Genomic DNA, 72089 nt, shown 5'->3' on the forward strand with positions numbered 1-72089 from the left:
CAACAAGATTAAGCTCTATATGACGTCATTGTTGTACAAAAAGAGTATACAAATTCATTTTTAATTTTTAGAAGCACGACGCAACAACTCGGTTCCAGGATCTTCTGTTGCTCCTCGGCTGTCGACCCGCGACGTATAGCGGCCAGCAATTTCCTCTCTGGTCGCGGCAACGAAGATGCTGTCTCCGTTCGTTGCGCCGCCCTCTCCGTACATGAAACACATAAAAAAATACAAAACTTTTAGATAATTCACATCTATTACCAATAGTAAGAAAAATATATAAACAAACTAAATTAAACTTATAGTCACTTGCAAACTGGGCTGACACTGGTGGATGGGTGACGCTTCAATTTCACGTCCCACTACAGTGGCTCGAAGACTTTTTAAGTAATAGAACCCAGTACGTTGACCTCGATGGTGAGTATTCATCGGAGGTGAGTGTATCATCTGGAGTGACCCAGGGAAGTGTGGTAGGTCCGCTGTTGTTCTCTATGTACATAAATGATCTTTTGGATAGGGTGTATAGCAATGTGCGGCTGTTTGCTGATGATGCTTTGGTGTACGGGAAGGTGTCGTCGTCGAGTGACTGCAGGAGGATAAAAGGTGACTTGGACAGGATTTGTGATTTGTGTAAAGAATGGCAGCTAACTCTACATATAGATAGATGTAAGTTAATGCAGATGAATAGGAAAAAGAATCCCGTAATGTTTGAATAGTCCATTAGTAGTGTAGCGCTTGACACAGTCACGTCGATTGAATATTTGGGCGTAACATTGCAGAGCGATATGAAGTGGGACAAGCATGTAATGGCAGTTGTGGGGAAGGCGGATAGTCGTCTTCGGTTCATTGGTAGAATTTTGGGAAGATGTGGTTCATCTGTAAAGGAGACCGCTTATAAAACACTAATACGACCTATTATTGAGTACTGCTCGATAGTTTGGTATCCCTATCAGGTCAGATTGAGGGAGGACATAGGCGGGCTGCTAGTTTTGTCACTGGTAGGTTTGATCATCACGCGAGTGTTACGGAAATGTTTCACGAACTCGGTGGGAGTCTCTAGAGGAAAGGAGGCGTTCTTTTCGTGAATCGCTACTGAGGAAATTTAGAGAACCAGCATTTGAGGCTGACTGCAGTACAATTTTACTGCCGCCAACTTACATTTCGCGGAAAGACCACAAAGATAAGAGAGATTAGGGCTCGTACAGAGGCATATAGGCAGCCGTTTTTCCCTCGTTCTGTTTGGGAGTGGAACAGAAGGAGAAGATGCTAGTTGTGGTACGAGGTACCATCCGCCACGCACTGTATGGTGGATTGCGGGGTATGTATGTAGATGTAGATGTACCAACTCCGGCTATCCGAGCACACTTTACCGGGCAAGTGTCTTTCAATTAAAGTATTTCCCCTGTAGGAGAACATACAGTGTGTTTCCATAAGAGTGTGCACAAGTTTAACAGGGCATGGAGCATGCTCCATGGTACAGTTTGGGGTAGGGAACCTGGGGTCGGAGCAGCCAGCTTAAATACGAGGGTTGTTTTTTAAGTAAGGGCCGTTCGCGCGTATAGTCCCGTAGGTCGCGCGGACGCCGCAACAAGCCACCGCGCCACTTGCCGGCATCCTTCCCGTTCACACCGATGCAAGTTGCGGCTCTGTAGCTGACGTGTACGCATCGCTGTGCTACTTTATAATGTTTACGATTATTGAATCGCCCGCCGCGTGTGAAATACGGTCAGTGATACGTTTTTTGACCGCGAGAAGCCTATCAGCTGCAGAAATTCATCGTCAGTTAACAGAAGTTCATGGCTTGAATGCAATGAGTGAAGGTAAAGTGCGTCAATGGGTTAGAGAGTTTAAAAATGGCCGTCAAAACGTCCATGACGAAGAACGCTCAGGCCGGCCCACTGTGATCACTGATGGTTTGGTGGCTGCAGTCGAAACAAAGATTCGTGAGGACAGAAGATTCACAATTTCCACTCTTTCTTTGGAATTTCCAGAAGTTTCAAGATCGATTTTGTACAAAATTGTGTCTGAAAACCTAAACTTTAAGGAACTGTGTTCTCGGTGGGTACCCAGACTCCTAACAGAGGACCACAAAGGGAAGAGATTTGCCACTTCATTTGACTTTTTGATTCGTTACGAGGAAGAAGGGGACGACACGTTGAGTCAAATTGTCACTGGAGATGAAACATGGGTATCCCATATCACTCCCGAAAGCAAGCGACAATCGATGGAATGGCGACACACAACCTCACCCGTCAAGGTCAAAGCCAAACAGACGCTGTCAAAGCGCAAGATTATGGCAACTGTGTTCTGGGACCGGCGCGGTGTTTTGCTAGTGGACTTTATGCCACGAGGAACGACAATCACCTCAGACGCCTACTGTGCAACTCTAAAGAAGCTCCGCAGAGCAATTCAAAACAAAAGACGCGGCATGCTGACAAAAGGAGTTTTGCTCCTGCACGATAACGTTAGGCCTCACACCTCTCAAAAGACTCGGGATTTGATTGATTCTTTTGGCTAGGAAGTTTTGGACCATGCACCATACAGCCCCGACCTTGCTCCTAGCGATTTTCACCCTTTCCGGTACCTGAAACACCATCTTGGCGCCGGCCGTGGTGGCCGTGCAGTTCTAGTCGCTGCAGTCCGGAACCGCGGGACTGCTACGGTCGCAGGTTCGAATCCTGCCTCGGGCATGGATGTGTGTGATGTCCTTAGGTTAGTTAGGTTTAAGTAATTCTAAGTTCTAGGGGACTGATGACCTAAGATGTTAAGTCCCATAGTGCTCGGAGCCACCATCTTGGCGGGCAGCGCTTCAATGACGACGATGAAGTGAAAGCGGCCGTGAACTCTTGGCTGTCGGAGCAGGCGGCCGAATTCTTTGAAGAGGGAATTAAAAACTTAGTTGTACGGTATGACAAGTGCTTAAATAAACAAGGCAACTATGTAGAAAAATAGGTAAAAGTGTGTAGAATCAGAAAATAAAAGATTTTTTACAAAAGTATTTGTATCTTTTTAAAAAAATAAAAACGGCCCTTACTTAAAAAACAACACTCGTAGATCATAGGAATAAAATCACATTACTGTGAACCTTTTTATTTACATTATTTAGCTGCGAATACCATCATTAACACAATGAACGTACCATTTGTACTGTATCTTGCAAAATTTCTGAAATTGACAAACATCAACCTCAATGCAAGCATGATATCGGTGAACAAGATTCTGACACACCCTGACAAATTTCCCAGGTGTGTTTCGAATCACATCACAGGCAGATGCAATTCTGGCAACCGATTCTGTCTGTGTATCCACTGGGCTCTCATGCAAAAATGAATATAGACATCCCCATAGGAAACAATCAAGGGGATTCAGGTCAAACGACGTCGCAGGCCATGGAATATCGCCTCTCCATCCAATCCAGCGACCAGGAAATACTGTATCGTTACTGCTCCATCGTATTGTACTGTACACCTCTGAATAGCACTAAGTGGATCTGTCATTGATTCATAACACGTTCTGTGATGGGACAACGTATATACGATACAACAGAACCAACTTACGGGCAAGTAAAGTAAACAAAACCTGCAGTATGACTTCCTGGTAATCAGGCTCGTCCTCCGTGTTTCTTACAGGAAATAAAGAATGTACATGTAAATAAATAGCACAGTATGTGTCAGGTTGTACGCATGTTAGTTGTAAATAAGCTGGAAAACAGTAATGCCACACAAAGTTTGCTGGCCGCGCAGTTTGAGGCACCATGGCACGAATTGAGCAGCTCCTCCCGCCGGAGGTTCGAGTCCTCCTTGGGCATGGGTGTGTGTGTTGTTCTTAGCATAAGTTAGTTTAAGTAGTGTGTAAGTCTAGGGATCGATGACATCATCACTTTGGTCCCTTAGGAATTCACACACATTCGAACATTTCGAACAAGTTTGCTTCCATATCTCCTTAAGCTGTCATTTCCGACCCCAGGTTCCCTGTCTCAAATAGTTCAGTGGAGCATTCTCTGTATCCTGTTACAATTTTACACACTCTCACGGAAACACCCTATACATAGTGAATGTACAAAAATAGTTTGTACACACATGGACGACGTCATATGGAATTTTGAGTCTGGCCGTGAAGAGTTCTCGGATAGCAGAAGTGGTTATACACCTACATCTACATGGGTGCTCTGCAAACATTTAAGGGCCTGGCAGAGGGTTCATCTAACCACCTTCAGAATTCTCTAATATTCCAATCTCGTATAGCGCGCGGGAAGAATGAACACCTATATCTTTCCGTACGAGCTCTGATTTCACTTGTTTTATCTTGGTGATCGTTCCTCCCTATGTAAGTCGGTATCAACAAAATATTTTCGCATTCGAAGGAGAAAGTTGGTGATTGGAATCTCGTGAGAAGATTCCGTCGCAACTAAAAACGCCTTTCTTTTAACGATATCCATCCGAAATCCTGTATTATTTCTGTGACACTCTCTCCCATATTTCGCGATAATACAAAACGTGCTGCCTTTCTTTGAACTTTTTCGATGTACTCAGTCAGTCCTATCTGGTACGGATTCCAAACCGTGCAACGGTATTCTAAAAGAGGACGGACAAGCGTAGTGTAGGCAGTCTCCTTAGTAGGTCTGTTATATTTTCTAAGTGTTCTGCCAATGAAACGCAGTCTTTGGTTAGCCATCCACACAACATTTTCTATGTGATCCTTACAATTTAAATTGTTCGTAATTGTATTTCCTAGGAATTTAGTTGAATTTACGGCTTTTAGATTAGACTGATTTATCGTGTAACCGAAGTAAACGAATTCCTTTTAGCACTCATGTGGATGACGTCACACTTTTCGTTAATTAAGGTCAACTGCCACTTTTCGCACCATTTCGATATTTTTTCTAAATCATTTTGCAGTTTCTTTTGATCTTCTGATGACTTTATTAGTCGATAAACGACAGCGTCATCTGCAAACAACCGAAGATGGCTGCTCAGATTGTCTCCCAAATCGTTTATATACACTAATGGCCATTAAAATTGCTACACCAAGAAGAAATGCAGATGATAAATGGGTATTCATTGGACAAATATATTATACTAGAACTGACATGTGATTACATTTTCACCCAATTTCGGTGCATAGATCCTGAGAAATCAGTACCCAGAACAACCACCTCTGGACGTAATAACGGCCTTGATACACCTGGGCATTGAGTCAAACAGAGCGTGGATGGAGTGTACAGGTACAGCTGCCCATGCAGCTTCAACACGGTACCACAGTTCATCAAGAGTAGTGACTGGCGTATTGTGACGAGCCAGTTACTCGCCCACCATTGACCAGACGTTTTCAATTGCTGAGAGATCTGGAGAATGTGCTGGCCATGGCAGCAATCGAACATTTTCTGTATCCAGAAAGGCCCGTACAGGACCTGCAACATGCGGCCGTGCATTATCCTGCTGAATTGTAGGGTTTCTCCGGGATCGAATGATGGGTAGAGCCACGGGTTGTAACACATCTGAAATGTAACGTCCACTGTTCAAAGTGACGTCATTGCGAACAAGAGGTGACCGAGACGTGTAAACAACGACGCCCCATACCATCACGCCGGGTGAAACGCCAGTATGGTGATGGCAAATGCACGCTTCCAATGTGCGTTCACCGCGATGTCGCCAAACACGGATGCGACCATCATGATGCTGTAAACAGAACCTGGATTCACCAGAAAAAATGACGTTTTGCCATTCGTGCACCCAGGTTCGTTGTTGAGTACACCATCGCAGGCGCTCCTGTGATGCAGCGTCAAGGTTAACCGCAGTCATGGTCTCCGAGCTCATAGTCCATGCTGCTGCAAACGTCGTCGAACTCTTCGTGCAGGTGGTTGCTGTCTTGCAAACGTCCCCATTTGCATATCACAGCATCTTCTGCCTGTCGGTCATAATTTCGCTTCTGTAGCTCATCACCTTCGTGGTATAGCAATGTTAATGGCCAGTAGTGTATCAATCGGATTATATTGGTACAATGAGATTCAAGGAGAAAAACATTGTTCAATAATTCATCAACAACACGTTTCCATCATGTATTAGCCACACAGAAATGTGCGGTTGATTCGTTGATGTGCAATATTTTGCTCCTTGAAGATGATTATAACAATCGAAACCGTTAGAGTGTAAATATGAAATACTAAAGCTGATGGCATAAATATGCTTTTTCCGCATTATGTAACAGATGTAGACAATCACATGCGAAAAGCTCTATAATCCATTGTGCTTTCCCCACGTTTCGCGAGACAAACCATATTTACTACGTATTTGTCGTCTAGGGTGGAGCTTCTTCCTTCTCGGCGATCTTATAGCATTTAGTTGACATTTTCTCTGCTGTGAATATCAGGGGATTTGGCCAGCAAACATGGGAATCTGGTTAAACCGAAGTCCGCCGAAAGTCTTGCAATCTATTCGGGTTAAAAGTCGGGTTCCTGAGGTTTCGTGCGCGCATCTCGCATGCAGAGTACCCTATTTGTTCTCATACTGCTTGATTCAGAACATTTGGTCACCTGAAGCTGATCTGAATCCGTCTGCGAATAAGGCTTCTGTTAACTGAAGGGACTTACAAGTAGACGTTCGCATTAATTTTTCTCTTAGGTTATGACGTATATGTATAATAATCTCACTCACATATTCAAGTGACTTATGAGTAGACATTTAAGCTTATTTTCCTCGTAGGCTACGTCATATTCATTGTTCAATTTATTTACTTTCGGGTAACGATTCCCCCTCTTATTGTGCTTTGAGTGAGCCTGCTTCCTCCTAGTGTTAACAAAAAGTTCAAAAAAGTTCAAATCGTTTTATCTGTGGGTACGTTTGAGTGCATAAAACATTTTGATCACTTTGCGTAAATACTTGTAACTGCTCAAGATAGAATGGTGGCCTACAACATGAAACAGGACATTTATTTTACATTTCTCAGTGACCAATGTTGTCCTTTCCTCCACGTCTTACAATGGTAACAGCCATGTTCAAAGGACTGCACGCGTAAGTTTCTAGTCCGATGAATACTCAGGTACCCCAGAGCACGTCAAATGGTCCTTTGGATCACGCAGTCCTAATCCCACAAACAATGTATGGAGGTATTTGAAACAGCGGGTAAATCATGGAAATTAACAGTCCCAAAATTTGGTAACCCTACGGGACCATATAACAGTTTCAGCTGGAAATTACTCGAAGAAACCTGTGTATTCTCTCCCAGTTTTGGTCGTTATAAAGACCAGACGCGATTTTACACAGTATTGTCGCCTGGGAGGTTACTATTTTCTATCGAATGTGCTTACAATGAGGATATACTTTAACTTTCCACCGGATTTGTGAGACGACGAGAGTGGAGCTGGGCTACGACTACGAAACTGAGCGAATGTGAGTATTCAGAGCCCCACATTCGATTTAAACGAATCAAACAAGTCAGCGCTTCTCGTGAGTACCTCTCAGTCTCACAAATGCGCATTAAAATCAATTTGCCTTCCCAGTCTTGTAAATGAGTGAATTTACAGGATACAAAATGTAGATTACTCGTGATGGGCCACTTACTTGCCAAAATCCTGCCAAAATCTGGACTCGAATTAGAGTTTCTTTCATTTCGCGATAAAGTGCGTTACATTTAGGCCATTCAAATACACCTCCTTATACCACCCCAGCTGTAGATGTCACTCAGTATTCATTCCTATTTTCTGGGAAAAAGTGCGTGTGTGTGTGTGTGTGTGTGTGTGTGTGTGTGTGTGTGTGTGTACACCGTGGAATTTGTCACTCTTGCTGCATACCAATGCAGTTACTGTTACGCATGATGGTTCGCATGCAAATCGCTGGTTAGATGGTTCATATAGACCATGTTTAGGAGGAATAAAAATCTTTTACTAGGTTGTGGTATGGACTAATCTGAATAAAACATTTCCTATATCACGTGTCAAAATTTTTTGGTTACAGAGATGCAACTGTTAGACTGAATCCCAAATAAATATTCACAGAAACTGTTAAACAAATTCGTAGTACACTTTCATAAATGCCAACTCAGACTTTAGTGCACTATAGAATTTTACTAATATCACTACCTGTAGCTCATTTTCCTCCTAAAACACCATATATACATATTCAGGATATATATCGGAATTTACACGGACCGTAGAGAGCCCTACTGACCATTTTCGGGTAAGACATCGATGATTCGAAATTTCAAGAGGTATGAGGTACTGAATGAACAGTGAGCCTGAGGTACATGTTTTTAAACCGCTGTTTTGTGGCATCACTTTTCTGACTGGTGTAGCGCGTCCCGACACGAGTTCCTCTGCTGTGTCATCCTCTTCATCTCACAGTGACACTTTCATTCAACGTACTCAGTTATTTTTTGGATGTATTCCACTGCCAAAAAAATTCCAGTCTCCGTGTTCCACGAAAGATTTTGACCTTTACGGCTACCTCTAGTATCATGTACGTAACGGTAAGTTATTCCCCGTAGCCTTAACACATGTCTATGATCATATACCTTGTTCTCGGGTTTGTTTTTTCACAAAATTTTTCGTGACCGGTTTCACAGAGGACCCCCACGTTTCTCATCAGTCTGCATAACTTTCTGCATATTTCAGTACCATCACGTCTCAAACGACTCAGTTCTCTTCATTCTCTATTTCCCCACAGCCTTTTATATCTCCTCTATAGACTTCTACGTCCCACACATACGTTCTCAGAAAATTATTGGTAAAAAAGTACTGTGTTTGATACTAGTAGACTCCTTTCGTCCAAGAATGTCGCTTTTGTCCGTGTTATTCTGATAATTACATCTTTATACGTATTTAATGCTTTATGTAGGATGATACGTTCACTTCTCCTACCACGCAGTCCCTTCATTGTGTTCATTTTATCGCTAATCTCGTTTCGCCCTGTACTTCTTTCTCACTCTCGCTGAGGATTCCAGTGGCATAAGCGAATATATGTTATTGTTCATATCCTAACACACTGAACTCCAATCCCACTCCTGAAACTTTCTCCTATTTCCGTCATTGCATTTTGGACATACTCGTTGAAACAGCAGGGCACGAAAAATGCATCTCTGTCTTACACTCTTTTTCATCCGAGCGCTTATTGTTCCATCTCGGTTCTTTAGGTTCTGATCGTATAACACAGGCTTTCACGGCCAGTATTTACCTGCTATTTTTCTGAGAATTTCCAAAATATGTAACATAATCATCACCCGTTTAAGAGGGCAATGATCGTTCCACAGAATGGATTAGATCATGTTTTGCAGACAGCGTTGACGATATAAAGTCTTGGAACGCCACATGTGTAATATGTCGTTTCTTGCCTCCTGCTTTCCCTTGTCTTCTACACTGTTATCATAGCGACTGTAATTATTAAAGTTAATTAAACAGTGAAGAGGGCTAGGAGAGGGTTTCCGCAAGAAAGAGCAGATAAGCAGTTGTCAGAATCTCGTTTAGACAATGAATTGCCATCATTTAGTTCCAATATGGACGTAGAGGAATTATGGTCAATGTTTCAGCGGACTGTAAGTCGTTCTCTGGAGAAGTATACTCTGGTAAGTGGATTAAGGACCCACCGTAGCTTAGCAACGAAACTCGGGGAATGGTGAGATAGAAAAGGGTTTTGCACTCTCAGTTCAAAAGAGGAAGTGCAAATGACGACAGGCAAATGTTAGTAGAGATTCGTGCATCTGTAAAAGAAACTGTGCGCGAAGCGTACAACAACTATTACCGTCGTACCTTCGTTAAAGACCTGGCCGAGAATCCGAGAGAATTCTGATCCTATATACAACCGCTAAGAGAGTCAAAGTCACTCGTTCATCAGTCTCGTGTGGCAACAGAACGTAGCAGAAGGAAGGAAGAAGCTTTAAATTCCGCGTTTAAGGAATCGTTCACGTAGGAAAATCGGACAAACAGTCTGTCCTTTGACTATCGCACAGACTCCCGTATGGTCCAGACATCAAGAGGCATCCCTGGCGTCAAGGAACAGTTGAAAGAGTTGGAAACAGTTAAGTCACCAGGTTCCGATGGAATACCATTTCCGTTTCACAATGACACTCTGCAGCGTTAACCCCTTACTTAGCTTGCATTTGTCGTGCAAAGTTCCAAGTGTCTGGAAAAAAGCTCAGAACTCTCATGTGTATGAGAAGGGTAAGAAAGCGGATCTGTAACGTTAGAGACCAATATCCTTAACATCGGTTTGCTGCATAATTCTGAAACATATTCTCATTTCGAATACATGACCAACAAGTTCCCTTGAGACGGAAAAGCTTCTATCAACCTGTCAGCACTGTTTTAGAAAGCATCTCTTGTGCGAAACTCGGTATGTCTTTTTGGCACATGATACACTGCGAAACGGTAACGGGCGCGTCGCAGATTTCTAGATTTCCGTATAGTATTTGACATGGTGCGCCACTGACGAGTTTTAACGAAGGTATGAACATTTTCCATAGTATCCCAGAGACATGAATGTCTAGGCGACTTCTTAAGCAATAAAACCAAGTATTCTGTCTGGTATCATGTATCAAAATCACCCCACTGTCGTTGTGAAGTTGGTAACGGAATTGCGAGTTTCCCTCTGAGGCCGACAGCAGTCGCGCGAGATCTGGCAGACCCAGTGGTCCACTCCCATTGAGCCACACCTGCTGTGGCTCTGTACCACAAGCGCCCTCTGACGCCGGGATATGAGATGGCCAGTGGCAGCCACTCTACTCACTTGTACTTGGAACTTCTTCATTACGACACCATCGTGTTATTCGTAATGAGTGTTCATGTACTTGGATAAATACAATCTTCTGTTTGTCATGATAACTTCTTCAGTAATCGTCTTTGCTCCTGTCCAGCTTTCCTACAACGATTGCCGCGCACACTGTAGCCCACCTCTCCTTACCGTGGTGTACAAAGTCGTACACAACCTTGTCCACGGTGGTGAGTGCTCATCAGAGACAAGGGTACCGTCGGGAGTGCCCCAGGGAAGGTGATAAAACCGCTATTATTCTCTGTATTCATAGATGGCGGACATTGTGGATAACAGTCTGCGACTGTTTGCTGACGATGCTGTGGTGTGTGGGACTGTGTCGTCGTTGAGTGACAGTAGGAGGATACAGGATGACTTAGACGGAGTTTCTAGTTGGTGTGAGGAATGGCAGCTAGCTCTAAATGTAGAAAAATATAAGTTAATGCATATGAGTACGAAAAATAAACTCTTAATGTTCGAATACAGAACCAGTAGTGTGCTCGCACGTCGTTTGAATATCTATGTGTAACGTTACAATTCAGTATGAAATGGGACGAGCATGTAAGCACTGTTTTAGGAAGGCGAATGATTTACTTCAGTTGAAACGTACCCTTCGGAAAATTTTATGAATTACTGTGCTGGTAAACTGCTTACGTTATTTTGTTGAACAGCTGAGCAAAGCTGAACGTACTCAGACATTTCTCTCTTTACTCATTCTGATCATCACTAAACTGACACACAATATTTTTAGTGCAACGCAATCTGGCTTTCAATAATCCCCACAAAAGAATGGCCCTGACTAACAATAACTTATACCTTTCATGAATCACTTACCTCACAAAAATCTTCGTTACTCGAACTACTGCAATACAGCGGGCGCCAATACTGCCAGCTAAATAAAAGATTATAACTACTGAAGGCACTAACTACTGATAGGCATAGTTAGCAAATGAAAGATTTTGATAGAGAACAAAAAATGTATTTACCTTAATAGTGTTCAAAAGTCATAATATACATATCAGTACATGACATCCATTCTTACAAATTTACTGTCTCTGATGGACACACGTCCAGATCATCCGCTCTCAGAACTCCGCCATCTCTCTCCCCACATCCACTACTTCTGGCCTCACCTCCAACTGCCCAACGCGACGCGCTGTTCAGACCAATTGTGTGATTGGATTGAGGAGTTCCTAGATAACAGGACGCAGCATGTTATTCTCAATGGAGAGAAGTCTTCCGAAGTAAGAGTGATTTCAGGTGTGCCGCAGGGGAGTGTCATAGGACCGTTGCTATTCACAATATGCATAAATGACCTTGTGGATGACATCGGAAGTTCACTGAGGCTTTTTGCAGATGATTTTGTGGTGTATCGAGAGGTTTTAACAATGGAAAATTGTACTGAAATGCACGAGGATCTGCAGCGAATCGACGCATGGTGCAGGGAATGGCAATTGAATCTCAATGTAGACAAGTGTAATGTGCTGCGAATACACAGAAAGATAGATCCTTTGTCAATTAGCTACAAAATAGCAGGTCAGCAACTGGAAGCAGTTAATACCATAAATTATCAGGGAGTACGCATTAGGAGTGATTTAAAATGGAATGATCATATAATGTTGGTCGTCGGTAAAGCAGATGCCAGACTGAGATTCATTGGAAGAATCCTAAGAAAATGCAATCCGAAAACAAAGGAAGTAGGTTACAGTACGCTTGTTCGCCCACTGCTTGAATACTGCTCAGCAGTGTGGGATCCGTACCAGATAGGGTTGATAGAAGATATAGAGAAGATCCAACGGAGAGCAGCGCGCTTCGTTACAGGATCATTTAGTAATCGCGAAAGCGTTACAGAGATGATAGATAAACTCCAGTGGAAGACTCTGCAGGAGAGACGCTCAGTAGCTCGGTACGGGCTTTTGTCGAAGTTTCGAGAACATACCTTCACCGAAGAGTCAAGCAGTATATTGCTCCCTCCTACGTATATCTCGCGAAGAGACCATGAGGATAAAATCAGAGAGATTAGAGCCCACACAGAGGCATACCGACAATCCTTCTTTCCACGAACAATACGAGACTGGAATAGAAGGGAGAACCGATAGAGGTACTCAAGGTACCTTCCGCCACACACCGTCAGGTGGCTTGCGGAGTATGGATGTAGATCTAACTGCCCAACACTACAATAGCAATATTCCAACAATGCAAATCAGCCACAGACTGCACACAGCACAGTCAGTGGTTTTCATACAGAGCGCTACGTGACGTTACCAGCATAAAAACCTAAACAGCCTACTTACACAGTTTATTGGTTGAGTTTTGGGAATGTGTGGTTCACTTGTAGGACACTACTTGAGTACTCCTCGAGTATATTGAACCCGTCCCAAGTCGGATCAGAGGAACATATCGAAGCAATCCAGAGGCGGGCTGCTACACTTGTTACCAGTACGTTCAGACAACACGGAAGCACTGCGGAGATGCTTCCCAAGATGGAAGGCGACGCTATTTTCTAGGAATACTGTTGAGGAAACGTAACGAACCGCTATTCAAAGCTGGCTGTAGAACGATTCTACTGTCACCAACGTACATTTAGCGTAAGGACCACTAAGATAAGAGAAATTGAGGCTCATACGGATGCATATAGACAGTCGTTTTTCACTCCATCTATTACCGAGTGGCACAGGAAAGGAAGAGTCTGCCCTCCGCCACGTACCATACAGTGGCTCACGAAGCAACGCAATCTGGCTTTCAATAATCCCCACAAAAGAATGGCCCTGACTAACAATAACTTATACCTTTCATGAATCACTTACCTCACAAAAATCTTCGTTACTCGAACTACTGCAATACAGCGAGCGCCAATACTGCCAGCTAAATAAAAGATTATAACTACTGAAGGCACTAACTACTGATAGGCATAGTTAGCAAATGAAAGATTTTGATAGAGAAAAAAAAAATGTATTTACCTTAATAGTGTTCAAAAGTCATAATATACATATCAGTACATGACATCCATTCTTAAAAATACTGTCTCTGATGGACACACGTCCAGATCATCCGCTCTCAGAACTCCGCCATCTCTCTCCCCACATCCACGACTTCTGGCCTCACCTCCAACTGCCCAACGCGACGCGCTGTTCACATCTAACTGCCCAACACTACAATAGCAATATGCCAACAATGCAAATCAGTCACAGACTGCACACAGCACAGTCAGTGGTTTTCATACAGAGCGCTACGTTACGTTACCAGCATAAAAACCTAAACAGCCTACTTACACAGTTTATTGGTTGAGTTTTGGGAATGTGTGGTTCACTTGTAGGACACTACTTGAGTACTCCTCGAGTATTTTGAACCCGTCCCAAGTCTGATCAGAGGAACATATCGAAGCAATCCAGAGGTGGGCTGCTACAGTTGTTACCAGTACGTTCAGACAACACGGAAGTACTGCGGAGATGTTTCCCAAGATGGAAGGCGACGCTATTTTCTAGGAATACTGTTGAGGAAACGTAACGAACCGATATTCAAAGCTGGCTGTAGAACGATTCTACTGTCACCAACGTACATTTAGCGTAAGGACCACTAAGATAAGAGAAATTGAGGCTCATACGGATGCATATAGACAGTCGTTTTTCACTCCATCTGTTACCGAGTGGCACAGGAAAGGAAGAGTCTGCCCTCCGCCACGTACCATACAGTGGCTCACGAAGCGTATATGTTGATACAGAAGTAGAAGTTTTGCGACAAGTTTGTTTACATTACTATGACAGTAAGGATGTACCTAACGTGTTTTATCTTTTGTTGATTAACAATAATTAAGCTGGTTAAAAGCATAACGCCATCATTATTCGAAGGAACAGTGTCACATTACAAATGCTGACTCATTTGTATTGGCGTCGAGTCACGTGTGTACCTCGCCACTGCTTAACTACCATATAGCAAACGATAAATTTGATTGTATCCAGAGTAAACTTTTCGCCATTCTTCTTCCAGAATTTACGCTGTTATCCCGTTGTATCTATGTATGGAGAAAAGATCATTGGGAGAGTTTCTGGAAAGCAACTGTAGACGGTGAGGTGCCTGTTATGACTTTTTCAAATTTAATGGTCCGGTCTGCGTGTCTTTGGAAAGGCTCTAGACTGCTGCATTTCTATTAGTAGTACAGATGTTGTAGCCTTCCGGGTCAAAGAGAGGCTGCTGATCCTAATATAGATTGATTTAATAATGCAGTAGTATTGATGGTTAAACTGTGTCTGCCAATAAACGTTTCCGATTAAACCTGCTGTTCAATACGTCGCTTAATTTGCCTCGAGCACCGCATATCGCTGAGAATGAGTGGATTGCATCCGCGGACGCAAATGAGATTTCGCTTCACGCCATGAAAGTTCCGAAGATGAAATGGTGTTTGAAGTGTTTGAGCGTCGAAGAGGTGAGTTGCAGGCTATTTCTCGCAGTCTATATTCGTCAGCAGAATCCCACGTCTGTACTCGGATGGCTGCCTACGGGGAACGCTACTGACAGCCAGAGCGCGTTCCATTGTGGCCGCAGGTGGTCTGCTGCTTCGCGCGGGTCCCGAAGGAGGGCAGCACCGTCGGCTAGTGCGTGATGCGGGTAACAAACAGCCGAGACCCACGAGCCTACTGCTGCTGTACGTAAGCCAATCTTTACTCCGTTCTTCTGAGGAATAACGGATAATTGCGATAAGTATTTCAGTCCTTAATATTTATCTCCGCAATATTTTGCCCACTTTTCAAAACTTCTGTTTAAATGGTTGTATATGTAAGACAAAACAAAAATGGTTCAAATGGCTCTGAGCACTATCGACTTAACTTCTGACGTCATCAGTCCCCTAGAACTTAGAACTAATTAAACCTAACTAACCTAAGGACATCACACACATCCATGCCCGAGGCAGGGTTCGAACCTGCGAACGTAGCGGTCGCTCGGTACTAAACCATAGCGCCTAGAACCGCTCGACCGGCTGGCATGTAAAAACAAAGAACTTCATATTTGTAGCATGTGTTCAGAAACACTTCTGTAGACTTATAAAAAGGGAACGTATACCTTAATACTCCATTTTCAACAATTATCGCTACGTTCCAACGTTTGTACACATCCCCATTCTCAGATTACCAGAGGTTACATCCTTCCATTTTCGTATACGCAATCGTTCCAATTAAACCCTGTCGTAAGAGACACCATGCTTTCTTTCGTGCCCTGTCCGCACACCTAGTATCGGCTCTCTCTTTCCACTTTCCAATAGGGGCATTCAGTAAGTAACGAAACACCTCTTTTTCTCTTTTGGCTACAAAACCCTATTTGTCAGCACAATCTCGTGGCTGGGAGGGCCTCTATGCCCGCGTGATACCACGCTACTGTTCGACAAGGGGCCAACGTCTTGTTGCATCAATCAATAACCTCGCCATCATCATTCTACTGCTTCCTAGGGAGTGCATCCTTTATTGGGTCAAACAGATGGAAATCGCGAGATCCGGACTGTAGGGTGGGTATGGAAGAACAGTTTAAGGAAGTTTTGTAACCTGCTCTCGGACGTGCAGGCTTGTGTAAGACATTGCATTTTCATCGGGAAGAAGAAGCCGTTCCAACATTGCAGGGGTCACAGCGGTATGCGACCTGCTGGCACACAGAAGATCGGACAGATTTGAACTACCTCGTCGGAATGATGAGCCTTGCCTAACGAGTAACCGCGCGTTTGAATACCTGCGATGCTCTGGCTTTCCTCCAAAACAAATTCTGCTTCAAACGTGCCTCCGTTACGGACGCCATTTTGAAGCTTACGTATAGAGCCGCCTGTCGGAACCATGTGAAACTGTAGGGTCTGAAGCAGGAATATTCTATGCTGTCCCACAAACTATCACATTCTGCCCGACACAGAATGTGTTGCGTTACTTACTCGGTGCCCCTCGTACCATACCAACACATCCTGTTCACCATACAGCACCGCCTCCGACGAAAGTGGCTGAAGATTGGGTGGTGGAAATGACTTACTGTAGACGGTACCAAAAATTTTAGTTCAGACTCTTCAGTCGCACTTTGTTGTTGTCTGAACCCTTGTTTATGCTCAGTTCGGGTTCCATCTACCTGAAACATGCATAGGCAAACACTTAGCTAAATATTCTAGTGCACTTGTTCAAGTGTGTGCAAACAGATAGTCAACATAGTCACTTAATAAATAACGCAGTACACTGTCCTTCCACTCATATACAATTATTAATTTGTCATGATGAATAAATCCGCCCCAACTGTATTTGACGAATCTTTTATTTGGATGAAATCTTACGCACGACCTGTGTCTCATGATGTAAATCCCATTTTCAGGAGCCACCAACATCAAGAGAAGCTAAGAGGGATTCTGTATAAAACTAATTAACAGTAAAAGGGTCCATAAAAATGTTAATGTCATGGCATACCTTGATTATGTACATGAAAATCTTAGCAGTCATGTAAAACCCAATCAAATTTATCAAGTAGCTTGCAAGATCCCATGGGGGTGAGCCATCAAAAAGTTTTCTTAGTCAACCGTACCACACCAGGTAAACGGACCTAATGAAAAAGTTATGTAACAGAAAATAAATATTCACGACCAGCCTAATGTAAACCAGGAACCAATTGCTAACGACTGGACATGGACTAAAGGAAGTAAAATGAAAGCATAAATGCTATAAAATGTCAAATTGTGAACTTCATAAGTAGCTTATCATATAAGTGTCCAGCCCTCCATATAATTTTTGTACCGCCTGAAGATGGCATTTACATTCTGAAACCCGGGTCGTGTGTACGATTTTATCCAAATAAAGTATTTTTCAAGTATAACGGGAGCTGATATATATCCGTCATGAAATATTTTAGCAACAGTTGTGGATGTCCCCAAAGAGTATATTACAACAGAATTATTAATGTTAATTAGAAGTGCACAGAAATGCCCTGTCCCCATTAATCAACACAGTAAGTATAGGTCATTGTTAGAGATGGACACTGTCATTGGAACCGCATAAATATTCACTTTAAAAGTAGTTGTCAAGAACTGACACTCAATTACTTAACAATAAGCATCGGGACAAAAATACATTGCGAAAGTGGTTAGCTTTTGAGTTTATTGTATTTTCTGTACCAACGGCAGAACATTTTCGTTGTAATTGGGCAGAAGAGTTACTCCTTTAAAACTTACCGCAAATTAAACTGAAAATGGCTTCCAAAGAGTCTTTTATAAGTTTGCGATAGCTACAGTAAGTCAGTTGATTACAGTCAAAAATCATTTATTGACACAATCAGTTTGATTTGTTCAAAAATATAAGTTCTTCGATCCGCTAGCAGTTCAAGACAAATAAGAAAAGTCCTTCTTGAGAATAAAGGAATGACTTCCTTGACAACTTAAAGTTCTTGGAAAACAATACCAATAAATCTGTAATCTCTGCATGAGGCTTTCTTCTGAAAAGTTATCTGGCAAACGAACCAGACTATCTTCTTCGACATCAGCAGTAGGCAGAAAATTAAAGTACCATCTCACGTGGAGAACGAGTTCAATCATCAGAAACCACGGACGGAGCAGACGGTCGCGATGCTCGGTGGTCCCGGGTGGCAAGAGCGATCTCGACTCGGACGTGAGGGGGTGGGGGCATCCTGGTGCTGACATCTTCTAATTCTGCTAGCGGAGACAAATTGCCTGATTCTCACCGGATAAGGATAGTTATAACCACGTGGCGGATGACTACCAGATAGCTATAGATCTAGCGATGTGGGCTCAGCGTGGCTGAGGAAAATGTCACGACTGATGCTCCAAAAATCTTCGTAGGCGTGGTGGCCGCGTACTGCTCTGGCGCGCTCCCTCTGAAGTAGTCTGCTTCCTGCAGGTCAGGCGAAGTTCGGCTGACTTCGCTTGGTGCGCCTGTGGTAATAGAGCGATGACCCGCATAGCAGTGCCACGTTGCGGGTTGGCGGCGTTGCCGGGAGACACCTGAAACACGACATGAATAGTGGATGAAGATACATTTGAACATGAGCTTTCAGATACCGTAGTACAATACTGGCCATTAAAATTGCTACACCAAGAAGAAAAGCAGATGAGAAACAGGTATTCATTGGACAAATATATTGTACTAGAAATGACATGCGATTACATTTTCACGCAATTTGGGTGCATAGATCCTGAGAAATCAGTACCCAAAACAACCACCTCTGGCCGTAATAACGGCCTTGATACGCCTGGGCATTGAGTCAGACAGAGATTGGATGGCGTGTACAGGTACAGCTGCCCATGCAGCTTCACCATGATACCACAGTTTATCAAGAGTAGTGACTGGCGTATTGTGACGAGGCAGTTGCTCGTCCACCATTGACCAGACGTTTTCAATTGGTGAGAGATCTGGAGAATGTGCTGGACAAGGCAGCAGTCGAACATTTTCTTTATCCAGAAAGCCCCATACAGGACCTGCAACATGCGGCCGTGCGTTATCCTGCTGAAGTGTAGGGTTTTGCAGGGATCGAATGAAGGGTAGACCTAGGGGCGTAACACATCTGAAATGTAACGTCCACTGTTCAAAGCGGCGTCAATCCGAACAAGAGGTGACCGAGACATGTAACCAGTGGCACCCCATACCATCACGCTGGGTGATTCGCCAGTATGGCGATGACGAATACTCGCTTCCAATGTGCGTTCACAGCGATGTCGCCAGACATGGATGCGACCATCATGATGCTGTAAACAGAACCTGGATTCATCCAAAAAAATGACGTTTTGCCATTCGTGCACCCAGGTTCGTCGTTGTGTACACCATCGCAGGCGCTGCTGCGTGTGATGCAGCGTCAAGGGTAACCGCAGCCATGGTCTCCGAGCTGATAGTCCATGCTGCTGCAAACGTCGTCGAACTGTTCGTGCAGATGGTTGTTGTCTTGCAAACGTCACCATGTGTTGATTCAGGGATCGAGACGTGGCTGCAAGATCCGTTACAGCCATGCAGATAAGATGCCTCTCATCTCGACTGCTAGTGATACGAGGCCGTTGAGATCCAGCACGGCATTCCGTATTACCCTCCTGAACGCACAGATACCATATTCTGCTAACAGTCATTGGATCTCGACAAACGCGAGCAGCAATGTCGCGATACGATAAACCGCAATCGCGATAGGCTACAATCCGACCTTTATCAAAGTCTGAAACGTGATGGTACGCATTTCTCCACCTCACACGAGTCATCACAACAACGTTCCACCAGGCAACGCCGGTCAACTGCTGTTTGCTTTCCTCATGTCAGCACGTTGTAGGTGTCGCCACCGGCGCCAACCTTATGTGAATGCTCTGAAAATCTAATCATTTGCATATCGCAGCATCTTCTTCCGGTCGGTTAAATTTCGCGTCTGTTGCACGTCGTCTTCGTGGTGTAGCAATTGTAATGGCCAGTAGTGTAGTTTGTCTAGAATTATACCAGATACTTCGCCTAAATATGCTATTCTGCTTTAGTACAACGTTTCAACTTAACAAGCTGCGACATCGTCGCATAAGTTTTCTTTAATTTACGTCTATGGTCACAATCTTTATTGTTTAACAGATTACCGGTTTCGGTCTTTAATGACCATCATCAGATCTCCAGCAAAAGCAGATGATTTGCTGCTTCATCCCTTTGGCTCTGTCGTAAGCCAGACATGGCACTAGTTTCACAAGCTTTGACATCGTCGCGAAAAAACACAGTCACTCGTATATGTAATAAGTTTCCTTTAATTTACGTCTATGGTCACAATCTTTTTTGATTAACAGATTACCGGTTTCGGTCTTTAATGACTATCATCAGATCTGCAGCATTTTGCTGAAACTTGTTTCATCTCAAGATTTTAATTACTTTGAAACTAAATGAGTACAGGTGTTGCTAACACATTTTCGTCGTTGACTGAATATTTATTTCTACAGCTTTTTATTTACTTTCTCAGATAGTCAGTAATCGATTATATGTTTACATATGAAAAACGACAACGGAAGCTGAAATTAATGAAATTTTGTAATTTTCGCAGTTTTCAGCCAAATTAGGGATAGCGATGATTTCGGGATAACCAAAAGAAGGTAACAGACACTGAAGGGAATTTTAATTCGCCCTGAGTCGGTATTCGAAACATTAAGGTACTTGGCACATGCCATATAAATATACTGACGATGTCGTAAAGTTGCTAATAATAATAAACGGGGGCTGAGGGGTGGACACAACAGCTGGAAAGAACCCACATGCTTTATCACAACCGAATTTATGGTCTGACCATTCTCCTTTCTGATTTCGTAATTCATTTCTGCGTTCACACAGTCCGAGTTAAGTAATCGTATCAATTTCGTGGCATTGGATAACTGCCGGATTACAAACATGGGAAAACGGGTGTTTGGAGGATTATGAAGTTCAGAGTGAGGTGAACTCTAGCAGTACGCACAGTAACGAGTCAACTTTAAAACAGTTGGTCGCATCCACACTCAGAACTGAATGTCTGAATGTGAGACTCCTTGAGCCACTTCCACGTCTAAGTTACTGATAATATTGGAATATAATGCTCAGAACTGTATGAACTTGTTATACATTTTGCGCAGTTTGTCCACATATTATACAACTAAGTCAGAACGAGAAATAATGTATACCGCATTCTAGGATGAAAAGCTACACTATGTGACACCTGGCTGAAAATGACTTACAAGTTCGTGGCGCCCTCCATCGGTAATGCTGGAATTCAGTATGGTGCTGGCTCACCCTTAGCCTTAATGACAGCTTCCACTCTCGCAAGCATACCTTCAGTCAGGTGCTGGAAGGCTTCTTGGGGAATGGCAGCCCATTCTTCGCGGAGTGCTGCACTGAGGAAAGGTATCGATGTCCGTCGGTGAGGCCTGGCACGAAGTCGGCGTTCCAAAACATCCCAAAGGTGTTCTATAGGATTCAGAGCAGGACTCTGTGCAGGTCAGTCAATTACAGGGATGTTATTGTCGTGTAACCACTCCGGTACAGGCCGTGCATTATGAACACGTACTCGATCGTGTTCAAAGATGCAATCGCCATCCCCGAATTGCTCTTCAACAGTGGGAAGCAAGAAGGGGCTTAAAACATCAATGTAGGCCTGTGATGTGATAGTGCCACGCGAAACGACAAGGGGTGCAAGCCCCGTCCATTGAAAACACGACCACACCATAACACCACCGCCTCCGAATTTTCGTTTTGGCACTACACACGCTGGCAGACGACGTTCACCGGGCGTTCGCCATACCCACACCGTGCCATCGGATCGCCACATTGTGTATGTGGCCTCCCGCCTAACTGTCATAACACTTGCAGTGGATCCTGTTGCAGTCTGGAATTCCTGTGTGATGGTCTGGGTAGATGTCTGCCTATTACACATTACGACCCTCTTCAACTGTGGGCGGTCTCTGTCAGTCAACACACGAGGTCGGCCTGTACGCTTTTGGGGTGTACTTGTCGCTTCACGTTTCCACTTCATTATAACATCGGAAACAGTGGAGCTAGGAATGTTTAGGAGTGTGAAAATCTTGCGTACAGACGTATGACACAAGTGACACCCAATCACGTTCGAAGTCCGTGTGTTCCGCAGAACGCCCCATTCTGCTCTCTCACGTTATCTGATGACTACTGAGGTCGCTGATATGGAGTACCTGGCAGTAGGTGGCAGCACAATGCATATAATATGAAAGACGTATGTTTTTGTGGGTGTCCAGATACTTTTGATCACATAGTGTATGTCACACTTCCATCGTCTTTGAAGAGGTGAATTGGTCACGTACTTTTCACAATGTAAGTTGCCTACAGTCATGTACTTGAGAAATTCGACGGAGGCGCTCCAGTGTCTCAAGAGACTATGGGGGACAGCCATACCACAGTCTAAGTACGTAAAAGTACTATCCGGATCGAGTAAATACTTTTCTGGCAACCAGAACTATGTAAGCGTGGCTAATATAGATCGCAAAGTGGATATGTTCCTTTTTCCTGTCATATACAGAGTAATTCGTTATTCCTTTTAATAGCAGATCCATGGAATTTTTACGGACGCTTTTTAAAAATCTGGCCTCTTCAAAGACGAAACTGAACAAAACTAGATTCGGTTCAGCCGTCAGAAGACAGTGGAGGTATCGCCTGTGGGTTATGCCTGCCACGTGTTTCATCTCCAAGTCATCAACACTGATTGAAAATCATGACCTCATTCTCTCTGTAATCAGTTCCTATTTTCGATCATTAATTAAAAGACAGAACTTGTCGAATGTCATCACTATACTTTTATGGAACGACGTGTGTGGTCGTGTTGGGGATCACTTTAACATACGGAGTTCCCAAATGCTATTCGGAAGAATGTTAAAATTTTAAACAGATGGAAAAAAGTAAGATCAGTTGTTGTGTCCATTTCATATATTGATATTCTAAATACGGACCAGATAAGAGAGATGTTTGGCGAAATCCTTAGGACTCTCAACTCAGATGGATATATTAGTGCTTACTGGAAAGTTACGACAGCCAGGTGATTCTGAGATTTTCTCTTGAACATAGCATGTGTTACAACAAAAAAGCAACCGAAACTTTTCACCACAGCTAAGTGACAGTACGAACATTCAAATTCATAAAACTTCCCTTTATCTAAATTCATGTGTTATAGGGTACAATGGTGAAAATATCTACTGAATGAAAGGCTTATATCGAATGGAAGATTATGCCTCAATTAAAACCAATTAATTAACCGAATAATTTAGCCATACGAGGTTTCGAGGGAGATTGACACCTCCAGAAAACAGACACGATTAGCATGCTGCTGCCACAGACCAGCCGATCGCTGCAGTACTCGATAACAAAACTGTACACGCTGCCAGCGGCATCACCGTTAACTATGGATGAGCTCAACAGGTCCAATAAGGCAATATATCGCAGCAAATGAGAATAGGTAATTAAGGAGATTGCAATCGGTGCTAACTTCTGTCTCACATTTCTCACGTCCAATCGTTTTCCGTTGTCTCTGTCTCCACCAGCATTTAGAAACGACAATTCAATACTTTGCTGAAATCTTACTACATGTTAGCAACTTATTAAAATGAAAGTAGTACTGACGTCAGACAGTTTACTACGATAGTAGAATAAAGTCGCTGGCAGGAAGAATCAGTCAGAGACCACATCACATGGGACATGAGCGTGCGAGAATTTTATCCCTCTAAAGACATATTTCTCGCACCACTTTACTGTTTGTTTATTTTTATTTTTGCCTCAGTTCGTAGAGCCATTTCTAGTGCTTTAAGAATTTGATTTAAATTTATCATCTTAAGAAATGAGAAGGAGCTATCAGTTTTAGTTGGTAAAAAACGTTCTATAGCCAATATCGCGTAAATAATTATTTATTTTCGTCAGCCGGTTTCGACAGGCTTTGCTGTCATCGTCTGATCTGTAAAAGTTTTTAATACAAAACATGTTCGTTGTGAGTCGGAATCTCTCGCCAAGTATAAAAAGTAGCGCATTATGCAAATGTTTCTTAGAAATAAAACGTTTACAATCAAAAAATATCTTGTGCACATAGCCATATGTGGCGCTCATAGATGATTGTTAACACTTAAAGAATACAGTAAAATGTAGAATAGCATATATGTTTTCGTTAGCTTGACATGTTCTGTTCACCTGTTCCTTAATGAAGCACCTTAGACGGCGGATATGGTACAACATGAGTTTTAAATAAATACGATATTTCAGTGCTTATGTTATTCATGTCCGAAGGAACCCGCATCGTTCTTCTTAACAACATAGACACAGTAACATCGTATTTATCCACCGATACCAGTCAGCGATTTTCAATAGAAACGACCTCCCCTGTGCGGGAATTACATAATGTGTGTACGAGTACAGGTTTGACACAGGAACGACGAAGTTTCGGACTGTCTGTTAGTCACACCCGTATAGCCAAGTGGGTAACGCGGGAAATCCAGGTTAGAGCCCCGATACAGCATAATTTTCACTGTCGTCATTCCCTTATATAGCTTTTCAGTACACGCAGCTGCGAATTCATTTCATGTATCTGTTGAAAATTTCAGCATTCGAATCTGTAAGATCTTTTATGTATGTACGGCATAGATCATCACATGTTGTAATAGTGCTTGACAAAAGGCCATCCAATGACATACTGCTGAGTCCCGCTACAATTTGTACATGGCTGTTATTAATTTTTGTAGAATTACAATATTCTTCCATGTAATTATGACGTATCTCTTAAAAATGTTCTAAAGGAAGACTTATTTTTAGTGTTTCAGAGTTTAATTCCGTATCAGTCGGTGTACTTTTGTGAAGTTATATTCATTCTAAGAGTTTGCTTTCACACTAACATACGCAGTGATGAGTCAAAACATTTTGACAGCTTGCTGAATAGAATGTGTTTCCACCTATGCAACACAATACAGCAGCATTTATTCGACAAGTTCTTGGTAGGTATCCGGAGGTAAGTTGCACCATATGTGTACGAATAGGTCACGTAATACTACTGGCCGGAGGATTGCGGCAGTGTGGGCTCGAAGCTTTTTGCCAACATTACAACGTGAGCTCCTTCCACGCTCCAAAATTTATTGTACAACGAGTCTGACCGTGTGACATGGACAGTTATCCTACTTGAAAAAAAACCATCGCCGTGTGGAAAGATATCAAGAATTAAGGGATACTTATGGTCCGCAACAATCTTCATGCAGTCCATAGCTGCCATGCTGCCTTTGATTGCCACCACAGGTCCTCTAGCACCCCAGATGAATGGTCCCCATAGCATAATACCACCTTCACCGTGGCTTGGTGCTTGTTTCAAGCAGTTGTTCACCTAGTAGGTGGCGTATCTGGACAGGACTGTCGACTTGTAACAAGAAACGCTATTGCTTCAACTAGGTGACACGTAGAATGAAATTTTCACTCTACAGCGGAGTGTACGCTGATATGAAGCTTCCTGACAGATTAAAACTGTGTGCCAGACCGACACTCGAACTCGGGACCTTTGCCTTTCACGGGCAAGAGCTAGAGCGAAATGCAAAGGTCCCGAGTTCGATTCTCGGTCTGGCACACAGTTTTAATCTGCCAGAAAGTTTCATATCAGCGCACACTCCGCTGTATAGTAAAAATCGCATTCTAGAAACATCCCCCAGACTGTGGCTAAGCCATGTCTCCGCAATATCCTTTCTTCCAGGAGCGCTAGTTCTGCAAGGTTCGCAGGAGAGCTTCTGTGAAGTTTGGAAGGTAGGAGACGAGTTACTGGCGGAATTAAAGCTGTGAGGACGGGGCGTGAGTCGTGCTTTGGTAGCTCAGTCGGTAGAGCACTTGCCCGCGAAAGGCAAAGGTCCCGAGTTCGAGTCTCGGTACGGCACACAGTTTTAATCTGCCAGGAAGTTTTAGGTGACACGTTTCCATTGAGCCACAGTCCACGCTCGATGATGCTGTTCTCACTGCAGTAGTAATAACCGACGATATTGTTGGGTCAACATGGGAACAAGTAGGATGACCATGTGCGGAGCCCTATGTTCATCAATGAGCGTTGAACGGTGTGCTCCGAAACACTTATACGTGCACCAGTATTGTACTCTGTTAAAAGATGATTCACTGATTTCCGACTGCCCAACTTAATGGAGACGACAAGCCTCCGAATTCCACGTTATATTATTAGACGTGGACGTCCGACACCTCGGGGATTGCTCGTAGTTCCAACGTCGAACAATAACTTTCATATATGTAGCACAACAGTCGACGAACCTCTCTGTTTCCGAAATCCTTGTTCCCAGGCGCGTGTCCGCAAGAATCCGCCCTTTGTCAAGGTCGCTTATTTCAGTAATGCATTTCCCTATTTTCTCCTCGTAATCGTATAATCTCCTTTTATATATTTCCGTTAGAATGTCATTTGAATCGTACGATCTGCTAACCTCCTCACAGTGTCATGTCTTTATGTCCTCCTGATATGATTGCTTCCAGGCCAGTCAGGCAAAGGATAATAGCTGCTGCACTTCGCTGTTTAAGACCCTTAGCAGCATTTTTCTTACAGATTAAATTCTCATCACTACGTACAGACGAAACATTCACCCAGTCCTATTCGTGAGCTATATTTTTTGTCACGCAAAACTGAATTAATTTTCTTCGTTTTCCGAAATGAAGGAAGAGTCCATTCACAGATAACTTAGCCAGCCGCAGTGGCCGTGCGGTTCTAGGCACTTCAGTCTGGAACCGAGCGACCGCTACGGTCGCAGGTTCGAATCTGCCTCGGGCATGGATGTATGTTATGTCCTTATGTTAATTAGGTTTAATTAGTTCTAAGTTCTAGACGACTGATGACCTCAGAAGTTAAGTCGCATAGTGCTCAGAGCCATTTGAACCACAGAGAACTAATACGTTGAAAACATTCTTGCAAAATGGAATTAATTTTGATACTAGTGCCAAGTGCGAAATGTTTCAACTCTGCTGGAGACATATTAACTAAAGGACCGGTCACATATATACTCCAAGACGAAAGGAAGTGCGACGTAACACCAAGGAATTATCCGAATTGGAGCGAAATCGGTATTTGATATACTTGTACAGACAAACAAATGATTACAAGTTCAGAAAAATTGGATTATTTACTCAAGAGAAAAACCGTTACAAAGTAAGAAAATAAATAACGCGTCGGTCCTCCACCGACCCTTGTTAAGGCAGTTATTCGACTAGGCATTGATTGAGAGGGTTTATAACGTGCGCGTGGGGCACACAATACTCTTTAAAGCCTGTACTATGGTAAGTGAGCGGGGTTCACCTTACGAGACAGGATTTTCGTATAGATATTGACCGCGTGTACCTGAATGGTGGAAAATCAGACTTACACCCACTCTGTAATAACAATCATCCGTCAAGTAAGTTCAAAATGCAATTACACGTCAGTACGTACCAAAAGCAACCCTGAAGATGCTACCAATTTGATAATAATACGGTCGCCAGCCTAATTAGGCATTAACTGAGTTTCTTCCTTGTACAAGTTGATGTATATTCATGCAAAACCACACGTAGTAACACTGCGTAGTATAGTAAAATTTAAGGACCAGAAAATCTATTGAACTGATAGTTTCACGTTCTGTACTGATACGGAAAAACCATGAATACATAACACTACACTATAATGTATACTACAAAGCTTCTTACTGTCTATTGATCTGATTAAAATTGGGCATAGGTTACCCTAGAAATAGCACATTCGAGCCACACACAAAATGTCAATTTTGATAAAGATAAAACACTGATAAATTTTGACTTATATATAGACTTTAACTTTTGCTGGTCAAACCAATGTGGAAAACTTCAGAATTCAAGTGAATAAAGAGGGGGGGGGGGACCCTGAAACTGTTATCATCACTATATTAAAAAAATTGATTACTGAAATTATCATGCGTTCAAGATTTCCAGTATATGAGTTACTACTCTTTTTATCTTATTTACTTCTCATTCAAATACCTTTATATCTGTCTAGAAATAATTAAACTTCGTTACTATATCAATATTAAAGTTATCTTTCAACTTCGTTCGACCTTCGTTATTCATTTACTGGTTCATTAACAAAACAGTTCTTTAAACACCATTCTAACATAACTAGGTCTGCAAGTAATTATTATTAACACAAAACTTAATTTTTCATTTCGGGATACTCGGATTGCGCAACATTTGGAAAGGACCCTGTCTAGGTTAGTTGTGAGGATAATTAAATGACGGGAAAGTTCTGGTAAAATTTAGGTTATTATTGAACAGTTCACTCTATGGTCCATACGCATACAGTACTAAAAGTTTCAACCTGCTTGTATCGATGCGGTGGTTGGCGGACGGCGAGATGGCGAGGCACAGAGCACACATACAACCACGGCTATGGCTCTGGACCTATCGGCACTTTAATTCTTCTTAGCGTCGCAATACTTTTCCATTTAGTGCCTATGGAATATTGCCATGCTGTGTGGGCGTTGGAACAGCGTACCCGAGGCTCAGTGAATCTTCGTCTTCCAGAAGAACCTCCTCGCTCCAGAAGGTGTTGCTCAGACCAATGCCAAACTCCAACAACTACTGCTGAGCCCGTTGTGCCGTGCAGTGCCCGCGTGCATTTCCGCGTGCTCGCCTGCCATCCACCTTTTACCGCTCCCTGACAGGCCGGGTATTCACCCGAGGTTTTTCATTCTACATATCCTAACACATTGCCTACGTATGGACCAGACGCACAGTTACAATTTTAAACATCTTACAACAGTCTCGACATTTGTTACATTTCAATTCTATTACAATCTTGCTTGACATTTGACATAAACATTTATCTTCACATTGAAACTTGTTTACAGTTTTCTTAACACAATCGCATGAAACAAAAAACAAATGAAATCAGAACATCAATTACTCAAGTTTAACGAAAAATCAGATGGAAAACAAATATCATTTATATGTACAATAGAACAACGTCGTTGTTGTTAGAGGTTGTTCGATATCCTGCTGACGGATATCGTGCCAGACTCTGTCCAACTGGCGCGTTAGATAGTCAAAATCAAGAGTTGCTCGGAGCGTCAGGCCCATAACGCTCCAAACGGTCTCAGCTGGGGAGAGATCCAGCGTTCTTGCTGGCCAAGCAGATGAAACTCACGCCGTATGCAGGCGGGCATTATCTTGCTTAAATTTAAAACCAGGATGAAAGCTACGAAAGACAACAAACAGGGACGTAGAATGTCGTAAGCGTACCGCTGTGCTATTAAGGGTGACGCGAATGACAGCGAAAGTGGTCCCACTATGATATGAAACGGTATCCCAGACCATCACTCCTGGTTGTCGGGCAGTACGGCGCACAGCAGTCAGGTTGATATTGCAACGCTGTATGGAGCGTATCCAGACGCATCTTCGTTGGTTGTCGGGGCTCATTTCGAAGTGCGACTCATCGATGAAGACATTTCTACTCCAGGCAATAAGATTCCAGGTGGAAGACGTGTCTGGAGCATTGGTGGAGTACCGTCCTGACTGTCGCCCGCCATACGGCCCGACAGTGATGGTCTGGGGGCTCTTTTTTTTCAACAGCTGGACTCCTAGGCAAGATAATGCCAGCCAGCAGCGAGCCAGAGAGCCTGCTGCTTGTCTTCGTGCTTAAAAAATCATACCTCGGCCAGAAACGTTGCCAGATGTCTCGCCAATTGAGATCTTCTGGAGCATTAATGGAAGTGCACTCCAGCTATTTCGGGATTTTCGCGATCTAACGTGCCAGTTCGACTGTATCTGGCACTGATCCCACACAAAGACAACCAACAACTCTGTAAATCAATTCTACATCTACATCTACATCTATACTCCGCGAGCCACCTTACGGTGTGTGGCGGAGGGTACTTATTGTACCACTATCTGATCCCCCCTTCCCTGTTCCATTCACGAATTGTGCGTGGGAAGAACGACTGCTTGTAAGTCTCCGTATTTGCTCTAATTTCTCGGATCTTTTCGTTGTGATCATTACGCGAGATATATGTGGGCGGTAGTAATATGTTGCCCATCTCTTCCCGGAATGTGCTCTCTCGTAATTTCGATAATAAACCTCTCCGTATTGCGTAACGCCTTTCTTGAAGTGTCCGCCACTGGAGCTTGTTCAGCATCTCCGTAACGCTCTCGCGCTGACTAAATGTCCCCATGACGAATCGCGCTGCTTTTCGCTGGATCATGTCTATCTCTTCTATTAATCCAACCTGGTAAGGGTCCCATACTGATGAGCAATACTCAAGAATCGGACGAACAAGCGTTTTGTAAGCTACTTCTTTCGTCGATGAGTCACATTTTCTTAGAATTCTTCCTATGAATCTCAACCTGGCGCCTGCTTTTCCCACTATTTGTTTTATGTGATCATTCCACTTCAGATCGCTCCGGATAGTAACTCCTAAGTATTTTACGGTCGTTACCGCTTCAAATGATTTACCACCTATGGCATAATCGTACTGGAATGGATTTCTGCCCCTATGTATGCGCATTATATTACATTTATCTACGTTTAGGGAAAGCTGCCAGCTGTCGCACCATGCATTAATCCTCTGCAGGTCTTCCTGGAGTACGTACGAGTCTTCTGATGTTGCTACTTTCTTGTAGACAACCGTGTCATCTGCAAATAGCCTCACGGAGCTACCGATGTTGTCAACTAAGTCATTTATGTATATTGTAAACAATAAAGGTCCTATCACCCTTCCTTGCGGTACTCCCGAAATTACCTCTACATCTGCAGATTTTGAACCGTTAAGAATGACATGTTGTGTTCTTTCTTCTAGGAAATCCTGAATCCAATCACAAACCTGGTCCGATATTCCGTAAGCTCGTATTTTTTTCACTAAACGTAAGTGCGGAACCGTATCAAATGCCTTCCTGAAGTCCAGGAATACGGCATCAATCTGCTCGCCAGTGTCTACGGCACTGTGAATTTCTTGGGCAAATAGGGCGAGCTGAGTTTCACATGATCTCTGTTTGCGGAATCCATGTTGGTTATGATGAAGGAGATTTGTATTATCTAAGAACGTCATAATACGAGAACACAAAACATGTTCCATTATTCTACAACAGATTGACGTAAGCGAAATAGGCCTATAATTATTCGCATATGATTTATGACCCTTCTTGAAAATGGGAACGACGAATGCAAATGATTCCAAGCAGTTTAGCTGCTTTTATGGGGGTCAGCGATGAACGAACGCTTTGTTGACTTACTCAGTATGTAAAGCTCTTTCTGAAAATGTAATCATTTGTTGAACTGCACGTGTACATTTTATTATTAATATTATTATAATTATTTTTATTGTTATTATTATTTTGTCTTAGAATGTAGAAGGAGTAGGAGTAGACCCAAAATTAAGAGCTGTGGGATTCTGATTGTGATTTTTCTTTCACAGCCAATAATTTCTTCTTCCAGTATCGTTTAAATCCTTCAGCACCACTCTTTCCAAACAGTGGTCAGAAATATCAAGATTTCCATAAAAACCTCTAGGTGCTATTTACTGTAATAGTGAAGCGACGGAGTTAATTAGCTAGTTTTATACACTACTGGCCATTAAAATTACTGCACCACGAAGATGACGTGCTACGGACGCGAAATTTAACCGACAGGAAGAGGATGCTGTGATATGCAAATGATTAGTTTTTCAGAGCATTCACACAAGGTTGGCGCCGGTGGCGACACCTACAACGTGCTGACATGAGGAAAGTTTCTAACCGATTTCTGATACACAAACAGCTGTTGACTGGCTTTGCTTGGTGAAACGTTTTTGTGATGCCACGTGTAAGGAGGCGAAATTCTTACCATCACGTTTCCGACAATGATAAAGGTGGGATTGTAGCCTATCGCGATTGCGGTTTATGGTATCGCGACATTGCTGCTCGCGTTGGTCGAGATCCAATGACTGTTAGCAGAATATGGAATCTGTGCGTTCAGGAGGGTAATACGGAACGCCGTGCTGGATCCCAACGGCCTTGTATCACTAGCAGTCAAGATGACAGGCATCTTATCCGCTTGTCTGTAACGGATCGTGCAGCCACGTCTCGATCCCTGAGTCAACAGATGGGGACGTTTGTAAGACAACAACCATCTGGACGAACAGTTCGACGACGTTTGCAGCTACATGCACTATCAGCTCGGAGACCATGATTCCTGTTACCCATGACGCTGCATCACAGACAGGAGAGCCTGGGATGGTGTACTCAGCGACGAACCTGGGTGCACGAATGGCAAAACGTCATTTTTTCGGATGAATCCAGGTTCTTTTTAACAGCATAATAATAGTCGCATCCGTGTTTGGCGACATCGCGGTGAACGCACATTGGAAGCGTGTATTCGTCATCGCCATACTGGCGTATCACCCAGCGTGATGGTATGGGGTGCCATTGTTTACACGTCTCAGTCACCTCTTGTTCGCATTGACGGCACTTTGAACAGTGGAAGTTACATTTCAGATGTGTTACGACCCGTGGCTCTGCCCTTTTTATTCGATCCCTGCGAAACCCTACATTTTGCAGGATAATGCACGACCGCGTGTTGCGGGTCCTGTACGGGCGTTTCTGGATACAGAAAATGGTCGACTGCTGCCGTTGTCAGCACATTCTGCAGATCTGTCACCAATTGAAAACGTCTGGTCAGTGGTGGCCGTGCAACTGGCTCGACACAATACGCCAGTCACTACTCTTGATGAACTGAGGTATCGTGTTGAAGCTGCATGGGCAGCTGTACCTGGACACGCCATCCAAGCTCTGTTTGACCCAATGCCCAGGCGTATCAAGGCCTTTATTATGGTCAGAGGTGGTTGTTCTGGGTACTGATATATTGGGATCTATGCACCCAAATTGCGTGAAAATGTAATCACATGTCAGTTCTAGTATAATATATTTGTCCAATGAATACACGCTTATCATCTGCATTTCTTCTTGGTGTACCAATTTTAATGGCCAGTAGTGTAGCTTTTTTCTTGCCTTAATGACTACTTCAAACCAGTGTGGCAGTTTTGTCTCTGTTTTTCGTTTGACTACGGTTGGTCACAGCCTCAGTAGAAAAACGTTTCATTAAAAGTAAAATATTATAGACATAGTTTGTACCACTTTACTGAGCATTGCTACTTTAGAAGTATTACTAGAAATCTTAACAAGCGTGTACTATTCAGAATTTAGCCTGCTATTGCTGTAGCAGATTTTACGAAAGGAGAGGAGGAGAGAAGAAGAAAGGAAAAATTTTCTGACGATAGCTGCACGGAGTGCACGGAGCGGAAAGGGCACATTTGGGTTGCGCGTGCCGAGATGTGTTTATGTTCGGCGGGCGGGAGGAACAGAGGGAGGGGCCCGGTAGCTGGAAGAGGCGGCGCACGCTAACAGGAGGGCACGGCCCCACACAGCACGGCGTGCGGCGGCGGCGGCGGCTGAGTGCTCTTGCCAGCCGTTCCGGCCGGCTGCGTCTGAAACACGGGGAAGTCCCGAGCTGCGTACACGCATCCAGCGGGGCTGCCGCCCACTCAGTGGGTGGGTACGCCGCACAGCTCTCCTGCCTCCTGGCCTCTCCGCGAGCACCGGCTTTCGCACTCGCCCGACAGGCGAGAGGGCTGGCCGCGGCTCCCGCTGAGCACACAAGAAAAGTAGCCTCCACTGTTACCGGCCTGGGCCGTACGTAACATCCGCAGGGCCCCGGGCTGAGGCGGCGGTGCCTGCACGACCGGGGAAAATCAGCATTTTTTAGAGCAGTTTTCGAATTAAAAGCGTATAACACCACTCCGAAGGACATGGAATTTTCTAAAATGAGAAAACTGCACAAGAGGTGCTGAACCAACAGTCTTTCATTGTATACACGACCGGTTTCGGAGCACTTAAAGTTCCACCATCTGGTGTAAGCTGTAGTAATGAATATATTGTGTTACATGGCAAGCGGAGCAGACCCTCTATTCTGAAATATCAGATAAGGAATTATGCTGCTCGAGCCGTGGTAAACTTTGCTGTTTTGAAGAGCGCGCGGCTTCAAGCAGTCGCCCCCCGTTTCTGGCGGTGACGCCGCTGTGGCAATCGCAGCTGTGGTGTCTCCCTCTGGTGGGAAAGGGGAAAGGTTGACTGTTCACGTGCATTTAAGGGGCGCTATGAGCTCGCCAGGCTGTCCCACCGCCCCTCCTATGTTACCATCTGTAATGCCAATTCCCACACCTTTTACCCGTCTGCAGGTGTGCCCCAGGGCTCTGTCCTCTCCCCTCTCCTCTACCTCCTGTACACGGCAGATATGACGCAACCCCCTGCCCCTCCAGTACACCTCTTGCAATATGCTGATGACACCGCATTCCTCGCCCTCGCTCCTACCCTCCAACGGTCCCAACGCCTTCTCCAGAATCACCTTGACCTTTTTGCTGCATGGTGTAACCAGTGACTCCTGAAAATCAATCCTTCCAAGACCCAGGCAATCATCATAGGTCATACCACTCACTCCTTCCGGCTCCTGGATTTCTCCCTTACTGTCAGCGCCCGTCCTGCCCGCCTCACCCCCACCCTCACCTACCTTGGCCTCACCATTGACCGTCACCTCACCTGGATCCCTCATCTCAACTCCATCCAATCCAAAGCACACAACCACCTCCGACTCCTCAAACTACTCTCTGGCCAGACATGGGGGTAGCACCCCTCTACCATCCTCCACACATATAAATCCTTAATCTGTCCCATCCTCTATTATGCCAGTCCCGCCTGAATATCTGCCCCCCCCCCCCTCCCAAATTCTATGAGTCCCTCCAGATCCTTGAGCGTCATGCACTCCGCCTCGCCTTCTGTATACGCATCCCATCTCCCATGCGGATCCTCTATGACTTCATTCCTTTCCCCCATCTGCTCCTATTCCTCGAACATATCTGCATGCTCTACACCTCCCGCCGCCTTGATCCCCCTCACCCCCTGGTTGCTCCTCTCCTCTCCCATCCGCGCCCCCTGCCACGTCTTCACTGTTGTGTCCCCCCTACCCTCCATCTCTACACCCTTCATCTCCTTTCCCAAGGTGGCTTCCATCAACTCCCCCTCCTGGATGATGCCCTCGCTCCCTCCATTTATCCCTTCTATTGACTCTGATCCTCACTCCCCCTCCTTTCCTCTGTTCTTTTCCTGGGCTCCCTCTTCCCCCTTCCATTCTCCTTTTCCCCACCTCCCCTCTCTCTGCCCCCTTCTCTCCCCCGAGTCCTTTTGCATTTCCCTCCTATGCCTTTTCTCATTCCCTCTCGAATCTGCCCCGCCCCTCTCCCCCCTTATAAGTCCTCTCCCTCCTTGGTTCTCCCCCTTTCGTTTTTTCCTCTCCTCCCTCCATGTTTTTTCCCCTTCCTCCAGGTCTCCCCCCCCCCCCCCATCTGCCCTTGGCTCGGGAGTGTCATCTTTGTGCCGCCATTTTCGTGCAGTGTTTTACAGTGAGTGTTCCGTGTTGTGTGTCTTTTGAAACCAGACTGTCGCCATGTTTTTTTAATTGTGTGTCTACTATGTTACTTGTCTCATTCCTGTGTATTTTATTAACATTGCCAACCCCCTTTGCTTTCTGTTTTAACTTTCCGCATTTTCCCGCCATTTTGCACTTTAAGTCACCGTTTTTTCGCCTGTTTTCCTTGTTTCTTTTCTTCTTCCATTTTTAAAAAAAGTCTGTAGGCTGTAGAGCAGCGTACTACGCTGCTGCCAGCCCACCCCCTTCGGGGGGAATTGAAAATCAATAAAGGAAAAAAAAAACTCACCTGGCGGTCAGTCTGGGTCAGTCTGTCAGTCTCGGCGATTCTGGTCAGTTGGTCATCCGGGTCAGTGTGGGACAGTCAGTGTCTATCTGTCGTCCGGAGTGCTAGAATGTGTTAGGCCGCCAGTCTGCTCGAGTTTGCTCAGGCAATGGTCATTGGCGATTGGATCGATCGGTTGGTCGGTCGCGCACTGGGACACAAGATGATTTGCCCGTCTTGAGCGTCGGCGCATGTGAGGTCGCAACGTCAGTCCAGTGGCCCGCCCCGTCTAGCGAGGGGTAGTGGCTTCGCGGCAGACACGAGAGCAACGGGAGTCAACCGACGACATCGGTCTGGCCGGCGCGAGCTGCGACGTCGTGAGACGGGAGATCGGCGCGATTTCTGCGTCCGTTGAAGCTGAAATGTTGTTCATTTACTTGTTAAATTCTACTTGTTTTCTTGGTCAGTCTCTCGTCCCCAGCTTGCTCGTCTGTCTCTCGTCAGCATTTGTCAGGCAGTTAGTGTCTGTCTGTCTGTCTGTCGGTCTGCCATACGTTAATACCTGCCTCTGTCATCTTTGTCGGAAACGGTGTTAACTTAAGGTGTAAAGGCCGAATTCCTGAAATATGTTTTTATCTTACCTATCATCTTAGATTACATCATGGTCAGACAGAGATTCCGAAATCAGATACTGGATTGTAAGGCGTACCCAGGAGCACATATAGACTAAGATCACAATATAGTAGTGATGAAGAGTAGGCTGAAGTTCAAGACATTAGTCGGGAAGAATCAATACGCAAAGAAGTGGGATACGGAAGTACTAAGGAATGACGAGATACGTTTGAAGTTCTCTAACGCTATAGATACAGCAATAAGGAATAGCGCAGTAAGCAGTACAGTTGAAGAGGAATGGACATCTCTAAAAAGGGCCATCACAGAAATTGGGAAGGAAAACATAGGTACAAACAAGGTTGCTGCGAAGAAACCATGGGTAACAGAAGAAATACTTCAGTTGATTGATGAAAGGAGGAAGTACAAACGTGATCCGGGAAAATCAGGAATACAGAAATACAAGTCGCTGAGGAATGAAATAAATAGGAAGTGCAGGGAAGCTAAGACGAAATGGCTGCAGGAAAAATGTGAAGACATCGAAAAAGATATTATTGTCGGAAGGACAGGCTCAGCATACAGGAAAGTCAAAACAACCTTTGGTGACATTAAAAGCAACGGTGGTAACATTAAGAGTGCAACGGGAATTCCACTGTTAAATGCAGAGGAGAGAGCAGATAGGTGGAAAGAATACATTGAAAGCTTCTATGAGGGTGAAGATTTGTCTGATGTGATAGAAGAAGAAACAGGAGTCGATTTAGAAGAGATAGGGGATCCAGTATTAGAATCGGATTTTAAAAGAGCTTTGGAGGACTTACGGTCAAATAAGGCAGAAGGGATGGATAACATTCCATCAGAATTCCTAAAATCATTGGGGGAAGTGGCAACAAAACGACTATTCACGTTGGTGTGTAGAATATATGTGTCTGGCGATATACCATCTGACTTTCGGAAAAGCATCATCCACACAATTCCGAAGACGGCAAGGGCTGACAAGTGCGAGAATTATCGCACAATCAGCTTAACAACTCATGCATCGAAGCTGCTTACAAGAATAATGTACAGAAGAATGGAAAAGAAAATTGAGAATGCGCTAGGTGACGATCAGTTTGGCTTTAGGAAAAATAAAGGGACGAGAGAGGCAATTCTGACGTTACGGCTAATAATGGAAGGAAGGCTAAAGAAAAATCAAGACACTTTCATAGGATTTTTCGACCTGGAAAAAGCGTTCGACAATATAAAATGGTGCAAGCTGTTCGAGATTCTGAAAAAAGTAGGGGTAAGCTATAGGGAGAGACGGGTCATATACAATATGTACAACAACCAAGAGGGAATAATAAGAGTGGACGATCAAGAACGAAGTGCTCGTATTAAGAAGGGTGTAAGACAAGGCTATAACCTTTCGTCCCTACTCTTCAATCTGTACATCGAGGAAGCAATGATGGAAATAAAAGGAAGGTTCAGGAGTGGAATTAAAATACAAGGTGAACGGATATCAATGATATGATTCGCTGATGACATTGCTATCCTGAGTGAAAGTGAAGAATAATTAAATGATCTGCTGAACGGAATGAACAGTCTAATGAGTACACAGTATGGTTTGAGAGTAAATCGGAGAAAGACGAAGGTAATGAGAAGTAGTAGAAATGAGAACAGCGAGAAACTTAACATCAGGATTGATGGTCACGAAGTCAATGAAGTTAAGGAATTCTGCTACCTAAGCAGTAAAATAACCAATGACGGACGGAGCAAGGAGGACATCAAAAGCAGACTCGCTATGGCATGGACTGTGGGAAAACCGGAACAGAAGAGAATCGAAGCATTTGAGATGTGGTGCTATAGACGAATTTTGAAAATTAGGTGGACTGATAAGGTAAGGAATGAGGAGATTCTACGCAGAATCGGAGAGGAAAGGAATATGTGGAAAACACTGAGAAGGAGAAGGGACAGGATGATAGGACATCTGCTAAGACATGAGGGAATGACTTCCATGGTACTAGAGGGAGCTGTAGAGGAAGACAGAGATTGGAGTACGTCAAGCAAATAATTGAGGACGTAGGTTGCAAGTGCTACTCTGAGATGAAGAGGTTAGCACAGGATAGGAATTCATGGCGGGCATCATCAAACCAGTCAGTAGACTGATGACCAAAAAAAAAATCATCTTGAGAGGCGGTATATGTCTAATGTAGTCCATGTTGTACATTTTATGTAAGACTGCATTTCATGCGTTTTTATTTAAATGGTCATTTTAGTATATAAAGTTGCCACCCTTCCACCGTAAGTTTCTTTTAAAAACAAGTTGCACTTTCGGTGGCAAGTTTTTTTAATGTGAGTGTTTCGTGCCATTTCCATCCCTCCTACCGGGTGCATAGTTCATGTGTTTGTGTGAGTTGTTAAAAATTTTAGTTTAAAGTAATCTGGTGTCTTTCAGATTTGCACCAGTGTAGTCTTTCAGAGATTGTTGTGAGCGGTCGTGACTACGGCCGTGTTGAAAGGGAGCGGCAAGCATCTCAGCCCGAAAGCTCACATCGTAAAAAAAATAAAAAATAAAAAATAAAAAAAATCTGTTTTTTTTTAAGAAAAGGTTTTAGGAATAAAATTTCCATTTGTTAAAATTTAATTCGTTTTCATCAGTTACTCAGCCGCAACTACTTCCACGCTCACGTAGTGTGATTAAATGTGTTAATGTTCTTGATGAATCGTTAGTAAATAAAGTAAATTCTTTAAGAAAAGATTTTGAAAGGAAATTCGCGGTTCACTGTTAAAATTTCTGAAACGAATTAAAACAAATTAAAAGGTACGTGAGGGCCTCACAAAAATAAATCACTTAACCATCGGAGGTCATCCTCATCCCAATGTTGTCTTTGAATCAAACGTTCCGTTCAAAGGGACAAAACGGAAAAACTGGCAATCCCCCCCCCCCCCTTCCTCCCCAAAAAAGGGAGAAACGGACATCACGATCGAACTCCGGGAGTCACCGTTTTCATCATTTTGACAGGGAACTTTTGATTCCATTAGAACTCTGCGGTGAGTACCAACTCAGCTGTTTAAGCCATTTTATTTCTAAGTAACATCCTGTCTTCTCTTCTAATTTATTTTAGAAATTTTAACGGCATGGTTTCTTACCTGGCATTTCAGACTTGATGATCTCCTCCCAGTGTCGTGTAACACAATGTTTTCGTTATTACAGTTTACACCAGATGATGGATCATTCAGTGTTCTGAAACCAGTCGTCTTTACAAATAAATAAATAAATGTTGATTCAGCAACTGTTGTGAGATTTCTTCATTTTTCTAAATGGAAGCTTCCGCTTCCCGTAAGTACTTTTTACATATTATTTAGATGTATGAAACGTAAGTATACTGTTAATAATTTGATGAACTGATGAAGTTAAAAAATTTAAAGAAATGTAAACTCGAAATGTTTTAATAACATTGGGAAAAGCGACTAATCTTTGTAAGATTCAAAACTATAAAAATATCGGTATTTCAGTTTTGGTAACAACATCTAGTAACAGCAAACTTACGAGTGTCTTTTTTCTTTTCTTTTCTTTTCTTTTCTTTTCTTTTCTTTTCTTTTCTTTTCTTTTCTTTTCTTTTCTTTTCTTTTCTTTTCTTTTCTTTTCTTCAAGAAAACAGAATGTATCAATAGAGGAAAATTTACCTCTCCTTCATTTAAAGTAGTCAGCCTTACAGTTAAAGTTAAAAATAATTTTTCTTGGAGGCGTAGTCCGTCTACACAATTAAATGAAGGGTCACTTGTTTTGTGCCATACGCGTTTCACTTCTTTTCATTTACGAAACGTATTCACTGGCCTGTAATACATGTTTCTTATATATATATATAATAACTGAGTTGTATAATGATTCCGCGATTATTTCATTTTTTGCTATTCTCTTATTGTTAGGTAGGAAACAACTTTTGACCTTCACGAACATGTTTCCATTGGTCTCTTCACTTTTGCTGTTTGTTAGCTGAGTGTATTTGTTGTAAATACTGTCGCCAAATGTCACTGTGTGTTTTTCATTCGGTTTTCATTAGTGTCGTTGTAGTTGTATATAGTTTGATTTTCGTTCGTTTTGTTATTTGATGTGTGTTTTGACGTGTGGTGGTGAGTAGGGAGTGCTTTGTTGAAGGAATCGCAAATACATTTTTCTTACTTCTCAGTGGTACTATATTGAGTTATTATTTAGTCTCGTTATATTATACGTGCCTGCCTGTTACCGTATAGTGGCCAAAGCGACAAACGGTTCAAATGGTTCAAATAGCTCTGAGCACTATGGGACTTAATGTTTGTGGTCATCAGTCCCCTATATCTTAGAACTACTTAAACCTAACTAACCTAGGGACATCACACACATCAAAACCCAAAGGCAGGATTCGAACCTGCGACAGTAGCGGTCGCGCGGTTCCAGACTGAAGCGCCTAGAACCGCTCGGCCACAGCGGCCGGCTGCCAAAGTGACCAGTGAGTTTATAATTACGTTGCTTGGATCGTTAATTACTTTCTTGTTCATTGTTAAGCCTCTTTGTATGTGAAACCTTTCCTGTAATGTTACAAGTTTTCTGTAATAATTGATCAGTCCATCTAACTCAACGACAACACATACGGAATAACATCACTAATTCGTACGACGAACCCAGTACTAAGTGTTAATTTAACCTTAAGAAACCTGCGCTCGAGAACGTTGTTTCTTACTTAACGATGGGAGGAAATCTAAAAACTGTAAAATAGCAACGTATCTGAAATCATTATATAATGTAAACATAAATTACAAGCTGCTAACGATGCTTCATAAATTTAAAAAAGTGTAATGCTTATGGCATGAAATAAACCGCGTTCCAATTATTCGAACATACAGATCACATGTCCTAGAATTAGAAGCCACTAAGGAACGACGGAAAAGTAAAAAAAAATTACCTTGTAAGGTACGTTGGTGTCAATGGCTAACTGCTTTGCGCCTATAACTCACAGTATCTTCAACATATAGTTGTCTTCGAATACCACTTTCACTATTGAGTATAGCCAGAATTTTGACCTTTTCTAACACGGAAATTCAAAGTCTGTTTTTTATTCAAATTCAGTTCTGAAAATAACCATTTCCCACTGCTGTTTGTGATCGTAAGACACACACGTACATGCTTAGAATGACCTCGATAATATGAAAACAATCTTCGACCTTTTATGTATCACTGTTTGAAAAAGTGTCAAATTTCCGGTAACCATTACCTTAAAAGTCTTAGCATCAATACTAACTGAAGGAGCTCGCTTTTGACCGGGTGCCAAAGGGAATTTTACGCGAAGAAGTACTAGGTTTGATTTCATATCTACTGTCGACTTGAAAGGTTCTGCCGGATGATACCACGCAAGTGCTCATATCTCGTAAGTTATTCACTGTAGAGCCCATCTTTAAGAAACATATTTTGTTGTTTTGATACACACCAGCCGTCCGATGTGGCCGAGCGGTTCTCGGCGCTACAGTCTGGAACCGCGCGACCGCTACGGTCTCAGGTTCGAATCCTGCCTCGGGCGTGGATGTGTGTGATGTCCTTAGGTTAGTTAGGTTTAAGTAGTTCTAAGTTCTAGGGGACTGATGGCCATAGACGTTAAGTCCCATAGTGCCCAGAGCCATTTGATACACACCACCGTTCGTTAATTACTTCTAAAGGCATAGCAGAATGAGAGGGATTCGAGAGCTTTAAGTAGAAGAGATGTATTTCATAGTATTACAGATAAACAAGTGCTCATAGCTCTTAAGGTACGCATTTTATAGCCCATATGTACTAGACATTTTTCTAGTTTTGGTGTAAGGGACCGGTCCCTGAAGCTCGTCGGTGTTTTTTTGGGAGACGCTGTATATTGAAGTGCGGATGCACTTTCTCTCCTGAACTCTTGCGTGATGTAGAGAGCGATGAGTATGGTGGACAGGAGGTGCTACGTAAGTAGTGTGCTACAAGATGCAAAAGCGTGCTCGGAGATCCGAAGCGGTTAAGGTGACCACTTGCGTAAAGTGGAAAATCAGGGTTTGAGTCCCAGTCTGGCACAAATTTTCCCTTGTCGCTCATGAATTCATTTCATAGCCCAATTGCGGCCGATGTCAATACTCATTTCATCTCAGCTTATGTTACTGCTTTCAAATGCTCTCTACTGAGACATTTACAGACATAGCATCCCTTTGTAGAATGGTTAGAACTGCCAATGCCAGAAGCAAAACTGTGTCTTTATCGAAGCATTAACCGTTGATTAATGACTTCTAAAAGCATAACAGAAGGTTCAAGAACCCTTTTGATTTAACTAACTTTAAGCAGGTAGTTAAGCCTTCTAGTAGCCCATAAGGACTGTATTCTGTAGAAGCAATGCCCCCAAAACTCAGATACATCGAACAAAGGTGCTGCAGTAATATTAACTTCTAAATGCTCGCAAACTTCACTCTACATCAACATACGTAAAAACATTGATCGTCGTTATTTTTAAGTCCATGTGGAAAGTACTACAAAAGTTTCCCGATGCTTTCCGTTACATAATACACTGAAGAGCCTAACAAATTGGTACACCTGCCTAATATAGTGTAGGGCCCGATCGTGCACGCAGAAGTCCCGCAGCACGGCGTGGCATGGACTCGACTAATGTCTGAAGTAGTGCTGGAGGGAACTGACACCCTGAATCCTGCAGGACTGCAAATAAATCCGTAACACTACGAGGCGCTGGAGATCTCGTCTGAACAACACGTTGCAAGGCATCCCAGATATGCAGATATGTTCATGTCTCGCAAACTTCACTCTTCATCAACATACGTAAAAGTAGTAGCGGAAGTGTTAAACTTAGAAGATATTCCTACAGCCACTCTGTAGCATTTCTGGAGGTATGGATTGTCGCATTGCCCGCCTGGAATTTCCCAACACCGTCGGAATGCACAATGAACATGAATGGATGCAATGATCAGAAAGTATGTTCACGCACGTGTCAGCTGTCCGAGCTGTATCTAGACAAGTCAGGGGTCCCATATCAGTCCAACTGCACACGCCACTCACCATGACAGAGCCTCCACCAGCTTGAACAGTCCGCTGCTAACATGCAGGGTCCATGGACTGATAAGGTTGTCTCAAACCGATACACGTCCAACCGCTAGATACAATTTGAAACGATACTCGTCCAACCAGGCAACATGTTTCCAGTCATCAACAGTCCAATTTCGGTGTTGACGGGCCCAGGATAGGCGTAAAGCTTTGTGTCGTGCAGTCATCAAGGGTACACGAGGGGGTCTTCGGCTCCGAAAGCCCGTGTCGATGGTGTTTAGTTGAATGGTTCGCATGCTGATAATTTTTGATGGCCCAGCATTGAAATCTGCAGCAATTTACGGAAGGGTTGCACTTAAGTCACGTTGAACGATTCTCTTCGGTCCGTCCCTTTCTTGCAGGATCTTTTTCCGGACGCAGCGATGTCGGAGATTTGATGTTTCACCACATTCCTGATATTCACGGTGCACTCGCGGAATGGTCATACGGGAACGTTCCCACTTCATCGCTTCCTTGGAGATGCTGTGTCCCATCGCTCGTGCACAGACTACAACAACTCTGTCAAACTCACTTAAATCTTGATAACCTGCCATGGTAGCAGCAATAATCGATCTAACAATTGCACCAGGCACGTGTCTTATATAGACGTTGCCGACCGCAGCGAAGTATTCTGCCTGTTTACATATCTCTGTATTTGAATATACATGCCTACACCAGTTTATTTGGCGCTTATTAAGAAATACATTTTAAGACCTCTATTGCGGCGCCCCCGCCTTAGAGCTTTTAAATACCCTCTGTCCCGTGTTAAACAGTAATTATGTCATGTTTCAAAAAGTATATTGCCCTTTATGTGGTTTACCTCACCTACACATTGTGTCCCAGTTCCGTAAGGACTGTGACTCTCTGGGCCCGTCGCGGTTTATGTTCATAAAATCACTCTACTGATTCAAAATAGTCTCCTTCTAAATCAGTACACGCTTGAAACCCTTTTAAAAGTGATTTGAAACAGTTGTTACAGTCCTTCTGTGGAACTGCATTTAATACTGCATTATAATCTCCTTGACTGTCCTTAATTTCAACCCTAACGGTGTCCTTTTATCGCCAACTACAGTTTTGGGGAACACCAGATGTCAGATACGGCTAAATCATGGAAATACATAGAGTGATCCAGCACTATGATACGTTTGTTGGCCAAAACCTCGCACAATCTTCACGTTGTCGTGGAGAAGCTTCCAGGAAACTGTATATCGGTATTTGGGTCGAATTAGACGAATTCTTGTTCAAAATCCCAGAATTTAACAATGCTTCACTACTCCACCGCCTTTCTCCGACGAGTGTCAGACACCCACTGTTACATTCGTGGCCAGGACGCCTGCCATAGGATCGTAACGCCGCAGTTCGCCACGAGATAACACCGTAGATTTCACACAAGCCGTCCTCCCGGAACTGGAACACATTGTGTTACATTCAGATTTGTGATTACGGAACTCAGACAACACTTTACACCATCTGATCAGAAGTATCCGACCACCCCATGTAATACATAATTGAGCGCCATTATAGGTGGAAACGCCAGTATAAAAAAAGGCAGCTAGTGTTGAGTTGTCAGAAGAGTAGTAGTAACAGCATAATGAGTTGGTAAGCAGAGTTGAGTGAGCAGAGAGAATGAGGATGAGTCATTGGGTACCTCCCGAGTAACAAATCAGTTAGTGACTTTTCTACTCTCCTAAAGCTGTTCAAGTCAACTGGTGGTGAAGTGACTGAGAAGAAGAACCATGAAGAAATAACCACAGTTAAATCAAGACTAGGCAGACCCCGTGTTCTGAAAGACAACGGAGTGGAGCACAATGGTGAGCAGCTCCTCATTTCTGTAGTCAGAGCTAAGATGATCTCTGAGGTGGTATAACGGGCGACGGCATTGGACAGTGTATCACTGTGACAAGGAGAGATTAATCAAGCTATACCGTGTACCGCAGCAGAAGAGAATCGAAGCATTTGAGATGTGATGCTGCAGACGAGTGTTGAAAAATAGGTGGACTGATAAGGTAGGGAATGAGGAGGTTCTGCGCAGATTCGGAGAGGAAAGGAATATGTCGGAAACACTGACAAGGAGGAGGGACAGGAAGATAGGACATTTGTTAAGACATGAGGGAATGACTTCCATGGTACCAGAGGGAGCTGCAGAGTGCAAAAACTGTAGAGCAAGACAGAGATTGGAATACATCCAGCAAATAATTGAGGACGTAGGCTGCAAGTGCTACTCTGAGATGAAGAGGTTAGCACAGGAGAGGCCGCATCAAACCAATCAGAAGACTGATGAAAAAAACAAAAGCTGTGTAAACCTGGTGAGAGGGTTTGAGTTTGGCGAACTTCTCCTGCCATCATGTGTACTGTGTATGGGGTTAGTATTGTGGTTGGGGTCCAGTCCTTTGATAGCGCTTGAGAAAACCCTAAATGTGGAAGGATAGGAACACCTTTCCCTGCATTGCGTACTGCTTACCACAGTTTGGGGACAATGATTGCTTTCATCAGCATGACAATGCACATTGCCGTAAAGCAGCATATGTGAGGCAGTCGTTTGTGGACCAAAACGTTCCTGAAAAAGACCATTATATGAGCAAAGAGCTGGGAACGGAAGGTTCCAGTAGAACACAAAAAAGGAATAAAACCCGCACAAGCTTATTGGCGTCAGTATTAACACATGTAGGCAAGAATTAAGCAAATATTCCGCCGGCACTAAAACCACTTATAAAAACGTCCATTAATACACCCACTTCACAATAACTGGCTGGCCTCTCTCGCCAATTCATCCTCTGCTAAGACGATGTAGCACAGCAGTTTTGCAGGGCGGCAAACTGGCCGTACATAGCGACTTATACTTCTTTAAAACTGTCATATAACATGACAATGGGTAAAACGGACACAGTCACAAAAATATGAAAGCCGACAACTCCATGTTACACACGGAGAGTGTAGAAGCAAAACTTTCAGAATTATGAATAAATATTTATCAAAATTTGATAATATTAAGTAAAGAACTATAAACTTTTAAGAATCAAAGAACATACAGTAATTAAGGCCAATACGAGAAGACAATTGGAATCACGTACAACGTATTATGCATACACGTGGGTACTTGTAAATTAAACGCAATGGAAGTGGTTTAAAGTATTTTTAACAGCACTCTGGTAGTGGATCTATATTCATTGTGATGAAATAAACTGGCCTGCCCAGAATTTTGACCTGAATTCAGTGGAAGACCTTTGGGGTGAGACTGAACGTCGCTCCAGACAATAGCGTCCAACATCTCCACCTTCTCCGTTTTGGCTCTTGAGGAAGAATGGCCTATCATTCCTCCACAGAGATTCTGACACCTCACTGAAAGTATCCCCAGCAGAGTTCAAGCGTCATAAAGGCGAAAGGTGAACATGACCCATATTAATGTCCACTAGTGGGTGTCCGTATACTTCGATCAGAGAGTTTACATGTACTCTTGTACATAAACTATTCCACCATCCTTCCATTTAAAGTAACTGATCGCAAATGCCACAAAATTTTTTTGTTGATTTTCCAAGAGTACACTTGATTTGTGTAAAGGGGCCCTAGTAATCCGACATAATTGTTTCCTTTCATTTCAAAATAATGAATAAGAAAGTTGTTAGCTACAAAATTAAAGAACATCACATTATTTCGGTTTATTACATTGAGAGTGCACAATACAACATCTGACAACCACTCACAAATCAAACCTGATACATTGGCAAGGCTGGTTAAAGGACCAGGGTCTGGCTCTGCTGAACATGTATCAGTACGAAACAATCGCTAAGTCACACCATAGTTGCCAGAATGTTACTATTAAAAGGCATTTAGTGCAATAGAAAGGTTTATATTTGTAACTGTGGTCCGAGTTGGAAGCATATTATCGTAAGATATTCAAACAAGTCTTCAAAAATGCCACTTGAAGTTATGGAAATTTAGTAAAAAAATATCTAACTGACCCTATGACTCGTCTCACCGTCGTGGCTACATCTCATCATCTTAATCTCTAGCTAGAGGCTGAATTTGCCACAAAATCAGTTAATGGTTGTGTCAGCAATTAAGTTCGAATCAGTATTTTATCCATCCTCAGCAACTGTAGATGTATACAACGAAATAATGAGCAACCAGCTACATAAAATTTGTTTATACCTATCGCATTAATTGCAAGTGTCAATGAAAAGATGCAAACAGAAAATGCCATGCTCATGTGTACAGACACTATGAACCACGTGACCACGGCATTTTCCTAGTAACTAGGAAGAACGCTATTGATGTACGGAACATCACTTCTTGCAAGATCTAAATTCTCAGTTGTTGCATATCGCAACAGGCAAATTTAGTCTCCGTATACATTCTACTAATATTCTTTCAAAAATACTGAATTGTTCTATATAGTCGACTCCAACGATAAATCTGACACGTATAAATCAGGATTACGGACAGAGGTACTTTTTATAAAATATGTTGTTGAAGCGATGTTTCCACACTGAATTAGCGTCATCTTAAGGCCTCTACACAAACTGAATTGTGATACCCAAACAAGGTGCGTCAGGACCGAGATGATACATATTCACTGGTCTTATGGGTTTCTATTTACACGATGCGTGCAGTCCAGTCATATAAGGGCAACTGTGAACATCAGCGAACAGAAAGGTCAAAATTTATGGGAACTTGTGTTAAGGAAAAAATGGACTGTAAGCCGCGTATTACAGAGTTTCTGAAACAGTTAATTTTACCGACTGCGGCTTTTACGTCATTGCTCTTCTCAGAAACAAACTAAGCATTGTCGTAAAACTTCTGCAGATATCCACTAACTAATGTATTATGACCTGACATCTGGGGAGGATTTCATCAGACATGAAATGAAATTGGACGGAGAGATGAGTGTGTCTGCTCTTGTTCGACGAGTTCTACAATAGAATTCGTGAACATACAGTTTCCAGAAAGTTTGAACCGCTGCAGTTGCGCCATTATACTGCTTTCAGTATCCAGCTAGAACTTATTCGCTGGCACTACATGAGTAAATGCAGTCTTTTCTCATTATCTCGATGCTTCCATAAAGCACTAAATTTTTTGCTGTCTGCCCATGAATATTCCATACAAAACGAATTGGCAGATGTTCCCTCTCCTAGAAGTTTTAATGAAAGGACCATCACCATATATCATAATAGCGTAATTTTACTGGTTTTATCGTCCGTTATATGCTTTTCAATTTAACGCAGAGCAGTGTTCAAATTATCAGCGTGATACTACCGTTCATTGAAGCAAAACCAAGATGGATGCAACACGTCGAAGTAACAAGTATTTAACTTAAATAACGGCGGCAAATTCTTATTTGGACGCATTTTTCTCAGAAAAACTTGTTTTAACGTACCCTTTGTGACATACGGTAAACACTTATCAATTATGAGAACACTATATTCAAATATTACCAACATTTTTATCCTTCAAAAGAATCAGTACAAGTGAGTCGCAGGTAGTCACAACAAAAAGACTGTCAGAAATAAACCTGTCAGCCAGTAATGCCTCCGTCAAAAATAGATAGACATACACACAAACGCAGCTCACATACACACGACAGCAAATGGAGGCAGCTCAAACCACACTTGCCAGAGTCTGCAGTCGTGTGTGGGAGCTGCGTGTGTGTGTATTTGTGTGCGTGCGTGTGTGTGTGTGTGTGTGTGTGTGTGTGTGTGTGTGTGTGTGTGTGTTTGTGTCTATATTTGACGGAGGAATTACTGGCCGAAAGGTTTATTTCTGACAGTCTTTTTGTTGTGCCTATCTGCAACTCCGCATCTCCGCTATTTTGTGAGTGGCTACTTTCCTTTTCATAATATTGTTATATTCCATCCTGGATTTTCTGTTGTTCGAACATTTACTTTAACCATCATACTGCATTAATTCCGTTCACAGCTTATTTCAGTAATGAGCATTTCATAAAGTTGTTCAAATGGCTCTGAGCACTATGGGACTTAAATTCTGAGGTCATCAGTCCCATAGAACTTAGAACTACTTAAACCTAACTAACCTAAGGACATCACACACATCCATGCCCGAGGCAGGATTCGAACCTGCGACCGTGGCGGTCGCGCAGTTCCAGACTGTAGGTTCTAGAACCGCTCGGCCACAACGGCCGGCTAGCATTTCATAAAAATTCCTGCACATGAGTCCCACTCGGGATTGACTCCAACAAAATCTACTTCACTACTCTTACAGAGATTTGCCTTCACCAAAGATGGAGTGATAGATAAAGATAATCCATTTCTGATATAATCCATAAAAAGAATATTGTTAATTTTTAGCTGCAGCAGAATTGATTTACAAAATTATGTTTTGAATTTTTGATAATTACTACAAATACGAGGTGTTACAAATTTCACATCATGGTTGATTATTGAAGGTCTGCAATGTGACTAGAAAGTACGTGGAGCGTTCAATAAGTAACACAACACTTTTTTTTCTCGGCCAATTTCAGTTGAAGAAACGCCAAATTTCTTGTGGGACAAAGTGGAATATTCTCGCTTCAGACCCTACAGTTTCATGAAGTCCCCATGGGCGACGGCGCTGTACGTATCATTCAAAACGGCATATGTCACGGAAGTACGTTCGAAGCAGTGAACTGGTATTTATTTTCTTGAGGTGGAAAACCAGAGTATCGCAGAAATTCATATGCGCCTGTGGAATGTCTACGAAGATTTGGCAGTGAACAAAAGCACGGTGGGCCGTTTGGTGAGGCGTCTGTCATCATCTCAACAAGGTAGCGCAAACCTGTCCACCTCAGGCGTGACGACCGGTCCACGCAGTTGTGACTCCTGCAATGTTGGAACGTGCAGACACTCTCATTCAAGGTGACTGATGAAGCACAGTCAAACTCCGGTGTATAACTAGACACCTCTGCTGTTAGTTCTGACGCACTATCCTGCCAGTTGGGATACTCATGGGTGTGTCCCCGTAGGTTCCTCGCCACCTCACAGAAGACCATAAATATCAACGAATGACCATAAGCGCGGAGTTGCTTTCGCATTGCGAGGCTGATCGTGACAATTTTTGGTCGACAGGTGGTGAAACATGGATTCATCACATCGAACCGTAAATGAAACAGGAATCCACTGAGTGGCGCCACACCGCCTCTACTCCGAAGAAAAAGTTCAAAGCCGAACCCTCAGACTTGATCTCTGAAGAGGTTATTCTCTTCTCCTTCATGCTGAAACCATCAACCGTGAACTGTACAGTGCTTCGCTAAGGAAAATGAAGAAACCGCTTCAGCGTGTTCGTCGCCACAAAAATTCAAACGAAGATTTTCTTCTCCACGAGACGCAAGGCCTCACACGAGTCTTCGCATTCGAGAGGAGCTCACAAAACTTCATTCATTCGTCCTACAACCTGGATTCCGATTCCATCTGATTGGCCCAATGAAGGATGCACTCCGCGGGAAGCAATACGTGGCTGATTGGGAGGTTATTGACGCAGCAAGACGGTGACTCATACATCGATGATTAGAATGGTACCATGCGGGCGTACAAGACTTCCTACTAAAGTGGCGTAATGCTGTCACGCGGAACTAAGATTACGTAGAAAAATAGGATATTGTGACCAAAGGAGTGGGGAATAATATGGTGTATTGGAATCCTGAACCTGAACCAACCTGCTTTCAGAAAAAGAAATGTGTTGTGTCACTTACTGGACGTCCCTCATAGCTTGTCCTGAAGGTGGCTTTGATGGAGCAGAACCACACGCACATGTAAATTATATAAAACTTGTCTCTATAAAACGTAAGCGAATAAACTGATGCCCCACGTGACGAAAATTAGAAAGTGCACCTACCGGTACACAACTGAACTAAAACCTATAACGAACCGAGCCATACTCCAGATACCTCTACACTGCACATTACTGTGTATAATAAGAACAATATGTCACAAGAAACGTCATGATTAAGTGATGAACCAACTACTATAACACAGTTTGTGCATAATCATACTGGTATCTAGAACAGGTATGTGACCCGTGTAAAACTTTTAAAGGCTGCGCAAGATGGCCCAGCGGATTAGTCGGTGAAATCGCATTCGAGATATTTGCGGTTATAATCCATTCTCGGCCGGCCATATTTAGGTTTCTCATACGGAAGAAAATATGTTAACATGTGCGTTCAACAGCCTTCACAAAATTCATTAGAGACAGAATACGCATTGGTAGAAATACGATAGGAAACAGTCGGTGTCCTTTTTAAAGGATCGAATATGCTGTTTACCTTATCTGGATGGCTGGACGGGAAATCTGCACCACTTCGTTCGGCGTAATTAGCTTTCATTGCGTGAATCAGTTTTCGGACCACAGATGGACGTTTGTCCGTGACAAGAATGGAGCCAGAAGTGGTGAAGAAACTGTACACATTCAAATGGACTTCCTGATTGCCCATGTAGTTCATTTTATGCATTGATGTTGTTCCGGAAGTAATAGATGGCCACCTGTTTAAGAAATCTATTTTTTGACGAACAGAAATAATGATGTAGACATGAGAGCGGCAAAGAAATAGCTAGAAAGGTGTGAACGAAAACAGGGTACTGAGAAACAAACTTAATTTCACATCAGAGTAGGCATAACAATTTGATAAATCCTGTTCTCAGAGGGTAATCAGAACACTCCAAGGGAGGCATAGAAAATTCATATTCTATGACGTGGCCAATGTGACACACCGCAATAGTTGAATCGTTAGAACCAGTGAAGAATAGATACGTCAAGAAACCGCTTCTTCTATTGAATGATGATGATAATGATGATGATGATGCTGATGATGATGGTGATGGGCTTCTATGAGCTACGAACAGAAAGATTAGAATATTTAGGACAGATTATGCGTTATTAATTGAATAAACACTTTGAAATGAATAGTCCAGCTTAGGATTAGGTGACTAAAGATAGGTAAATGGCCATTATGGAGACTAGCCATACTGTCTTATGTAAACACGGTAACTGTCTTATTATTTTTATCATGTATTTCTTCTTGTGGTCACTCACACGGTATCATTGCCGGTTTCGGCTTACTATCAAGTCATCATCTGGTGATCTGCTTAAAAAGACAGAAAAAAGAAGATAGTTAAGTACCAGTAAAAAAAATTACAAATCAAACTAATGTGAATTGGAACTATCCGTTCTCGAATACGTTGCATATTAACTCGTCAGCTGTACAGACCAGGAGAGGCCATATATATATATAGGCGGAGAATTATGAACAGATGCTCGATCGTGTTGAAAGATGCAATCGCCATCCACGAATTACTCTTCAACAGTGGGAAGGAAGAAGGTGCTTAAAACACCAATCTAGGCCTGTGCTGTGATATTCCCACGCAAAACAACAAGGGGTTCAAGCCCTCTCAATGAAAAACACGACCCCACCATAACACCACCACCTCCGAATTTTACTGTTAGCACTACACACGCAGGCAGATGAGGTTCACCGGGCATTTGCCATACCCACACCCCTCCCTCGGATTTCCACATTGTGCACCATGATTCTTCACTCCGCACAACGTTTTTCCGCTGTTCAATCATCTAGTGTTTACCCTCCTTACACCAAGCGAGTAGTCGTTTGGAATTCACGGGCGTGATGTGTGTCTTATGAGCAGCAGCTCGACCATGAAAAAGTTTTCTCACCTCCTGCCTAACTGTCTTAGTACTTGCAGTGGATCCTGATGCAGTTTGGAATTCTTGTGTGTTGGTCTGGGTAGATGTCTGCCTATTACACATTACGACCCTCTTCAACTGTGTGCTATCTCTGTCAGTCAACAGACGAGATCGGCCTGTGTGCTTTTGTGCTGTACGTGTCCCTTCACGTTTCCACTTCACTATCACATCAGAAACAGTGGACATGTTTATGAGTGTGGGATTCTCACGTACAGACGTATGACGCAAGTGAAATCCAATCACCTGAAGTCCGTGAGTTCTGCGGAACGACTCATTCTGCTCTCTCACGATGTCTAATAATTACTGTGGTATCTAATATGGAGTATCTGGCAGTAGGTGGTAACAGAATTCACCTAATATGAAAAATGTATATTTTGTCGGGTGTCTGGAGACTTTTTATCACATAGTGTAAGTGACTCTCCATGCTCAGGATGACCGGTGTTTGATGAAAGACCGTTTAAATGCATTAACGCACAAAGATCCGCGTCACTGAACCCAAGAACTGGGATATGTGATGAGTTGTGACCATTCAACTATAGTTGACACTTTCATGCAATGGGGAAACTTCAAAGATTGGATGTGTTGGTATAGCATGTTGCAGCCCAAAATTACAAAAATAAGTGGGTGGTCATATATACATCGATGGTTGCTCATCACCAATTGACTCGTAAACAACATCGACCATTCCTATAATTTATTGTTATTGGTGACGAGGAATGGTGGCTTTATGCTAACGTATAGAAAAGAAAGGAATGGTTGAGCCCAAGAAAAGCAGGTACTTAGCATACAAAGATCTGCCCGCATTCACAAAAGATAACTTTATGCATTTGGTGGAACAGCGACAGTGTGGTGTACTACGAATTGCTTCCTCGAGTTGTGACCAAATCTGCTGACATTAATTCTCGATAACTGAGACGTCTTACAGACGTAGTCCAAGAACAATGCTCAGGATAGTGATACTACTCCACCATAACGCCTGCCCGCTTTATGCTAGACTGACAAAAAATACTATACAGGAGTTGGATTGGGAAATCATTCCATACTCAACTTATTCATCTGATGTTTCGCCCTAACATCTTCACCTTTTTTCGCTCTCTCTCGAAGAATCTTCAAGGAACTTCCTTTCCAGATAAAAATACGCTCCGAACATGGTTCTAGGAGTTCCTCTCCTCAAAATGACGTGATTTCTAAAATCGAGGAATCGATCAGTTGCCACAGGGTTGATAGATTGTTGTTAATAGTGAACGGAATATATTATTGACGAGTAAGGTCTCCGTTATGTTTATCTGTTGTGTATCTGTTGAACCTGTGGAAAAACCCTACGAACTTATGCGCCAACCTAACAATTAAAAAAAATGGTAATATTTCGTATTTGTCACATCCTACAAATGTCCCTCCTGTTTAGAGCATCAGGATGCTAACCAGTGTTGTTACTGCTGATCAAACAACGAACATTGTCCATGTGCGGTGTACAGTTGTACGCGGTAGTCCATCTAACTTCAGGAGGATAGCAGAGTGTTTCATTACATTTGCAATAAACGCGACAGCAGCGAGTGGGCACCTGGGGCGTTATAATGCTGTGCTCGGAAATTTGCCAGCGTAGACGGGAGGGACACGGGGCTGGAACGGCAACCAGCTGTCGTTTTGCGTACGCTGGACGTGTGAGTCGGCAAGCTTCGTCCTCCCTGCTTCCAGCTCCACCGCTGATGTTCCGCCAACCGTTTTTGGCTCATTAGCATTAAATGAACGCCCAAATTTACATAATTGCTGATCATACGCCTGACAAAAACGGCGTCGTCACAAACTGTAGATAAATTCAGAGGTTGTAAGCGTAAACACTTTCCTTGTCACGTATCAAATTTTTCTCCGAAACGTTGCATCTGTGAAATAATAACAATAACAATGAAAAAGAGTTCTACGACGACAGCTAACTCGCTTTCAGCGAAATCGGCGTTGATGCTACATTCGCAGCTCTACTCACACATATATCCAGCTACATCTTCATCTACACTGCGCAAACCACCGTATAGTACGTGGCCGAGGACACTTTGTGTACAATTGTCATTTCTCCCATTTCTTACTGCCGACGAGAACGGCGGCGGCAAGAAAAACTGCCTGTAAGCAGCCGTGTGAAAGTGAATCTCTCTAACTTTACCTTTATGGTTTTTTACGAGATGTGTAGATAAGGAAGCACTTTATGGCTGACTGTTGCAGGAATGTGCGCTCTCGAGAGATTAACAGTAAATCGGAACGTACTTTACAACATCTTTCTTGTAGTGCGTGCCAATGGAGTTGCAAGAATGTCTCCATGACGTATTCAGGCTTACTAAGCGAACCTGTGACGAAACGCGCTACTCTTCTTTGGGTAGATTATATTTCCTCCGATGGTCCTATCTGGTTTAAGATCCTGTAATGACAAGCTATACTCAAGTACCGGCTGAAGGTAAACGGAGAGTAATTGTGCTACCTCCTCCGTGGGTGGACTACACTTTATGAGGATTGTTCCGATGGAAGTCTCACTTCTGGAACTAGAACGTTTAGTTTTAATTAATGATTCCACTTCATTACTGTGACCTAGGAAGTCGAGATGAGGGGTACACTTAGCATGGAAGGACAAGGCCCCTACTATGCCCCTCCACAACACAACAACTAGCAAATCAGTTATAGCACCGAAGCGAGCGTGGCGCCGCTCCCACACACCCAACTCGCAGAAAACAGGAACACAAACAGACCACAGAAAACACGGCAAACACCAAGCAAACATCAATTAATGTAAATTAAGAGATCAGCAAACAACATAAATGAAGAACCCATAACTGCTTTCAATAAAAGTGAGTGAAATTTTTCAGCAATATCAATACTGTAAAACATCTAAACTAAGAACTGTACATAATTCCAATGTTGAAAATATAGTATCAGACCTTTAAACTCCCACAGTTTGACAAACATGAAATGGAAATAATTTCAAGATAATATCGCGTTATTCAAATGCACGACTTCACAAGGATATTAGGTTGTGCACTTTAATTTCGTTGCATAGGTCTGCGATGTAGCTGCCAATTGTGTAAGCTTTGCTTGCAGATAATTACAACTAGACTATGACCTACTGTCTTGAATACTTAACAGTCACTACATCTTTAGGGAACACTGGTATTTTAAAGGAGGTAGTGACTGCTGGTCTCAATGTGGTCACACACCTTGCCGGCTGCTCTTATTTGAGCAACATGTACATAACGGCTACGAACAAACAAGTACACTCGCTGGAACGCAAATCGTTCAACGAAACGAAGGCACCAAAACCACTTACACTTTCGATGGAAAGCGTTGTTGGAGGTCTCGAAGGATGGGTCTCTCCGAGAAAACTGGCACCAAAGCAATGCGACGAGCAACGCCCGAAGCTAACATCAGGCAGGCCCCCCCAAAAAACTCGCGCCCGTCTTACAAGGTAGACCGTCCGCGCTGCTGGTGACCGAGCCCGCATGTTTTGCTCCTTCGTCCCCGCGAGCACGTCCTCCCGCCTCGTAGCGAGTCCGGCCCCAACTCTCCGACCGTCAAAACAGCCACTAAGATCGTAGTACAGCCGGGTAATCGATAGCCACGTGCCAAAGAGCTGGTGTGCCAAAAAAGGCGCAATACGGCTCAATTACATACACACATCAAAAAAAGTTTTGCAACGCCCGGGTTCCCAGAACTCCTAAAGATAGATGTTGACTGTGGATATTGTATCATAGACACAGTCCCTTTGACTGTTCAGATATGTCACTAAACCTGCCCAAACATATAAACAACCATGCATGAGCAGCGCCTATTAGACGGAGGGGTCCGACAGCCGAACAGTTCCAGTCATTCCACCAGGAAGGAGATACACGGCTCGTGTTGTCTGTAGTTCAACCATGCCTAGTCAGTCAATACCGCGGTTCGATCGCGTCCACATTGTTACTTTGTGCCAGGAAGGGCTCTCAACAAGGGAAGTGTCCAGGCGTCTCAGAGAGATCCAAAGCCATGTTGTTCAGACAGGGAGGAGACACAGAAAGACATGTCTCGCTCAGGCCGCCCGAGGGCTACTTCTGCAGTGGATGACCGCTACCTATCTCGGAGAAGCCCTGACAGCAACGCCACCATTTTGAATAATGCTTTTCGTGGAGCCACAGGACGTCGTGTTACGACTCAAACTGTGCGCAATAGGCTGCCTGATGCGCAACTTCCCTCCCGACGTCCATGGCAAGGTCCATCTTTGCAACCACGACACCATGCAGCGCGGTACAGATGTGCCCAACAACACGCCGAATGACCCGCTCATTATTGGCATCGTGTTCTCTTCACCGATGAGTGTAGCATATGCCTTCAACCAGACAATTGTCGGAGACGTGTTTGGAGGCAACCCGGTCAGGATGAACGCCTTAGACACACTGTCCAGCGAGTGCAGCAAGGTGGAGGTTCCCTGCTGTTTTGAGTTGGCATTATGCGGGGTCGTTGTACGCCGCTGGTGGTCATGGAAAACGTCGTAACGGCTTTACGATACGTGAATGCCATCCTCCGGCCGATAGTACAACCGTATTGGCAGCATATTGGCGAAGCATTCGTCCTCATGGACGACAATTCGCGTCCCCATGATGCACATCTTGTGAATGACTTCCTTCAGGACGACATCGCTTGACTAGAGGGGCCTATCGAACATGCCTAGCATAGATTGAAAAGTGCTGTTTATGGACGACGTGAGCCACCAACCACTCTGAGGGATCTAAGCCGAATCGACGTTGAGGATTGAGACAATCTGGACCAACAGTGCCTTGATGAACTTGTGGATAGCATGTCACTACGAATACATGCATGCAGTAAATCAAGAGGACGTGCTACTGGGTATTAGATGTACCTCTGTGTATAGCAGTGTGGACCACCACCTCTGAAAGTCTCGCTGTATGGTGGTACAACATATAATGTGTGGTTTCCATGAGCAATAAAAAGGGCGGAAATGATGTTTATGTTGAGATATATTCCAATTTTCTGTACAGGTTCTGTAACTCTCGGAACCGAGGTGATGCAAAATTTTTTTTGGTGTGTGTATACACCTGGATATTTAATATCGGTTGCTGCTTCCACTAATTGGCAGTAACGCGCCTTTCCACATAATTATGCGCAATACGTTTCGTCTGAGGGTCAATTCCCAAGATCTGCACCATCCATCCTTTGCATATCCTCCTACTTTCAACTGCTGTTATCTAGCGTTGCGACGTCTTTGTAGACAAGAGCATTATTCGCAAGCAGCCCTATGGAGCTTCCGACATTCAACACTAAGTCACTTTACACACGGTACACACAGTAATGTCAGCAGCACCTATGTTCGACGTCAACGAGAAACAGAAACTCACAGGTGACATGTGGCAGTACCAGCAGTGGAGGGTACATGAAAGACAGCCGGAAGGAGGCGGACAACAGTACAGTCTTTGTCGTAACGCGGAGTTAGAGGGATTTATGTGACGTCCAAAAGGACAAGGTAATTGGCATTAACGCCTTTCAGTTTGTCATTGCAGTCAATACCACTTCGTGATCCAACTATTAATTTGAAGCTTTTAGACGAGCAGTAAGCTGATAACTACCTTGGAAACAGTACGTACCAACCACGTATCAACTTCTTCCCACGTACATAAGATAGGCATCAATATTAAATCGTTTCTGAGACTGTCAGTAGAAAGACAAGGGAGATGTAAATAGTTTTCTCGAAGCACAACACAATCGTTTAGTACAAAATAAAGCGAAACTGAAGTTTTCCCATCTCACAAGTGCTTCTGATTTATTGTGTTAAGAAGATATTCAAACGGAAAATTTATTTTTCACTTTATATGAGATAGTATCGTGCACTGTTTGTAGTTGCATATACATGCTGATCGAAAGAAAAGTGTTTCTGAAGGAGAGAAATTTATTAACATCGAGTAGTATCTGGACTGAAGGGGAAGTCTTTTCTAAAAGTATTTGTATGGAGTGTAATCATCTATGGATGTGAAACATGGACGATAAATAGTTCAGACAAGAAGAGAATAGAAGCTTTCGAACTGTAGTGCTACAGAAGAATGCAGGAGATTAGATGGGTAGATCATGTAACTAATGAGGAGGTGCTGAATTGAATCGGGGAGAAGAGGAATTTGTGGCACAACTTGACTATTAGTAGGGATCGGTTGGTAGGACATGTTCTGCAGCATCAAGGGATCACCAAGTTAGTATTGGAGGGCAAAGTGAAGGGTAAAAATCGTAGAGGGAGACCAAGAGATGAATACACTAGGTAGATTCAGAAAGATGTAGGGTGCAGTAGTTACTTGGAGACGAAGAAGCTTGCGCAGGATAGAGCAGCATGGTGAGCTGCATCAAACCAGTCTCTGGACTGAAGGGCACAACAACGTCAACATACATCCTGAACGCGATGTGTATATTTCCAAATCTATTTTGTCTATAGTTGATACGTCAAGAGTCCTTAACTCTAAGTGTTGTTACTTCTTACCCATTGTAAAATAATCTTAAATTAGTGTTCAAATCCCGAGGACTGGCCACACGATCGCCCCTCCCTCCCCCCTGGCTATTACTCTGCTGGTCTGTTACATGGTATTGGCCTTTATTTTTAAAAAAATTGGTTGTTTTTTATCCTTATTGCTCACAAAACAAAGAACAGAATCGGTGCTCATCCTACATGGCCATGGCCGCTTAAAAAAGAAAAGAAATTCGTTTCCAGTCTTTGTCTACAACAATTTCTGTTTACTTTTTTTGTTAATTACAGAAGAAAAACAAGTCAATGGGACCACAAAAATGAAATAAACTGCGTAACAATATTGCCGAACAGGAACATGACGAGAAAATCACAAAGGCGGGTTAACTCAACCTGTACCTTGTCGACGAAGTTTTAAGTTTCAATATATTGGCGAATAAGTCGCGGAACCGTGGCAGGTGCAAACACTTCCAATATGCAGTGGCCATATTTTGGTGAAAGGCGAGTGGGTCCCTGCCGCCTCCTCCATTTACAATGTAACGAACACAGTGGCCTAACAACCATGGAATGCTGTTTGACTTTGCTCTCGGAAAGTAGGTGGATTCTGGAAGCAGTAGGATATCAGCCGAAAAAGCAGTCTCAACTGATCGACTTAAAAACGCTAATTGTTTTTCAAGCCAGTGCTATTTCGCGTAGTGACCACGCCAGGTAAATCCACCGCCGCTACGATGATCCATGACACTGTGTCCAATAGGAAACAGGTGATCACTGGTGGATAACAGATTGGTTACCACGTGATACCATGATGACGCCAGAGCCATTGGTACAACAGAAATGCTAAGATGGGGCCACATCGTCTTCTAAGAAGTTGGCGGTTATGTCCATTTAACCGGCGGGTGGAAGCATTTCCTAAACGGCTAATTTTGTGGACTATTCGCTTGCCGCCATGGTTAAAGTATACCGTGAATTGCAAAATGGCGCTGTCCAAAACTGGCCCCAGGGCAACTCCGGTGCACCAACTGCCATAAATGGCAGAGGTGAGAGGCAGGTACAGAGGTGTGTACGGGCGAATAGAAGCGCCACCGTTGACCAACTGACCTCTCGGGTGAGCCAAGGAACTACCAGTAGTGTCACCTGAACGAACTCTCAGCGAACGTTGTTTTGTATGGGTTTCCGCAGCCAGTGCATGGTTCATTCACCCATTCTGACTGCTGTTCGTCGGCGACGAAGGCTGGAATTTGCACGCTAATACCACAACTGCACGGGAGCTGAATGACGGCAGGTGGCGTTTTCAGATGAATATTGTTTTATGCTCCATCGGACAGATGGCCGTTGGCGTGTACGGCGTGAAACGTCTGAAACAAAGGGTGCAAGTCAGATGAGGGAGCGTTATGGTCTGGGGAATGTTTTCGTGGCATTGCCTGGATGTTTTCATCGTTCTGGAAGGCTCTATGGAGTAACATAAGTATACATCTCATACATCTATTTTTCTGAACCATGCAGTTCGTTTTTTCTCGGCACATTGGCATCTACCAGCAGGACAATGCAAGGTGTCACACAGCACGCTGGACAGTGTGTGAATCGAAGATCATCAGGATGAGTTTCGCATCCTGCCCTGGCCACCAAACTCGCCGGATTTAAACTCAATCGAGAACCTATGGAACAACCCCGATCCGGTTGGTTGCACCATGGAGAAACCTAGGGCAGCTGACCATGGCACTGGAGTCGTCATGGCCCCATAACATGGTCGGTATTTTCCAGAATCTCACTGACCTTCATCCTGCACGTCTCGCAGCGGTCCTTCCTAGAAAAGTTGGTTATTCACATTAATGTGTCTGGACAGTGTATGTTGTGAAAATTAGTAACTTGTAACGCCACTTCGGATTAGAAAGGAATTACAAGTCTGAAGATTTCTCTCCGTTGAAAATCGTGTGTGTAATTTTATATAAACTGCTTAGTCCAGTCACGTTAGTATTTTGTCCAGTAGTTGAGAGTGCGGAAGTGCATCGAACGCCTTCCGGATGTGAGGGAACACAGTGTCAACCTAGGCACGATCTTCTTGGTCTCATGGACGGAAGGAGGGAGCTATGATGATTCCTGCAGAAGGTATTTCCGGTCTACAGAAAGGCTTTACAATAATATACGGGCATTCTTCGTGCTCCAAATTTTGTAACGCTTCACACCGAAATAAGATGGAAAAATATCTTAATTTTCAGTATAAGATTTGTCTTCGTGGTTCGCGAGTTTGTAAAATGTTATGACCGGTTTTGATTGTCCTAGCAATTATCTTTAGATCTGCAATAGACAGATACTGTCCATTAAAAGTTTTATCTACGTGCAATATGTACGATATAGAAAGAAAAGAAAGTGAGAAAAAACATACAACAAAACTTCGTTGCAGAGTGTAACACGTCATATGTTGTACAATCAAGTATTGAGTCATTAAAACTACTTTGTGTTTCGTGATGATGCAGCTTAAGATAAAAATAAGTGTGTATTTGCTAGAGGGCAGCGCTGTATGCCCGTTTACCATATTAAAACAGAATTAAACAATATAAAGAACAATATTAACAGGTTAATATGTAGTAGTAAAAGAGTTCAATGACGAAAAACAGTAGCATGTGGGGAACTGTATGAAATGGTAAAGAGTAATTCAAATGAGCGGACTGCTAACAGTGAATGGAAGGTGTCTCTCAGTAAATAACGAAGAAGTTTAACAAACAAAAAGCATCGTACAAAAAGAGAATATTGTGCCTTCAAAAACTCCATTTCACGTCAGTAAATTACGAAATGATTTAACAAATAAAATGCAAAATTCAGAGAGTCAGAGAGTGTGCGCTGCGCCACTGACAAGTTCATTACAGCCACTAGGGATCGCTTAGAGCCGACGCGATCCCTTTTGATGGATGCCCCAGTCGCCGATGTGCCGTGGGTAGGTGCAGAAGTGCCCATGCAGAAGGTCTCGCAGTCTACCCGTCTTCACACGAGGGAGTAAGCGGCAGAATTACTCCTGTTTCTGCGTAAGACTGTAATGCATTTTAAAACAGGAGTCTAAGTAACACATCAATAGAGCAGCTCCTCGAAAATCTTAAAATACTTTTTTTGATTAAACTCGCATTGTTCATTTTGAATCTGTTCCGGAGAGCACTTGTTACTACCAAAGAATTCAATTTCCTCTAGCACATCGAGATATCTCCCTTTACAAAATATTTGTTCGGGTGAACATGCGCAACTTATAAACATATTAATAGAGTAAAAAATCCGCTTCTGTTTATTGCACGAACGGTTTCGAAACCTAATGCTGCATTTTCAGCTGTCACCACATGACTATGAAAACATAAATGTAAGGCGGTCGGGTCATTTATTCATGGAGGATCACAGCCATGCCAAACAAACTCAGAGGGAGTGTAGGCCCAGCAACTGCGGTGCCCGCCTTCACAAAACGACCCGGAACTTGAGAGGGGGTGACACACATCCCCGTCCCCCTCCCACGACTGACTGGCCCGACCGCCATACATTTATGTTACCCTAATTAATTGATGGCACATGAAGATGCAACTTAATGTTTCGAAACCGTTCGTGCAATAAACAGAAATTACTAGCAATTGAAGCGGATTTCTGTTAGAATTCCTGTAGTTGCTATATGTTGCGCTTTCTGTGTGCACTGTAGAGTGTTTCATACCGAGAGCGTGTGTGCCAAGAGCCGTTTTATTTTCCAAATTCTACAATAGACTGGTGTCAGTGATAGAGGCTAATAGCTGTGTGAAATACCGACAGAAGAGACGGTATCATTAAAATTGAAAAAGTAAGTAGACATTGTTGTTACCAGCCTCCTTAGCCGAGTATTTAATTCGCGCTCTTGTGCAGGCGGTTACCTAGGAGGCAGCCTGTTCGACCTCTGCAGCGGGACAAATTTTTATCATCAGTTTTTGGTCGGCAAGGAGAGAAGAGGTAGCTAGTAATACGAGTTTGTAGTAGGAGGCGAGGTACTGGCGGAAGTAAAGCTGTGAGGACGGGGCGTGAGTCGTGCTTGGGTAGCTCAGTTGGTAGAGCACTTGCCCGCGAAAGGCAAAGGTCCCGAGTTCGAGTCTCGGTCCGGCACACAGTTTTAATCTGCCAGGAAATTTCAGTAATACGAGTATTCACACAAGCGCATATTCGCTTCCAAATTATCAGCAGTGTCTCTTTAAGTAACCGCACACCGAAATTAAGAAGTCTTTCTTCGATACATCACATACGCAAGTAGGCGGGTAGAAACCAGAGTTTGTTAGTTACGTGTTATAAAGATCATATGAACGACTTTTTTTTAGAAATTAAATAAATTGAACCAGTTTAGAGAATATGTACACTAATTAGTTTCAGTGCATTTCTTCATGCTGGACATTTACAAGTGATCTGAAATTAACGTTAACGAACACATTATTTTTCAGCGCCACTCATTTAACTACACTCAAAAATAACTTTTTTTATCAGGTTCTAAACAAAAATTCGTCTAAGAACTAGTTATCCAGAAGAACTGATTTTACATTTAAAACTTACTTTACTACCCGTCAGACATTCATTATGGTACTGGAAAAATGTGGAAAAAATTGTGTTAATGAATTTTGAACTCCCTTTGATCCGCTCAAAGCTACAGTAATGAGTAATAAAGGTCAATAACTGCATTCTACAATAGACAGCTGTACTAGATATTTTATTGTTGGCTGTAGATTTCTGACGCTATCAGATTATCCACAGGTCATATGTTATTAGGAAAATGTTTAAAAATTGAATTTTGATCTCCTTTTTGAGCCACTCAAAGCTTTAATAATGAGTAACAAAGGTTAATGTCTGCATTATACAATACACAGCTGTACTAGTTATTTTATTGTTGGCTGTAGATTTCTGACGATATCAGAGTATCCATGCGTCATTAACCTGTTCAGCTGTGTACTCCTCAACTGGAATCCTTCCACATTGCGAAAAGGTTTACTACAGTTAGTCTTAAACTCAACATGAGATCTGTCTTAGGATGTAAAAATTTATTCTCGTACCTAATAACTTTGTAAATGTATTTCCGCAAGGCGTTTTCGTCACTACTGAGTATGAAGGAAATACTCCATTATGTTGGTTCATAGGCAGCACATATGAATGGCATCACTCTTAACTGATAGTCTCTTGTGTTTTCCGTAAGTATGGCCATCAGGTTACTAGTTACTTCAGCCATCCAAAAATCCTCTTTTCTTTGTCATTGTCTCGCGACCATGGAACGTGTCGCTACATTCGATGATGATAGTAACAATAGTAAAAATACGCTATCAGTAATATGTCTGCCGGCCGAAGTGGCCGTGCGGTTCTAGGCGCTGCAGTCTGGAACCGCGAGGCCGCTACGGTCGCAGGTTCTAATCCTGCCTCGGGCATGGATGTGTGTGATGTCCTTAGGTTAGTTAGGTTTAACTAGTTCTAAGTTCTGGGGGACTAATGACCACAGAAGATGAGTCCCATAGTGCTCAGAGCCATTTGAACCATTTTTTTTTTGAGTAATATGTCTGGATAAAATGTAAAGTTTTAACCTCTAGTAACATAAGGGAATTAGGAAATTATAGCCATGATCTGTTGTTCAGGAACATGCTGACATCCTCACAGGGTGGAAAACCATTGCTAGAACAGATAGTAATTCGTAGTCGTTAACTACTCTCAGTTTTTCCTAAGGTACCTCCAGGGAAACTGCAGATATAATTACTTTTCTTCGTCGCGGCGTACCTACTATCGGAAAGTGCAGATAAAGTATGAAGAAAAAGATGATACGCCAAAGATATATTAGTGAATCCATAGTACGCTAAAGGAACAGCGTTGCGATTTACTAAACTCTACATACAAGTTGCTTACTCAGTTATTTAGACGACTTTGAAAATTAGAGACTTTCCACTGCTGACAAATGATTACAAGTAGAACTGACTGAACCATAAGAGATTCACGTTTACAAGCTAAACTTAGCTGTAAAATTCTTAACGAGCAAACCGAATCAATACAGGGCTCTCTCTTCCGCAATTTGCAAGACATTGTGGCACCATAATACCCCTCCCAAAACCCCCTCTTCCCCAACCCCCCCCCCTAAAAAAGTACATTCATCCTTCTGCATAAATTATTATAATTTTCCTGTAGCACTTCCATATGATGATGAGTCTGCAGTGTGTCAAAAACTAGCTAATGGTACATTTGGTCATAAGATTCAAAAAGCGACTGTTTATATGTTAATACGCAAACAAATAGCAGCTAAAATCACAATTGGAGTTCGTTACCCATAATGATGTACCAAAATAATTTACCCCATTAAGTAATTAAGTAAAATTCATTTAAGGAAATGAGCGGCATAAATTTAGATTTTTAATCCATAAAACTGTTAAAATTTGCAGTGTGCGAGATATCCTGTGTTGTGTAACCAACATTCCGTACGAAACGTGTTAGTATGCTTGTACCTCTGTAACAAATGCAATTCATCCCTGTGTTCGGAGAAACATTCATATTCTTGGAAAATGCCGGGACCGGACAGAAAGAAGTCGCGCTTCCATTAAACAGATGCACAGCAACAAACAGGAGAAAAAAATAAAAAAGTACTCTTCAGTCGTGTAAACAACGGATTTGCAGGGATTACAATCCCTCCTCTGGCACTTTGCGAACCGAGGGTGAACAACTCTCGCGCGACGGAAATTCCGCCTGGCTTAGCTCCGCGACCGACCACAGGCTTTTATATTTTACTTACCGCAGAATCCCAGGAGATCAACGCTAATTCGTGGGCTAAAGGCGTATCCAAGCATGTCTGCCGGTGAAGGTCTTCTCACCATCGCTTTCTTCCTCCACTACGTACGTCTCTTTTGTTTTTTTAGTGTGTGTGTGTGTGTGTGTGTGTGTGTGAGAGAGAGAGAGAGAGAGAGAGAGAGAGAGAGAGAGAAAGAGAAAGAAAGAGATTGAGCTCACATGTACGAGTACGTGGATGGAGGGCGAGAGAGAGGTATAAACACAAAGAGAAGCCTGCAGAGCTTGCGTTGGTGTGCCCTCAGGAGAGACGCCAGCCTTGTAATTACGGATATCGCAGTGCAGAGCACGTTTGCTACACCTGGGCACGCCACGTGGTCGCCACGTGCAGCTGCTGTGTATGCAACGCTCAGGTCCTCTTACACGTGTGAGCGCCAAACAACCGTTCGACCCTCATTTGTGTGCTTTCATTGCTTCTAAAGAACCACTTGCGCTTTGTTTCCAATCAGGCGACAAAGACGCAGCGGCGCTCTTCTTTTCTAAATTCTTCCCTGCATTCTTCTAATCTCAAAGCTGCATTTTGTGTCTCCTTTCCGAACATAATACATTTGTTTTGCCTCGAGTCTTCCAAATCCTTCACAAGCTTACGTACATTCTATCTTTTATTGATCATGGAAATGGAAGTAATCGGAAGTTGGGCTTCTTCTTTCAAACACGTTGCCTGGGTAAAAGAAAGTTTTTATCCACACACTATCGTGCAAAATCCTGTCCAGTTGGCTCGTTACATCGTAAAAAGCTCGAGCTCTCGAACTCATTCTAACGCAGAACACTAATCACTCCACTAACTGTGCAGCACAGATACTTGTTCTACGTATGATTACAGTACAGAAAAACCTCATTTCTTTCACGTCCACTATCTGCTGAAAATATGCATGGAACGCAATTTTGTTACAGATATTTTTGTACTGTTAGTATACAAGGAATCGCGCTATAGCGGCTTATATAGACATTGTTGGTCATGTGCAGATCTTAGCTTATAGCCTGGTCCGTCATCACAAAAGCCACATTTTCCTTCATCTTCCTGTATCTCTCTTTCCTTTACCTCTAGAATCTGCTAAGTACTATATTAATCTCTCTACCGCAGGGGCGGGCAAACGTTGCACGCGGCTCACGAGCGCACAGCGCTGCACGTGTGCAGCTCGCCGGCCGGAGTGGCCGAGCGGTTCTAGGCACTACACTCTGGAACCGCGCGACCGCTATGGTCGCAGGTTCGAATCCTGCCTCGGGCATGGGTGTGTGTGATGCCCTTAGGTTAGTTAGGTTTAAGTAGTTCTAAGTTCTAGGGGACTGATGACCACAGCAAGTCCCATAGTGCTCAGAGCCATTTGAATTTGTCGTAGTTGCTGTTGTCACGAAAGATCTGCGACTTTCTCTCGTCATGTCTCTCATCTAACTGATTTAACATTTTATGGAGCACTGTTTTCAAGTTTTCAGGACGACAACAATAATAGCCCAGCGGTATGTGCAAGTTATAAGACTGCACTTAATATAGCGAGAGCTGGAAAACCGTTTGCTGAATTAATAAGTCTCGGTTAAGAGCAAACATCAGTGATGAAAATTTACGTAACTGTTTGTGTTTGTCTGTATGTAGAAATTTTGTTCCAGATATTAAACGTATTGTAAACTCCACCTGTGATAATTAAATAAAACGTATCGTAGGTAATACGTACTCTTTCAAACCATGATTTCTTTCAAGCACTCCTACTAACCTTATTCATTCACTCAATAAAGCAAGCTAGGAAACAAAACGCATTACAGAGGAAGGAGCGGACAGAAGGTATGGTGGGGATGGGAGATAAGCGGGTGGCCAGCTTGCCCCTGTGTGCACGCGGAACACCTGTAACTACACGCGTGCAAGTGCACCGCACACGTGCAGTATTCCTGCCCGCCCCTGCTCTACCGCCTTTCTTTCATTATGCTTCTTTCATTTTGTTATCTCGTTTTCTGTTCCTTCATTCAATCAAAATATATTTAATCTATTCGTAATTCAGAATTATTTATTTGCTCTCTGAGAGTATTTTCCTTAAAAATTGCCTATTAAGTCCAACTGATCAAATTGTAAACCATCCCCCAACTTTTCTAAAATTATTAGATCATCATCAATTCAATATTGAAATGTCTGTTTGTAGGAAACAGAATTTTTGAAATTCTGATGACATATATCTAATGGTATGGTGTCTTACACTCTCTGCACATCATTGTGAATAGTCGTTGTGCTACCACTTCCCTACCTATTTTAGAAATTCCGTTGGAGTGTTATCTGCCGATTCTGCCTTATTCGATCTTATATCTTCCGAAGCTGTTTTTAATTCTGATTCTAATACTGGATCGCTATCTCCTCTCTATCGACTCCTGCTTTCTTCTATCACGACATGAGATAAGTATTCCCTCTTGTAGATCCCTTCAGTGTACTCGTTCCATCCATCTGCTCTCCCCTCTTCATTTAACAGCAGAATTCCCATTGCATACTTGGTTTTAAAGCCCTTGCGTTTAATTTCACCGAAGGTTGTATTGACTTTTCATGTGCTCAAAATGGCTCAAACGCCTCTGAGCACTATGGGACTTAACTTCTGAGGTCATCAGTCCCCTAGACCTTAGAACTACTTAAACTAACTAACCCCCTAAGGACATCACACATGCCCGAGGCAGGATTCGAACCTGCGACCGTAGCGGTCGCGCGGTTCCAGACTGTAACGCCTTGAACTGCTCGGCCACTCCGGCTGGCTTTCATGTGCTGAGTCACAACTTCCGGCAGTCATTTTTTCTTCGATTTCTACACATTTCTCATGTAACGATTCTGCCATATCTTCCTTGCATTTCTTATTTATTTGATACCTAAGTGACTTGTACTTCCCTGTTCCTGAATTTCCCTGAACATTTCTGTACTTACTCCTCTCGTCGATCAGCTGAAGAATTTCTTCTGTGTCCCATGATTTCCTTACAGTTAAACTTCCCTGTACCTAAGTTTTTTCTTTCCAACTTCTGAGACTGCCCTTTTTAGAGGTGTCCACCCTCATCAAGTAAACTGCCTATTAAGCTATTCATTATTGTAGTATCTGCAGACTGAGAAAACTTCAAACTTCCCTGTATTCCGTAGTACTTCCGTATCTCACTGACTAGTCTCTTAAGTTTCACCTTACACTTCATCATTACGAAATTCTCCTTAAAGTCCAGTATCTGGTTTCGGAAGCTGTGCCTGATGTAACTGGAATCTTCCTGTATCTCGCAGCCTTCTCCAAGTATACCTTCTCCTCTAGTGATTTTTGAACATTCACTATCACTAGTTGACCTTTATTGTAGAACCAAACGAGCCCTTCACGTCTCCCATTCGTACTATCAATCCCATAAACCTTTCTTCTTACTTCCCCTACAACTGCATTCCAGTCCCTCACGACTATCACATTTTTATCTTCATTTATGTACTGAATTATTCGTTCAATATCCTCACAGACGTTATCTCTGCATCTTCTGCTTGCGACGGCGGCATATGTACCTTAACCCTTCCACACCTGAATTTTTCCTGGAGAACGTAAAACTTTTCTTTATGTCGTGATGCTCGTAGGTGATTTATTAATAACTTTAGACACACGATTTATACAAAATTATGTGCCAGTTTTCAAAATACAGTTTGTACACTTGGCTTCACTTTATGGACTAAAATAACTAGTAAACGAAATATTTTCTGTTGCCGTAAACACTGAAAAAATTATAATTCAATAATTACCATGTAAAATAACAATATTAAAGTATACAGTGGAATACAGCGAGCCAACCATATCTGTGTTTTCTGGTGGCCACGAGCTGCTGTGCACTTATATACTGACTTGCTGATATTTTCCCAGTGATGCCCAACAGCTGGCAGCACTTCTGCGTGATGTAAATGTTGAACATTCACAAATCTGTACCTCCAGTTTCCATTGTAAAAATAGTTCCCTCTCACCTAAGGCACAGTGAAACTTAATATACACATCGTAGCCAGAGGGTCTGAAAGGTTCAAATACACTACTGGCCATTAAAATTGCTACGCCAAGAAGAAATGCAGATGCTAACGGGTATTCATTGGACAAATATATTATACTAGAACTGACATGTGATAACATTTTCACGCAATTTGGGTTCATAGATCCTGAGAAATCAGTACCCAGAACAACCACCTCTGGCCGTAATAACGGCCTTCATACGCAGGGGCATTGAGTCAAACAGAGCTTGGATGGCGTGTACAGGTACAGCTGCCCTTGCAGCTTCAACACTACACCACAGTTCATTAAGATTAGTGACTGGCGTACTGTGACGAGCCAGTTGCTCGTCCACCATTGACCAGACGTTTTCAGTTGGTGAGAGATGTGGAGAATGTGCCGGCCAGGGCAGCAGTCGAACATTTTCTGTATCCAGAAAGGCCCGTACAGGACCTGCAACATGCGGTCGTGCATTATCCTGCTGAAATGTAGGGTTTCGCAGGGATCGAGTGAAGGGTAGAGCCACGGGTCGTAACACATCTGAAATGTGGCGTCCACTGTTCCAAGTGCCGTTAATGCGAACAAGAGGTGACCGAGACGTGTAACCAATGACACCCCATACCATCACGCCGGGTGATACGCCAGTATGACGATGACGAATACACGCTTCCTATGTGCGTTCGCCGCGATGCGACCATCATGATGCTGTAAACAGAACCAGGATTCATCCGAAAAAATGACGTTTTGCCATTTGTGCACCCAGGTTCGTCGTTGAGTACACCATCACAGGCTCTCCTGTCTGTGATGCAGCGTCAAGGGTAACCGCAGCAATGGTCTCCGAGCTGATAGTCCATGGTGCTGCAAACGTCGTCGAACTGTTCGTGCAGATTGTTGTCGTCTTGCAAACGTCCCCATCTGTTGACTCAGGGATCGAGACGTGGCTGCACGATCCGTCTCGACTGCTAGTGATACGATGCCGTTGGGATCCAGCACGGCGTTCCGTATTACCCTCCTGAACCCACCGATTCCATATTCTGCTGACAGTCATTGGATCTCGGCAACGCGAGCAGCAATGCCGCGATACGATAAACCGCAATCGCGATATGCTACAATCCGACCTTTATCAAAGTCGGAAACGTGATGGTACGCATTTCTCCTCCTTTCACGAGGCATCACAACAACGTTTCACCAGGCAACGCCGGTCAACTGCTGTTTGTGTATCTGAAATCGGTTGGAAACTTTCCTCATGTCAGCACGTTGTAGGTGTCGCCACCGGCGCCAGTCTTGTGTGAATGCTCTGAAAAGCTAATCATTTGCATATCACAGCATCTTCTTTCTGTCGGTTAAATTTCGCGTCTGTAGCATGTCATCTTCGTGGTGTAGCAATTTTAATGGCCAGTAGTGTATTATTGTCGGTGATGGTGTGTGTCAGATCTTATGGGAGCAACCCTATCACCCAACTAGGAAGTTATCCTATCATGGGACGCCACAATGAATGTTAACCTGTGCGGTGACTATTAAAATGATTGAGAATTTAGTAAAATTTATTAACAACATTTTTGAAGGAAAAACAGACATGAATTATAGTTAC

The sequence above is a fragment of the Schistocerca cancellata genome, chromosome 2 (assembly GCF_023864275.1).
Source record: "Schistocerca cancellata isolate TAMUIC-IGC-003103 chromosome 2, iqSchCanc2.1, whole genome shotgun sequence".
Taxonomy (NCBI): domain Eukaryota; kingdom Metazoa; phylum Arthropoda; class Insecta; order Orthoptera; family Acrididae; genus Schistocerca; species Schistocerca cancellata.